This window comes from Lycium barbarum, chromosome 2, assembly GCF_019175385.1.
Source record: "Lycium barbarum isolate Lr01 chromosome 2, ASM1917538v2, whole genome shotgun sequence".
In the NCBI taxonomy this organism is placed as follows: domain Eukaryota; kingdom Viridiplantae; phylum Streptophyta; class Magnoliopsida; order Solanales; family Solanaceae; genus Lycium; species Lycium barbarum.
In genome coordinates this window covers 13,234,502-13,306,590 of record NC_083338.1, presented here as the reverse complement: position 1 = coordinate 13,306,590, position 72,089 = coordinate 13,234,502, and the positions used below count along the sequence as shown (strand labels likewise).

The 72,089-nt window shown below is 38.3% G+C and overlaps 4 protein-coding genes across 4 annotated transcripts; all 4 read right to left on the bottom strand.

The window, feature by feature from the left end:
- Positions 1-26,897: 26,897 nt before the first annotated feature.
- On the bottom strand, positions 26,898-27,332 carry LOC132628365 (agamous-like MADS-box protein AGL80). The gene has a single exon (XM_060344149.1). The coding sequence runs from the start codon at positions 27,330-27,332 to the stop codon at positions 26,898-26,900; it is 435 nt and encodes a 144-aa protein (XP_060200132.1).
- Positions 27,333-30,269: 2,937 nt separating this feature from the next.
- On the bottom strand, positions 30,270-30,866 carry LOC132628364 (MADS-box transcription factor PHERES 2-like). The gene has a single exon (XM_060344148.1). The coding sequence runs from the start codon at positions 30,864-30,866 to the stop codon at positions 30,270-30,272; it is 597 nt and encodes a 198-aa protein (XP_060200131.1).
- A 17,480-nt stretch (positions 30,867-48,346) lies between these two features.
- Positions 48,347-48,838, bottom strand: LOC132628363 (MADS-box transcription factor PHERES 2-like). The gene has a single exon (XM_060344147.1). It carries the CDS (start codon positions 48,836-48,838, stop codon positions 48,347-48,349), a length of 492 nt encoding a protein of 163 aa, XP_060200130.1.
- A 7,420-nt stretch (positions 48,839-56,258) lies between these two features.
- On the bottom strand, positions 56,259-56,750 carry LOC132628361 (agamous-like MADS-box protein AGL80). Its single transcript, XM_060344146.1, has one exon. It carries the CDS (start codon positions 56,748-56,750, stop codon positions 56,259-56,261), a length of 492 nt encoding a protein of 163 aa, XP_060200129.1.
- Between the last annotated feature and the right edge of the window lie 15,339 nt (positions 56,751-72,089).

Sequence of the window (72,089 nt, the reverse complement as noted above, 5' to 3'; positions counted from 1 at the left end):
AACAGCCATGGCTGGCCGTGAGCAACAAACATGGCAATGTTCTTTCTCCCTTTTTTTTGTTTAAACTTTAACTTGTGAAATGAAATGAATTAGCCAAATTGTTCATCATGCCATCTATATATATGGTGTCCTTCCAATGGACACCTGCTACCCCCTATGACTCACCAATATTGGTTTTCTTGATTTATTATTATTATTATTATTTTTTAAAATTTTCGGGTGGGGCCCACAATGGCAATTAAATTAATTAATTTTTAATAAATAATTAATACTTGCTTAATAATCTAATTATAATTAATTAGTCCCTAATCCCCAATAATATTTCTACACTAAAATAAAATTTATAAACAATTTATGTTCTAATTAAAATTGAAAATTAAAAGTTCCTATTTCGCATCTGAAAATAATCCCGTCTTTAAATTGAGTCGATTTACTTGCGAATAATTCGACGTATAAAATTACGGGGTATAACATCCTTCCCCCCTTTAGAACATTCGTCCTCAAATGTTAAACTGGTCCTGAACTCCCAATACTTTCTCAAGTGTTCTCTTAGTTAATTATGCCCTTCACATACCTTTTCCATTGGTCGATTCGCTATAACGCATTCCAGGTCTCTACATAGTCATTCCTGTAATATTTCCTCCCTCTGTTGCTTCTCAAGGTAATTATTTTACGTTATTGTTTTTGTTCTCCTCTTTATTTCGCAGTTGGTTGCCAGTTGTATTTCAAGCTGTTCTGCTGAAGTGTTACTGTCTCCCTTATCTGCATACTGTTCAGTTGTACTGTCATCGATTGATTCGGACTTGTACTCATGGTGCACGTAGTCATAACTAGACTCTTTCTCTTTCTATACTTACTCCTTTAAGATGATGTATCATTCACATCACTTTACCTTCTTATCTTTAAACACGATCTTGTAACGCACAGACATCCTCTATCGATTCATTAGACTTTAATATCCCTGGAGTATTGCATGCCTCTGGTAACCTGTAGACCCTTCGCAGGTTCTATGAGTAAAACGAAATTTCCCAGAGGGTAACATTCTCGTACTCCAATATCCTTGCTTTACTCCGCTGTTACAGTCCCTATTCTGAAATTCTCAGCATCACGTGTCACTTTCTGACTTTCTTTTAAAGGTCTCTAACTATCACTTGCCTTTACTTCTTGATCTCGATCGTTAGGGTTGGCTATCAAATAGCGCTAGGGTCCCCTCATATTATAACTTTACTGTCATCTAGTAACCAGTAACCCACTTGTTCTGATTGTCTCGGTTAATTTATTTCGTTATTTCCTTTACCCTAACTGGCAATACTTTAGGCATATTATCTCGTGTCGTTTCTCTATTTTTTGACTCAAACTCCTCGATTGCCCCTTTACTCAAATTTGCTCTTAGTTCTCCTATCACGCATCCTATTGCAATCTTTACACGAGTATGTGTAGGTGCTCAAATCAGCCCGGAAAAATACCTTAGCGTCGCCACGCTAGTCTTTATGAAAATTCTATATTCTTCTCTTATCCCTTCCAATTGATGTCAAGGCTCAACTATGACTTTTGCCCTCAGTACTAATTTCATCTTTGTAGTTTTGCTTCAAACCATCTTACACCTTTCTTTGATGCACCCAAAATATTGCAACCGCATTGTTGTTACTGAATTCTTACTCATCTTATCAAGTACTCACTTGGTCTCATCCTTAGCATACAATTATTCGTAGGTTGCATAACTATTCTTGTACAATTTGTACAAAGTGCACCCAATCTTAGTCATAGTCTTTCCTTCTCCTAGTTTATTCTGCTCTACATATCTTATTGTACTAAAACTCACTTGCTGTCTATTTTGTCATACTCCTTTCCCTTCCTTTACTTACCATTAAATTTTCTCATATTCTACTATAGGAAATTACCTATCCTCTCTCCTTTGCTACTTGTATGTCACAATATCATTAGCCAATGGCTCCGTTGCCAACATCTTAACCTCTAATCCAGTATAGCCTTGCTATCATTTATAATATCCTTTAAGTTACTCGCTACCATTCTCTTGTCACATTCTCCCTTTTTATAAGCATATACTTTCTAATGTCATATCATCCAAGGTCCTTACAGATAATTCTCAACAGCGTCTCAAATACCGTTTTGACTACTATTCGTTTATCGTTGGCTTTCAGATGTTACCAACTTGTTTCAGGATGAGATCTCACTTGAAGTTTGAGTATCCATATTGGATATGCTATAGTGTCAATTGTTCCCATTTGTACTGACACCCCCGCTTCCCCCCTTTGGGGTTGTACTCATACGATATCCGTGTCTTTTCTTTATCATTTATAACTTTGATTCCCCACGTACCAAACCCTAACACAATCACGAAGCGATGATAACTCTCGATATATAGTACAAAATCTTATCTGATGGTTGGTACTCGAGTATTATAATTAATGTAGCAATTTATCCAAAGCCACATTCCATTTATTCCGATCAGTAATTAGCTAGTCGTTTCAAATTCTCAATTAGGTAGTACTTATATTCTGATGATAAGTGTCCCAAGCTTTCCTATAACACTATCTTTATCCCAACGGATATCATCTGTTTCTTCTAATAAGTTCACAATACATCAGTTGTTTCGCAAATCCGCATTATTATTATTATTGTTTTTTTAAATTTTCGGGTGGGGCCCACAATGGCAATTAAATTAATTAATTTTTAATAAATCATTAATCCTTGCTTAATAATCTAATTATAATTAATTAGTCCCTAATCCCCAATAATATTTCTACACTAAAATAAAATATATAAACAATTTATGTTCTAATTAAAATTGAAAATTAAAAGTTCCTATTTCGCATCCGAAAATAATCCCGTCTTTAAATTGAGTCGATTTGCTTGCGAATAATTCGACGTATAAAATTATGGGGTATACATCCTTCCCCCCTTTAGAACATTCGTCCTCGAATGTTAAACTGGTCCTGAACTCCCAATACCTTCTCAATTGTTCTCTTAGTTAATTATGCCCTTCACATACCTTTTCCATTGGTCGATTCGCTATAACGCATTCCAGGTCTCTACATAGTCATTCCTGTAATATTTCCTCCCTCTGTTGCTTCTCAAGGTAATTATTTTACGTTATTGTTTTTGTTCTCCTCTTTATTTCGCAGTTGGTTGCCAGTTGTATTTCAAGCTGTTCTGCTGAAGTGTTACTGTCTCCCTTATCTGCATACTGTTCAGTTGTACTGTCATCGATTGATTCGGACTTGTACTCATGGTGCACGTAGTCATAACTCGACTCTTTCTCTTTCTATACTTACTCCTTTAAGATGATGTATCATTCACATCACTTTACCTTCTTATCTTTAAACACGATCTTGTTTTAACACCTCGTACCTTGGCGTTAGGATATGTCGTAAATTTTGTACATGGTTAAGGTCATTCATGAGGTTATAGAGGGTTTATAACGGTATTATTATAAGACCCAGTATGTTTGACAACCTTGATACCGTTAGATGTTATTTTGGTATGGCATATATATTTTCTTTTAAGTAAAACCTTTTAGTAAATATTTGACCACTATGATTTCGGGTAGTTACTATTATTACTACCTCCGAATATGTTTTAAATTATACACATTATATGAGGAAGATGATAAATGGGATTTCCTTTATTATAAAAGTAGAAATGATTTTCTCATGAGAAAAGAAAGTACTTTTTCCCATTTTGAGAATTTATAGAACAAAATTTGTACACTTGAGATCAGATTGGAGAATTAAAATGTGATGAAATATTTTTTTTTTGGATATAATGTTAGTATATGTGTAAATTTTTATGAGGTATTTTTGAACTATTAGTATTTTAAATTGTGAATTTATTTTGTTACAATGTAGAATAATTATCAATTAATAGATAAATTATATACATATATTATATGAGTAAGTGGGTAGGTGGAATTATATGCGTGCATGTAAGTGTAGGTGGCAGAGTTAGTAGTGAGTATTAAAGGGGGTTGGCCAAAAGGATGCCATGTGTAAAGGAAAAAGGACTTCCATTTATCTCTTTTCACTTTACTGAGAGGATTCATCTTTCAAGCAAATATAGACAATATTTATTTCATAGTAGCATTAAAACGTGAGCTACATTTTCTTGGCAGTAGCACAACACAATCACGTCAATAGTGGGAGCTGATTTCTCACTTTGATTCACCAATCTACTTAGCAACGTTTTCCCCCACAAATACCTTGATAATTTGTGTCTTCTTCAACAAAAAGAAAAATAGATGCCACATAGGAGGGCACGTGTAAACAGCAAGGGCAGCACCTAAATACCCATTTGATGACTAAGTGGATCCATTATTTCATTCAAAAAATTGGAATTTGAGAGAGAAGCAATTTATTTCCCAAAGTGAGCTAGAGAGAAGGACTCTCGGCCATGGTTGCTCTTAGTTGAGCTCAAGATTTTGATAACAGATAAAATGGTTTCTAAGGTGCTACATACATTCAATGGGGGTGGCAACATGAATTTAATTCTTGGAGCAACAAGAATACTTGCAATCTTAATCTACAAAATGCAACAACGTTAGGTGTTCTCAATTTGCTAAGGTAAGATTCAATCCTTTCTACACACTTTGGAGAATGTTTAGACTTGTATAATTGATAGATGTATGTTGAATATGAAGTGTTATATATGTTGATGTTGGAGTTCAAGTTGGACCGTGTAGTAGGGTTGTGTTGAGTAAGGATGGTGAATTGATTTTAAGTTGCATTGTGGTTGTTACTATCATGGATTATATAGTAAAAGAATGAAAGAATTGGATAGTTAAGGTTAAAGTTGTGTTGTTATGAACATGTTGTTATCCTTGTCAAATTGGAAGGATTGAAGATATGACTATGTCCATATGTTATTGTTGGTATTTCTGTGTTAACAGGAGGATAATTGAAAAATCGGGTTAGGCGAATATATAGGAGAAATGCTGCCCGATTTTCATTAAGAATTTAACTAATAGAAAACCCTAAACGAGGAATATAAGTTAAAAGAATAAGTTCTATAAGCGATGGCCTACGGATTTATAAACTAGAAAATATAGTTACTAACGATAACATTACTCTTATATTAAATAAGCTAAAAGAGCGACGAGGCGAACGAATTTACGAATAGTCGCTAACAGGTATGTAAAGTTAACCCTTCTTTCTTTTTGGCATGATCTTTATGAAACGAACAGACGATGTGTTTATGGTTCCAAGGAAATTCCTATTCTTAGAGCCACTAGGATGGCTAATGTTATTGATTCCCAGAACTTACTTTATTATGTTTTGATATGTACATATGGTTCCAGAGTTCTATTTTGATATAATTCACAGTGACATTCGAAAAGTATTTGCTATGACTATTGTCTTGATTTGCAATTGATGGTTCGTTTTGATTATTCCGGTGAGTCTCAGATATGATTTAAATTGCATATAATTGCTCACTACTCTGCTCGTGCGTGCCTCAATATGTCTTTCACTGAGTCCCGGGCCAGGACACGTTTTCGTGCACAGTTTCACTGCATTGTTCACCGAGTCCCTCACTAGAGGGCTGGGACACGTTATATATATATATATATATATATATATATATATATATATATATATATATATATGATGTGATGATATGATGGTGTGATGATGTGATTATGGCGCCAAGGATGGTATGTGGCGAACTTATTCACCGAGTCCCTCACTAGAGGGCCGGGACACGTTATATATATGATATATGATATTGATATGCATGATTTTCATTTCATAAGGCAAGTGTATTGATGTTTAAAAAGTCATACTTGTTTATGGTAATCTCTATTTCAGTTACGATCCTTTGTACTGTATTTCATGCTTTATATACTCAGTACATATTCCGTACTGACCCCCTTTCCTCGGGGGGCTGCGTTTCATGCCCGCAGGTACAGATAGTCGGTTTGGTGACCCTTCAGCATAGGACTTCCACTCAGCTGTCTTGGAGAGCTCCGTTGTTCCGGAGTCTAGACTTTTAATACAGATCTCATGATATATATATATATATATATATATATATATATATATATATATATATATATATATATATATATATATATGTATGTATATGTTTATCCAGGGGTACGGCGGGGCCCTGTCCCGTCATATGTTACTGTTGATACTCTTAGAGGTCTGTAGACATATGTGTGGGTTGTGTATAAGCTCTGTTCAGCTGTGTCTATACGTTGTGCTATGTATATGTTCGTCTGTAATGGTAGCCTTGTCGGCTAACATATGATATGATATTGATGTGTAGTGGCAGCCTTGTCGGCTTGCGTATCGTTTTATTATTTGATCAGTTGTGACTCCTCAGAAGACAGTTTATCTCTGAATATACATATATGACGACGTTATGAACCGTTGGAGTTCTTTTGCAAGTTTCCATATTATTCATAGATTCAGTTTAATTATATGTAGCAGGTTCGTATACGGGTGTCCAGTTCGGGCACTAGTCATGGCCCACGGGGTTGGGTCGTGACACTTGTAACGCATAGACATCCTCTATCGATTCATTAGACTTTAATATCCCTGGAGTATTGCATGCCTCTGGTAACCGGTAGACCATTCGCAGGTTCTACGAGTAAAACGAAATTTCCCAGAGGGTAACATTCTCGTACTCCAATATCCTTGCTTTACTCCGCTGTTAAAGTCCGTATTCTGGAATTCTCAGCATCATGTGTCACTTTCTGACTTTCTTTTAAAGGTCTCTAACTATCACTTGCCTTTACTTCTTGATCTACATCGTTAGGGTTGGCTATCAAATAGCGCTAGGGTCCCCTCATATTATAAATTTACTGTCATCTAGTAACCAGTAACCCGCTTGTTCTGATTGTCTCGGTTAATTTATTTCGTAATTTCCTTTAACCTAACTGGCAATACTTTAGGCATATTATCTCGTGTCGTTTCTTTATTTTTTGACTCAAACTCTTCGATTGCCCCTTTACTCAAATTTGCTCTTAGTTCTCCTATCACGCATCCTATTGCAATCTTTACACGAGTATGTGTAGGTGCTCAAATCAGCCCGGAAAAATACCTTAGCGTCGCCACGCTAGTCTTTATGAAAATCCTATATTCTTCTCTTATCCCTTCCAATTGATGTCAAGGCTCAACTATGGCTTTTGCCCTCAGTACTAATTTCATCTCTGTAGTTTTGCTTCAAACCATCTTACACCTTTCTTTGATGCACCCAAAATATTGCAACCGCATTGTTGTTACTGAATTCTTACTCTTCTTATCAAGTACTCACTTGGTCTCATCCTTAGCATACAATTATTCGTAGGTTGCATAACTATTCTTGTACAATTTTTACAAAGTGCACCCAATCTTAGTCATAGTCTTTCCTTCTCCTGGTTTATTCTGCTCTACATATCTTATTGTACTAAAACTCACTTGCTGTCTATTTTGTCATACTCCTTTCCCTTCCTTAAATTACCATTAAATTTTCTCATATTGTACTATAGGAAATTCCCTATCCTCTCTCCTTTGATAGTTGTATGTCACAATATCATTAGCCAATGGCTCCGTTGCCAACATCTTAACCTCTAATCCAGTATAGCCTTGCTATCATTTATAATATCCTTTAAGTTACTCGCTACCATTTCTTGTCACATTCTCCCTTTTTATAAGCATATACTTTCTAATGTCATATCATCCAAGGTCCTTACAAATAATTCTCAGCAGCGTCTCAAATACCGTTTTGACTACTATTCGTTTATCACTGGCTTTCAGATGTTACCAACTTGTTTCAGGATGGGATCTCACTTGAAGTTTGAGTATCCATATTGGATATACTATAGTGTCAATTGTTCCCATTTGTACTGACACCCCCGCTTCCCCCCTTTGGGGTTGTACTCATACGATATCCATGTCTTTTCTTTATCATTTATAACTTTGATTCCCCACGTACGAAACCCTAACACAATCACGAAGCGAAGAGAACTCTCGATATATAGTACAAAATCTTATCTGATGGTTGGTACTCGAGTATTATAATTAATGTAGCAATTTATCCAAAGCCACATTCCATTTATTCCGATCAGTAATTAGCTAGTCGTTTCAAATCCTCAATTAGGTAGTACTTATATTCTGATGATAAGTGTCCCAAGCTTTCCTATAACACTATCTTTATTCCAACGGATATCATCTGTTTCTTCTAATAAGTTCACAATACATCAGTTGTTTCACAAATGCAATGCAATGTTGTGTACACATGTACTCCGCACGAAAGTATCGACGTCTCGGTAGAATAACCCAAGGGGGACCCACGGTGTCCATGTACCTCATGGCTCTGGCACAAACCTCCGCAACCGCTACCACGCAATCCACAATTCCGGGACAACCATCGAATATTGGACTCTCACATTACTCTCATATAAACTGAGCCCTGCTAATCACAGTGTTTCCTCAAGTATCATCAATATATCAACAGTATATCATGAAGGATGAGAATGCGTGCAATATATGAGTTAACATCAATAATCAGATCAATATCACAAGTACCAAGCATGGGTACGCCAATTATATCATGAAAGACTACATATGTCATATAGAATACTATCATCGTATAAAACATCAAAAAGTAAGGTACCACAATATCATGAACAAGATATATCAATAATCTCTAATATCTACAATTACCACGCGGCATCAAGACAATAACAATAGAGAAATCAAGTCATAACACAACGGGGTGGCTAGCCCCAAACACACAACATGGCCCAACCTAAGACAATATACAACCAAACTTCTTATCCGAAAGTTTATATGCTTTTTCTCCGACAATATTATCTAAATATATGCTTCGCTAAATGAAGTCTCACCAAGAGTAATTAATAACCTACCTGGATGGCCGAATAACAATAACACCAACAATCACTCCATAGCCTTTCCTTTCCGCTGAGCCTCAAGATCAAGAAATTCTAGGCATATTCGAAATATAGATTAGAAATCATGAAAATTGATACCTATATTGCTATCATTCAAATTAGGTGAAAAACCAACCCTAGAATTTAGGGAAACAGGGCTCACAAGGTCAAAATCGAAAATTCGAGGGTAAAATATCCAATTAAACACTAGGTGATCAAAACCCATCAACTAATTGCTAAATTAACTCAAGGATTCATGTAATTTCGAAATCCAAGCAAAATCCCCAACTTTGGGTATAAACTCTAACTCTTAAATTCAAGAATTCAACACTAATAATGGAAGGTATATGATTAACAACCTTAGATACATCATAATCTAGCATAAACTCAACCAACAATTCTTGATTTAGAAGCCTAGATAAAATATCCATTAAACCCACTTTAATCTTCCATTACTAATGCACTAATAAGGAAAAAAGGGATTTTAAGATGATTAGGGATTATGAAATAGCAAGGGGATTAGAAGGACTTAGTACCAAGAATCTTCTCCAAGAATCCTCTAGAATTGTTCCCAAGAGTTTAATTTTCGGAATGGTAATAAATGAGGGACTTAAGGCATTTAACACTTGATTTAATGAACTAACTGCCCGTCACGCACCTCCGCGACAATATTACCGTTCCAGCGGTGCCGCCCCAGTGATCATGCCCAATTGGCACAGACCGCTTCAGCGGCAGGGTGACCGCTATAGTGGTAACGCTGCCTCTATGCTTGTGCCACTAAAGCGGGCACTAGACACTAGAAAACTATTTCGCATTTCACAAATCAACGTGAATTTCTGACTAACACCTGAGGCCATCTGCTCACAAACCAAATTCACAGACACACATAAAAACACGCTACGAAAGCACTCGTGGCCTTGAAATTCCCAATGGAGGTCTCGTTGGCCGAGTCAACCCCCGATACCTCAATTCTAATTTCCCAAGCCAAGTCTGTAAATGCATCTGAGTGCATTGGGAACCGAATCAGATATACACACAAGTTCTAAAAGACCATCCGAAATTCTCGAAATCGACGGATTTTCGAAAAAGGTCTGTTTACCCAAAAGTCAACTTTGAGTCAACTCTTTTTCACTTTAAGCCCAAAGTTCACAAAAGTAGCCCGAATCAAATCTAGACACCTCGGGAAGCATGTCAATGATCCCTTCGTGTCAAAAGTGAGCTAACCAAGCTCGGAAAGGGGCGAAAGTGCCAGAAACACTGTAATGACCTTGTGGGTCGTTACATATAGTATCTAATCCCAAATGTGCCAAGTCTCAATATAATGAATCCGAATTCGTATATCATAAGTACATCATAAAAATATCACAATAGAAGCCATAGGACAATGCAATGTAATAATGTATGAAGTGTGAATACGATGCATATGCAACGTACACATATAATCCAATGATGGAACATCACATCTCGGCAGCACAACCCATGGAGGACTCGCGAAGCCCATGTACCCTCACAATTCAGGAAATAACCTCGACAATCACTATCAGCACTCATACCTCAATTCCGGAATAAATATCGGACATCAGTCCTCACGTCACTCTCATCCAAATAAAGCCCAGTTCATAACGGTGTTTCCTTGTATATCTTTAATGTATTAACAATATATCATGAAGGATGAGAATGCATGCAATGTATAAGTTCAATGTCGATAATCAAATCAATATCAAAAGTACCACACATGGACACACCAACAATATCAATAAAAAGCTACATAATAAGCCATAATAGAATCAGTATCTTCATCTCAAACGACAACAAGTAAGGTGCTATAATAACATAATCAAGATATATCAATAGTCACGAATATCTACTATCTACATGTGGCATTGAGCCAACAATAATAGAACATTGATAAGTCACAGTACAACGGGGTGGCTGACCCCCAAATCATGCAACAAGGACCAACCTAAGACAATATCCAACCCAACTTCATACCTGAAGGTTTACTTGCATTAACCGACAATATCGTCTAAATATATGCTTCGCTAAATGAAGTCTCACCATAAGGTAAACCGTAACGTACCTGGAAGGCCAAACGCAAGGTCTCCACAATCACACCTTACTCTTTCCGCTTTGAGCCTTGAGATAAAGAAAGTTTAAGCATATTTGAGTCAAGAAGAACATCGATCAAATCTTCTGTTCAAGACCCAAATCCCCAACCTATGGAAAGAGGTTTATGAACTAGAAGGGTAGCATTAGGAATCTAAAGGTCTCAACATGAAATTAAAGTTGTAGGTGATCAATTCCCATCAATATCAAGCTAGAATAACCAACAATTTACTGAAATTCGGATTCTAGACAAAACTCCTAAGTTTGGATATAAACCTTAACTACTAATCCCATCAATTAGCCACTAATTTGGAAGAGTCACACAATAATAGAGTCTAGTCATCAAATCCATGCTTAATAAATCTAACCCAATCAATAAATCAAAATTACTAGCCTAGAAAGAAGAACTCATAATAACTCTCTTTTAATCGTCAAGTTCTTAAAGAAACTAGCATATTTTTTAGATTCCCTATGATGATTTTGTCTTTTCAGCATTTTCGCTCATTTTAGAGCAGTGGTTAGCTCATTTTGATCCGAGGGGACCATTACCACGCTTCTTGAGGTGTCTAGATCGAATTTGGGGAACTGTTTTGTGAATTAAGGCTTAAAGTGAAAAATAGTTGACCCAAAGTTGACTTTTAGATAAACGAACCTTTTTCGGAAATCCGTTGACTCTTTGAAGTCTGGATGGTCATTTAGAACTTGTGTGTGTATTTGGTTCGATTCCCAGTGAACTCAGATGCATTTTTAGACTTGGGTTGGGAGATTGGAATTAAGGTATCGGGGGTTGACTTGGTCAACGAAACCTCTGTTGGGAATTTTGAGGCCACGAGTGCGTTCGTAGCATATTTTTATGTGTGTATGTGTGTGTGGTATGTGAGCAGATGGCCTCGGGAATTAGTCAGAAAATTGGGTTGAATTGTGAATTTGGGTGAGTTTTCTTGTGTCTAGTGCCCGATTTGGCGGCACCAGCACCGCTGGAGCGATATTCCTGCCGCTGGAGTGGTCCAACCATTTAAGGCTTGACCACTGAAGCGGCTCCGCTGGGGCGGTCCCAGTGTCACTAAAGCAGGTGACGGGCAATGTTTATAATTAATGAAGTGTTAAAAGCCTCTAGACCCTCATTTATTTCCATTTTGAAATTAGAGCTTTTGGGGACTGTTCTTGGAGATATTTTGGTAATTCTCTTGGAGGTAAATATTGCTATCCCTTTTCTATTTCATTAATCCTAATCATCATAGATTCCCCCTTTCCTTCAATAATCCCTTAGTAATGGAAGATGAAAGTGAGTTTTGATGAACTTTTTCTCTAGGCTTATTAATGATGAAATTGATGGGGTTTATGCAAGATTTTGATGAATCTAACCTTGTTAATCATATATCTTCCATTTCAAGTGTTGAATTTCAGAATCAAGAGTTAGGGTTTATACCCAAATTGGGGGTTTTTGTTTCAAATTTGGAATAAGGTAAATCTATGAGTTAATTTACCAATTAGTGGTTGGGTTATGATCACCTGGTGCTTAATTTTATATTTTGCTTTTGAATTTTCCTTTTTCCCTTGTGGGCCCTATTTTTCTAATTTATAGGGTTAAAATTGACCTAAATTGAATGGTAGCAATATTAGTATTATTCTTCATGATTTCTAATCTAGATTTCGAATATTCCTAGACTATTTTGATTCCGAGGCTCAGCGAAAAGGCAAGGCAAAGGAGTGAGTTGTTGGTGGTTGCGGTTCGGCCATCCAGGTAGGTTATGGTTTACCCTTTGTGAGTCTTCGTATAGCGAAGCATATATTTAGATTATATTGTCAGAGACAGCATGCGAACCTTTTGGTATGAAGTTGGGTTAGATATTGTCTTAAGTTGGACCTGTTGTGTGTTGGCGCTATCCACCCCGTTGTATTGTGATTTGATTGTTCTATTGTGTTGGCTTGATGCCATGAGTTGTTGATAGATATTGGGTTCTGTTTTATCAGCTTCATTACGATGTTGTCGGCGTACCCATTGTTGGTACTTGTGGTTCGGATATAATGTTGGCATACCCACTGTTGGTACTTGTGACTTGGATTTATTGTTGGCGTACCCATTGTTGGTACTTGTGGTATTGAGCATGATTATTGATGTTGATACATGCATCGCACACACTCTCATTTTTCATGTTACACTGTCGAGATACTGATGATATTTCATGAAACACTTTGATGAGCGGGGCTTAGTTTTACTTGTTAGTTCCAGAATCGTTGATTAAGTGAGTGCATAGACTCCGCGGACCCCTAGAGTGGTGCTGGTGACAACCCCTCGTGGGGAAAGATCCGAGGTCCCGTCTGTCTGTTGGGCAAAGATCCAGGACGGGTGACACTTAGACTTCGCGAGTCACACTGGGTTGTGCTACCGAGATGTCGATATTTTCATCTGGAGTACATGTGTACACAGTATTTGCATGGCATTGCATTGCATTCATACACTATTGCATTGCATTGCATTATGGCTTTATTTTGAGATGTTTTGGTGTTGTACTTGTGATGTTGGATTGAGACTCGATACATTCAGACTTGGCACATTTGGGATTAGATGCTTTACTTAGGTAATGACGCGTACTTGGATTCGATTGATTTGATTTATACTTGTTTATTGTCTTTCTATCTGATTTATTATCTTAATTGTGTTAGCTATGCTTAGTCGACCAATGATGCCTACCAGTACTGTTGTTTTGTATTGACCTGCACTTGCTGCATTCCTTTATGAATGCAGAGCAACAGGTTGGATTCACTTCCTTTACACGTGGCTCATAGTCGCTTCAGCATTATCTTCGAGTTTCTAGGGTGAGCATGGCCGTTCGCTGCCATTAAGACTTCTCTATCATTATGTCCTATTCTATTCAGAGACATGGACACTTTCTATATTATTATTCTAGACTGTATTATTTCCCTTTTAGATGCTCTTGTATTACTCAGACTAGACCCTGGGGGTATTATATATATATATATCATGAGACTTAGCCATTTATTCTATTCCGTTGCTTGATTTAATCATTTATGTCTTAATTATTGTTGGGTTAAGGGTTCACTTACCGAGGTGGGAGAGACAAATGCCCACACGTCTTAAGCTAAAATGGGTCGTGACAAGTTGGTATCAGAGCCCTAGGTTACCCGGTCTATAATATAAGAGCGTATATAGTAGAGTCTCGTGGATAGGTACGATGAGCTCCGTACTTATCTGCGAGGGGCTATAGGACATTTAGAAAATCTCACTTTCTTTCTTTCTTTCATGATACTTTGTTCTAATTTGTATCTGGAGGGATCAAATACATATCTGACTCTTATCTCTTCTCTCATAGATGGTGAGGACTCGAGCTACGATGGCTCGAGGACAGGTGCCAGAGCCTCCACCTACGACTAGCACCCGAGGGCAAGCTATAGCCAAGGGACGCGCTAAAGCGAGAGGCAGCGGGGCTGCCCCAGTGAGAGGCAGGGCTCCTGCGATAGGGTAGCGGCTAGAGAGCTCCTGAGAGTTCGTTCTCCAGATTAGTGGATAGGGTTGCTTTATCCGAGTCTTTAGCTTCTGTGTATCAGCATTCGTGTCCTATTACCTATTTTTCTTATTGTGAGGTTGGGCAAGTTTCTAGGAGATATCCCCGGCCCAGGCGGTATTATCAGCCGCCGAGGACTCCTATATCGTCTGGTGGTCGAGGTGGGGTTTCTTAGATGGGCGACGCTCAGTCAAGTCGCGAAGCTTCTCAAAGTTCTAGAGGTGGTTCTCAGAGTGCGATAGGGGGATCTTAGGGGGGGGGGGCATAGTGGAGCCCATTGTTACTTATTTCCTAGTAGGCCCGAGGCAGAGGCCTCAGATGCTGTGATTTCAGGTACCAATTCTGTCCGTCATAGAGCAGCATCTGTTTTATTTAATCTTGGATCCACCTATTCGTATATATATGCATTTCATGTCTTTGGTTGGGATTTGCCTTGTGATAGCATAGATATACCTGTTCATGTGTCTACTCCAGTCGGAGTTTCTATGATTGTTGATCAAGTCTACCGGTCTTGTTTAGTTACTTTTATGGGGCATGACACTTGGGTATATTTGATGATTCTCGATATGGTGGACTTTAATATTATATTGGGGATGTCATGTCTTTCTCCTTATCACGCGATCTTGGAATATCATGCCAAGTCAGTCAGTCACCTTAGCCATGCCGGACATTCCTAGCTTAAGTGGAGGGGTACTCCTTGTCCTTCTCCGAAGAAGATCATTTACTTTCTTCGGGCGAAGAAGTTAGTAAGTAACGGGTGTTTGGCTTATTTGGCTCATGTTCGTGATACGACGGTGGCATCTCCACCCCTTGAGTCTTTCCTTAGTGTGAGCGAGTTCGCGGAGGTATTCCCGTTGGATCTGCCGGGTATGCCACCCGATCACGACATTGATTTCTGTATTAACTTGGATCCGAGCACTCATCCTATTTCTATTCCGCTATATCAGATGGCACCTGCTAAGTTGAGAAAGCTTAAGGAGCAGTTACAGGATTTGTTGAGCAAGGGGTTCATTAGACCGAGCGTCTCCCCTTGGGGTGCTCCTGTGATATTTGTGAAAAAGAAAGATGGGACCATGAGGATGTGTATTGATTATCGCCGGCTTAGTAAGGACACTATTCGGAACAAGTGCCCTATGCCTCGTATTGATGATCCGTTTGACCAGCTTCAGGGTGCTTCAGTGTTTTCGAAGATTGATTTGCGTTCCGGCTATCACCAATTGAAGATCAGGGCAAAGGATATTTCGAAGACAGCATTTCAGATGAGATATGACCACTATGAGTTTCTAGTGATATCTTTTGGGCTTACCAATGCCTCGACTACATTTATGACTTTGATGAATGGCATCTTTAGGCCATTCCTTGATTCTTTCATGATTGTGTTTATTGATGACATCTTGGTGTATTCCAGGAGTAGGGAGGAGCATGAAATCCATCTTCGTTCTATTCTTGGGTTGTTGAAAAAACATAGCCTGTTTGCTAAGTTTTCTAAGTGTGAGTTCAGGTTGGATTCTGTAGCATTCTTGGGCCATGTTGTGTCTAAAAATGTGATTACGGTTGACCCACAGAAGATTGAGGCTGTGAGGGGTTAGGCGAGGCCCACTACTGTTACTGAGATTCATAGTTTTGTGGGTTTGGCTAGCTATTACCGTTACTTTGTGAAGGGTTTTGCTGCTATTACTTCATCTTTGACCAGATTGACTCAGAAGGATGTTCCCTTCCGGTGGACAGATGATTGTGAGGAAAGCTTTCAAAAGCTCAAGCTTCTTTTGACTAAAACTCCGATCTTAGCATTACCCGTGGAAAGTAAGGATTTTGCTGTCTATTGTGATGCCTCCCATATGGGCTTGGGTGCTGTGTTTATGCAGGAGGGTAGAGTGATAGCTTATGCTTCCCGTAAGTTGAAGGTTCATAAGAAGAATTACCCTACCTATGATTTGGAGTTGTTGGCCGTGGTCTTTGTTTTGAAGATTTGGAGGCATTATTTGTACGGTATTCATTATGAGGTTTTCACCGATCACCGTAGTCTTTAGCATGTGTTTACCCAGAGAGATCTTAATTCTAGGCAGCGTCAATGGATGGAGCTCCTGAAAGACTATGACATCTCTATTCTGTATTATCTTAGGAAAGCCAATGCGGTGGCTGATGCCTTAATTCATAAGGCAGTGAGTATGGGAAGATTAGCTCGATTGATTGTTTCCGAGCGCCTGTTGGCGATAGAGGTTCAGACTCTGGCCAACAGTTTCGTTCGCTTTGATATTTCAGCTTCGGGCAGGATTTTGGCTTGTATAAAAGTGAGGCCTCTTTATTGGATCGGATCAGGACTCATCAGTTTGAGGATGCTCAGTTGAGGAAGATTCGAGATAGAGTTTTGAGGGGTGAGGTCAAGGAGGCAGTGATTGATTCTGATGGCATTTTGAGGATCAGAGGGTGCGTGTGTGTTCCTCGTATTGGTGATTTAATTCAGTTGATCTTGTCTGAAGCTCATAGCTCTCGCTATTCCATTTATCCGGGGGCGACTAAGTTGTACTGTGACTTGAGACAACACTATTGGTGGTGTTAGATGAAGAGAGATATAGTTGATTTTGTGGCTAAGTGTGGAAATTATCAGCAGGAAAGTATGAACACCAGCGACCCGGTGGGGGTGCTTAAGAGGATTCCCATTCCCGAGTAGAAGTGGGAGAGGATTATCATGAATTTTGTCACGGGTCTTCCGAAGACCCTTAACAAGTTTGACTCTATTGGGGTGATAGTTGATCGGTTGACTAAGTCCGCTCGCTTTGTTCCAGTTCAGGTTTTCTATACCGTGGAGAAGTTAGCCAAGATGTACATTGGGGATATTTTTAGGTTGTATGGGGTTCCTATTTCTGTTGTATCTTATCGGGGTACTATTTTCACTTCCCATTTCTGGAGGGCGTTTCATGAGGAGTTTGTACCTGATTGGATCTTAGTACAACTTTTCATCCCCAGACCGATGGCTAGTCCGAGCGGACCATTCAGGTGCTCCAGAACATGTTGAGAGCGCGTGTTATTGATTTTGGTAGTCAATGGGATCAGCACTTACCATTGGTAGAATTTGTGTACAATAACAGTTATCATTCGAGTATTAGCATGGCGCCTTTTGAGGCTTTATATGGTAGGAAATGTAGAACTCCAATTGGTCGGTTTGATGGATTCGAGGCTCGGCCTTAGAGCATGTATCTGTTGAGAGATTCTCTTAATAGAGTGAGAGTTATTTAGGCCAAGCTTTTGGTAACTCAGAGTCGGCAGAAAATGTATACGGACCGGAAGGTCCGGGATTTAGAGTTTGGTATTGGTGACTAGGTTCTATTAAAGGTTTCACCCATGAAGGGTGCTATGAGGTTCGGTAAGAGGGGCAAGTTGATCCCCAAGTATATTTGTTCGTTTGAGATTGTTAACCGTATAGGTGATGTAGCTCATGGGTTGGCATTCCCGCCGGGCTTAGCGGGAGTTCATCCGATTTTTCATGTTTTGATGTAGAAGAAGTAGGTTCGAAAGTTGAGGTCGAAAGAGATTGTTTCTGTGAAGGTACAATAGAAGCACCGTCCTGTTAAAGAGGCTACTTGGGAGACCGACTCCGATATGCGTAGCCGATATCTTCAGTTGTTTACTAATTTAAGTATTCCCGCTTCTTTTCTCTTATTCGCTCGGACGATTCAATTGGTATATGATGTAACAACCTAATTGGTCATTATAGTCTTTTCAGCATTTTGGCCCTTTTCCGAGCATTCATTAGCTCAGTTTGACCATAGGGGACCATTAGCACGCTTTTCGAGGTGTTTAGATCGGATTCGGGCAACTGTTAGGTGAATTTGGGCTTAAAGTGAAAGATAGTTGACACAAAGTTGACTTTTCGGTAAATGGACCTTTTTTGAAAATTCGTTGATTTCGAGAGGTCCGGATGGTTGTTTAGAACTTCTGTGTGTATTTGGTTCGGTTCCCAATGCACTCGGATGCATTTTGGGACTTGGGTTGGAAAATTGAAATTAAGGTATCGGGGGATAACTCGATCAACGAGACCTCTATTGGGAATTCTGAGGCCACGAGCGCATTCACAGTGGGTTTTTATAAGTGTTTATGTGTATGGTATGTGAGCAGATGGCCTCGGGAATTAGTCAGAAAATCGGGTTAAATTGTGAACTTGGGTGAGTTTTCTCGTGTCTGGTGCCCGCTTTGGCGGCACCAGCACCGCAGCAGCGATACCACTGGAGAGGTAACCCTGCCGCTGGAGCGGTCCAAGCATTTTAGGCTTGACCGCTGAAGCGGCTCCACTAGGGCGGTCCCAGTGTCGCTAAAGCGAGTGACGGGCAGTGTGTATAATTAATGAAGTGTTAAAAGCCTCTAGACCCTCATTTATTTCCATTTTGAAATTAGAGCTTTTGGGGACTGTTCTTGGAGATATTTTGGGAATACTCTTGGAGGTAAATCTTGCTATCCCTCTTCCATTTCATTAATCCTAATCATCATAGATTTCCCCTTTCCTTTAATAATCCCTTAGTAATGGAAGATGAAAGTGGGTTTTGATGAACTTTTTCTCTGGGCTTATTAATGATGAAATTGATAGGGTTTATGCTAGATTTTGATGAATCTAACCTTGTTAATCATATATCTTCTATTTCTAGTGTTGAATTTCGGAATTAAGAGTTAGGGTTTATACCCAAATTGGGGAATTTTCTTCAAATTCAAAATTAGATAAATATATGAGTTAATTTTGCAATTAGTGGTTGGGTTATGATCACCTAGTGCTTAATTTGATATTTTGCTTCCGAATTTTCCGTTTTGCCCTTCTGAGCCCTGTTTTTACAATTTCTAGGGTTAAAATTGACCTAAATTAAGTGGTAGCAATATTAGTATGATTCTTCATGATTTCTAATCCAGATTTCGAATATGCCTAGACTATTTTGGTTCTGAGGCTCAGCGGAAAGGCAAGGCATAGAAGTGAGTTGCTGGTGGTTGCGGTTCGGCCATCCAGGTAGGTTATGGCTTACCCTTGTTGAGACTTCGTATAGCGAAACATATATTTAGATTATATTGTCGGAGATAGCATGTGAACCTTTGGGTATAAAGTTGGATTTGATATTTCCTTGGGTTGGGCCCTGTTGTGTTTTGGGGCTAGCCACCCCGTTGGGTTGTGATTTGATTGTTCTATTATATTGGATTGATGCCATGAGTTGTTAATAGATATTGGGTTCTGTTTTATCATCTTGATTATGATGTTGTTGGCGTACCCACTATTGGTATTTGTGGTTCGGATATATTGTTGGAATACCCATTGTTGGTACTTGTGACTCGGATTTCTTATTGGCGTACCCATAGTTGGTACTTGTGGTATTGAGCATGATTATTGATGATGATACATGCATTGCAGGCACTCTCATTTTTCATGTTACACTGTTGAGATACTGATGATATTTGATGAAACACTTTGATGAGCTAGGCTCGGTTTTACCGGAGTGACGTGAGAGGCCGATATTCGATGTTAGTTAGTGCATGCACTCCGATGGTCCCCCAGAGTGGTGCCGGTGAGAACCCCCGTGCGCAAAGATCTGGGGTCCCGTCTGTCTGTTAGGCAAAGATCCGGGACTGGTGGCACTTAGACTTCGCGATTCACGCTGGGTTGTGCTACCGAGATGTCGATATTTTCATTTGGAGTACATGTGTACACAACATTTGCATGGTATTGCATTGCATTCATACACTATTGCATTGCATTGCATTGCATTATGTCTTGATTTTGAGATGTTTTGGTGTTGTACTTGTGATGTTAGATTCAGACTCGGTACATTCAGACTTGGCACATTTGGGATTAGATGCTTTACTTAGGCAACGACGCGTACTTGGATTCGATTGATTTGATTTATACTTGTTGGTTTGTCTGCCTATCTGCTTTTTTATCTGAATTATGTTAGCTATGCTTAGTCGGCCTATGATGCCTACCAGTACTGTTGTTTTGTACTGACCTGCACTTGCTGCATTCCTTTATGAATGCAGAGGATAAGGTTGGATCCACTTCCGTTACACGTGGCTGATAGTTGCTTCCGCATTATCTTTGAGTTTTCAAGGTGAGCATGGCTGTTCGTTGCCTTGAAGACTTCCCAGTCATTATGTCCTATTCTATTCAGAGACATAGACACTTTCTGTATTATTATTCCAGACTTGTATTATTTCCCTTTTAAATACTCTTGTATTACTCAGACTAGACCCTGGGGGTGTTATTATTATTCCGCAGTATTCTACTATATATATATATATATATATCGTGGGACTTATGCATTTATTCTATTCCATTGCTTGATTTAATCATTTATGTCTTAATTATTGTTGGTTTAAGGGTTTGCTTACCGAGGTGGGAGAGGTAAGTGCCCTCACGGCTTATGCCAAAATGGGTTGTGACATATTAATGGAATATGAAATAGTAATGAAGATGGAAGAACTTATCAGAATGATTCTCCCCCAAAAAATGCCTTGAAATGCTCCCGAAAGCTCTATTTTTGGAGTGGGTAATGAATGAAAGACTGGGGGCCTTTAAATAAGAAATCTGGTCCATCAGCCGCTTCCGTGGACAGGCCAGCGCTTTCGCGCTACCCCTTCAGCGGTTCGGCCATCACTTTAGTAGCACGCGCTTTTACGCTACCGCTTCAGCCGTTCGGCCATCGCTTTCGCGTGAACTACCGCTTCGGCGCCAAAGCGGTCATCAAACACCCGAAAATTCTGTGTCTTCCCAAACTTGAAATCAACCCCTGGAACCATCCCGGAACCTCTCGGAGAAAAACAAAATATGCAGATATATATAAAATTGCCCTATGAACTCACTCGTGGCCTCAGAATTCCCATAGGAGGTCTCTTTGACCGAGTCAACCCCTGATACCTCAAAACTAACTTTCCGACCCAAGTTTTAAAATATACCCGAGTGCATTGGGAAATCGAATATACACACAAATTCTAAATGACCATCTGAACCTCTCGGAACCGACGGATTTCCGATAAAGGTCCGTTTACCCAAAAGTCAATTTTAAGTTAACCCTTTTTCGCTTTAAGCCCAAATTTTCCAAAAAGAAATCACCCAAATCATTTCCAAAAGCTAAACAAGTTTGGCAAAGGGTCAAAAGCATCAAAAAAGCAGTAACGACCAAACAGGTCATTACATTCTAATTAGAATTTCACACCATATTTTTGGAGTTGTAAAATCCTAGTGATTCGTAGGTGTTGTTGCATATATGAAATGTAACAAAGGTAATGCCTTGCCGGCTCACAAATTGTTTGTATTGCATTTTTTTTATAGAACTGAAAATATGAAAGATAAATCTATTACTTTTGATTCCTTATCAATAAGAAAATCATAAATACATTCGTAATAATGTGAAATTCTACATATGGCTATATATTAATACAAAATTTACTTATAAGCTCTGTAGGAGGAATAAGTAGTGTTTTTCAAAATTAGTATTATAGCTGTATTTTCTTCAAATTAAACATGCTGCGTCATTAATACTTTCTGAAAAACGCAAAATTTTGGCTAAGATGACCATTGTGGTGAACTAGGCAAAGTATGATAACTTGTAGTAGACAAAACAAACATAGATGACTTTAGTGGCAAATTACCACAATTTGAGGGGGACATTCAACCCACCTACATGAATTTTCACCATTTTTAGTTTCATAAAATATTTTCTTTAGGTTGCACCGCTGGAGCGGGTACCCGCTATAGCAAAGGGTGCACCCGCTATAGCAAAGAGTGCACCGCTGGAGTGAGTGCACTGGGCAATAGGTTCGTTTTAATGTCTTCTTTTCAAGTTTTTCCCATCCTAAACCCAAAAACACTTCCTTAGAATGTGAGAGGCTATTTTCCTAGGGCTAGGGTGAAGTTCCTCCTTTAAGGTAAGTGCAAACTCTTATGTGATTCATTATCATTCCTTCCTCAAATCCCATGACAAGCTTAAGCTCCACTAATAGTGGGTGAAAGATTAGTACCAAGAATTGATGAAACCTTCAATAGTTGGAGGGTTGGGAGATAACAATGTAAAAGCATTCATAAGCACTTTGGGGAAAGATTCTAACCTAGTATTCATTATTTATTTGTCGATTATCATCATCTCATAGTCGTCCTATACAGTAATTGTGAAGAACTAATGGTTAAAAACCCTTGGGCTAAAAATAGAAAAAGATGAATTTGGATATTTAATGATGAATAGAATTCCATGAAATTAAGATTGAAGGTTAACTAGATGATGGGTAACATAATTATGCACTAAATTTCCCGTTTTACCCTCATGAACCCAGATTCACATTGTAGGGGTATTTTGGACATCTTTCTAAAAGTATAGCAATATGGGTATCGTTGGACTCATTTAGACTCGTAGAGTACTATTTTCACTATATTGTATCTGAATTTTTAATAAAATTACAGTTTTTCCCTTGTGTCTTGGGTTTGGCTATTTTTGGTCCATTTTTGAGTTTTGGAACTATGGCAATATGGGTATCCTTAGATTCGTATTTTGACATAGAATTCATATTTGATAGACATTAATCGTTTTGACGTTCTCCAAAGAGGAAGGCAAGGCTAAGGTTTGGCAATTCGAGACTGTTGCTCGGCATCCCAGGTAGGTTACGACTTACTTTAGTTAGACTTTGATTAGCGAAACGTATGTATTGTGTAAATTGACAGGAGAAAGCATGATTAGGTCTTCGGACATGGTTTTTTGGTTGGATATTAGCTAGGTTGGTATGAGTTTTGATTTTGTGGGCTCGTCACCATTACGTTATGTACTAAAATATGAGGTGTAGTTGTATTTATATAGTGGTGATTCGGGATGGATTTCTATTAGATTGATTTTTGTTAATGGTGGCTTGTTGCCTTGTTATTGTGATTAGACTTATTGCCTAAATTGCCGTGTTGTACTCAGTTCTCTCTTATTGTGACATATATATCGGAGAAAGGAAGGATAATGTGTTTAGGCTTGAATTGTGATATAAACTTATGACAATACGTAGATGAAAACTTGATGTATGATTTACTGTTGATGATAATAGATAGAAAAGTGAAGGTCTTTGGTGATACAATGACTTTCAGATTCTGGGGATGTAATAGTTAGACTTTCGCACTTGTATTATTTATTAATTATGACTTGGTAGACTATATATTCATTCACATGTTCATTGATTGTTTTAGTATAAATGATTAAACAAGTTAAAATTGTCTAGTGATTAAAGGGTTAACGGGTAAGGGTTCGCCTACTAGTGATAATAAAGTAGGTGCCCGCACGATCGGTAATTAGGGTTGTTACACATTCAAATGATAACCAAACGGAATATGAAAGCATGGAGAGTTCTTTTATACAAGTCATATAGGAAGTAGATATTAGCTCATTCATTCTTGGACATGATCGACACAAGTTAACGGGATAACATTTTAAAAAAAGGCATTTGAATTCTAGTCATGCCAAGAAAAGAATAGAAAATCCCTACACACCTCGTCGATGGAGTTATATATGTTTCCCGAGTCCTTGAATGCCTTAAGAATGATTTCCTACATAATACGAACTATTTGAGATCAAAACCTAGCTCATAGCTTATAGGAATCTTCACTTAGACACTTAATCGAGCAACTCATAGGCGTGAATTCATAGACTCTTTCATAGCTTAATTCCCCGTAAAAACGATACCATATTCTACTTTTCTACTTATCCTCTTCAAAATTATCCCATCCATATCACCAGAACTCCAAAAAACACAAAAAAACCATATAAAACAGCCCAATAAATAAGCTAAGGTCATGAGAGTTTCATAAGAATATAGAAGAGCTTGTTCTATGGGATTTTCCACCAATTTCTATGATTAGTTACTTGTAGAAGTTCAAAGAAATTAAAAGGAGCTTAAAATATACCTTAGATCATAAAAATCACTTCAAACTCCAAGTTACTTCAAAGCAAGGTTTTCCTCTGAAAGGCGAAATGGTAAAGAAATCACAATTGTTGTTCTCCATGTTGAGGTTGTTTGATTTGCCCTTAGGTGTGTTTATGATTGATGGAAGATGGTTAGAGAGGTTTTCCTAGGGCTTCTCTAGTCTTTCAAGGTGAATAAATGGAGAAAAATTCTTCCAAGACATCTATATTTACTTGAGCACTATAAAGCCACCGACTTAGCAGAATGTTCCCGCGACAGTTTATGCCCTTGGAAGGAAATGTGAATATCTTTCTACTCTGATGTCTTATTGATGAACAGTAAAATGTGCTGGAAACTAGACTCGTAATCTTCTATTTGGTGGATGGATCACCCCGTAACTCTATGTAGATTGAGAGAAAACCTCCACGACATCTGACCCAAATTTCAGTGAAATTTACAAACTTAACTTGCGACACCCTTTGTTGACTTTCGTATTACAACTCATTTGACTACAAAACTTAACAAGAAACCATTATATGATTCAAATAATTCATATCATTACTTGCTTAGAATATGAAGCACTCCTAATCTCACCCAAAAGTACAAGTTATCATATTCCCAACTTGCAGACTTTTGACGAAATTCATCCTTTTTTGATTCATTCACCCTCCAAACCTTCCACCACTTACTACTCTTATTTATATACTAATATAACCATTTATATTAATAAGCTCAATCCCTTTTAACCTCAATATAATTTATTTTGAACTTGCGTTGAGTAACTCATGATGTGACTTTAACGTGCGAAAATTCGAGGTGTAACATACCCATTGCGAGTTATTGGATCCATTCATGGCATGGTCATATCTCGTACCTTGGAAAGTTATGAGATGACTTAGCTGATCGAGCAAAGATCATACGCCACGTGATCACAAGGTGGTTACATGTCGGTTATACTAAGGCTCTCCCACTTAAAACGTTTTACTCATGTTATATATATTTTCATGTCAGATGATGCTCATGTTGATGTTCAGCTCACAGTCTCAGTTTTAGCTTTAGTTCTTATTATTTCAGGTGCTATGCTTGTTTATTCAGTTGCTTTACATACCAGTTCAATTCTAATGTACTAACTTCCCCATTGCCCGGGGCTTGAATTTCACGATGCAAGTATTGACTTACAAGATGACGGATCTGCTCATTAGGATATTGCTCCTATCAGCTTTTGGTGAGCCCTATCTCATTTGGGGTGTTATTTATTTATGTTCATGTCATGTGAGCTATTAGAGTTATGCCGGGGGCCTTTTCCCGGTTAACATATTTAGTATTCAGACTCATATTTTAGATGTTTCATAGATTAGTCTAGCTTGTCATGTCAGATGTTCAAAGTCGTATAGCCAGTGTTGGCTCAGTACTTATTATGTTTTCAGACTATTATTGCATTCATGATTAAACATTATTTTCCGACCTATGATTACTTAAATCCCATGCTTTATTCAGGTTGTTCATGATTTAAGCTATATTCTGCATTAGTACATGCCCCATGTTTATTCAGCAAGCTATGTGGTTCACTCGATCTCATGGAGTTAGGCACCAAGTGTCGTGTTATGCCCAGTCAATGGTTTTGGGCGTGACATTTGACCTACATCATTCTCTGTCATTGACTCGAATTTAGAGAGAAGTGATGGATCCTTTGAAACTCACTTATATGGTTTTTAGTGATTGTACTTTTTGTCCTTGAGCTACAAATCAATTCTCATATGCATCCTTTGAAACTCACTTATTTTTTATAACATATAAGTTGCTATTATACAAGGATGAAAATTATCGTGATAAAAAAAAAAAGCAAAAAATAGCGCACCTACAAATAGAAGATGAAGAAGAAAAAGAGGTATATGTTATATTGATGAATGTTGACATGATATGAAATTAAAAAAAAAATCATGGTTATTCATTTCAAACACAAAAATTCATAGATATTGAATTTTGATTTTAAAATCCTTAAGTGTAACTAGCAATTGTACCTTTTTCTTTGTACTAGTCTTCGATATTAATTAAATAACAAAAAGCTTAATATTAATTAAATAAATTTCAATTGCTCAGATTTAAGCTTAAAATAAAGTACTCATTGAATACAAGTAGACAATGATTGAAATGTAACAGATCCCAAAACATTAAACATATATCTAGGATGGTCGAATAACGCTAGTACATTTCTTCCTAGTATAACATAATATAACTTTGACATACCACAAGAACAACATGAGCTAAAAAATGATGTGCTACAAAATAAATACTAGTGTGCTCAGTAATCATGATCTACTATTGGTCAAAGCCCCGCTTCCACCCATGACAAAACTTTTTGATGTGCCCCTAACATGGATACCACTAATTTGACCTACATCATTCATCGTTATCGACTCAAAATTAGAGAGAAGTGATGGAGGTTGAGAAGTGTGAGATTGTTGCTCCAGTCACTTTTTTCTGTCTTCAAGTTTATCTTGTATAAGAGAAGATAACTTTAACAATTCGTTAATTTCTGTAGCATCAAGGTCAAATATATTAACCTTTCCCTCGTATAATCGATTGAACGTGATTTCTATTTTCTTCGCCTTGTTTCTTTTCTCGGTTTTTCTAATGTTATTTTCTTTCTCCTCCAATTTAGAAGAAAGGTAGGTTTCAAGTTTAACTGAATTTTTAAACTTTTCATTCTCCGTGTGACTCAAATACCTGGTTACTATAACCTTAGTCTCATCATCATTTGGCCAAATAGTAGGGCTGGTTTCTCCAGGACTAAAAATTATTAGACCAATAGGTATGGCACATAAAGTAGACAAGTCATTTGCTTGTTTGGACAAACTAGTTATTCTTCTTGCTTTTCTTTGGCTTTCATTTGAATTCCTAGTCATGTCTGGCAACACAGAAAAAACGAAAAAGAAAAAGAGAGAGCATTTTCTTTGGGAGCAAAATATATGAATGAATACCTAATTGTGAAGATAGAAGAGGAGTACAATATATATATATACCATATGGTAATGATTTTTAGAAAATCTAGATAATTTAGTTCGAATTTGGTTATAAATTTACTGGGTCAATTTGAATTTGAAAGAATTAAATATTTTCTTAAAGTGCTTGAATATTCAGGATTCGAATTAGAATTTTAGACAATATTTTCGGAGTTGTAAAATCCTAGTGATTCGTAGGTGTTGTTGCATATATGAAATGTATAAAAAGTGATTCAGCTCACAAATTGTTCGTATTGCAAAAATATTTTATAGAACTGAGAACATGAAAAAATAAATCTATTGCTTTTGATTTCCTTAACAATAAGAAAATCATAAATACCTTCATAATAACGTGAAATTCTGCATATGGCTATATATTAATACAAAATGTACTTATAAGCTCTGTAGGAGGAATAAGCAGTATTTTTTTTCTAAATTAGTATTATAACTGTATTTTGTTTAAATTAAACATGTTGCGTCATTAATTCTTGAAGAAAAACACAAAATTTCAGCTAAGATGACAATTAAGGTGAACTAGGTAAAGTATGATAACTTGCAGTAGACAAAACAAACATAGATGACTACAGTGGTCAATTACCACAATTTGAGGGGGCCATTCAGCCCACCTACATGAATTTTCACCATTTATATTGTCATAAAATATTTTCTTTAGGTTTCATCTTAACTTTGTTTAAATTTAAGTAGGTTTTATTTGAGAAAATTCATCGCTAATTTATTTTCTTAGTCACCGGAGGAGAACCATGATATTTTAAGTTTAAATCCTGGATAAATTTACAAGGACAATTTGAATTTGAAAGAATTAAATATTTTCTTAAAGTGCTTGAATATTCAGGATTCTAAGTAGAATTTTAGACAATATTTTCGGAGTTGTAAAATCCTAGGGATTCGTAGGTGTTGTTGCATATGTGAAATGCATAAAAAGTGATGTCTTGTCAGCTCACAAATTGTTCGTATTGCAAAAATATTTTATAGAACTGAGAACATAAAAAAATAAATCTATTGCTTTTGATTTCCTTAACAATAGGAAAATCATAAATACATTCATCATAACGTGAAATTCTGCATATGGCTATATATTAATACAAAATGTACTTATAAGCTCTGTAGGAGGAATAAGCAGTATTTTTCTAAATTAGTATTATAACTGTATTTTGTTTAAATTAAACATGTTGCGTCTTTAATACTTAAAGAAAAACACAAAATTTTGGCTAAGATGACAATTGAGGTGAACTAGGTAAAGTATGATAACTTGCAGTAGACAAAACAAACATAGATGACTTCAGTGGCTAATTACCACAATTTGAGGGGGCCATTCAGCCCACCTACATGAATTTTCACCATTTTTATTGTTATAAAATATTTTATTTAGGTTTCATCTTAACTTTGTTTAATTTTAAGTAGGTTTTATTTGATAAAATTCATCGCTAATTTATTGTCTTAGTCACCGGAGGAGAACCATGATATTTTAAGTTTAAATCCAGGAGATGCAAAAAACCAATAGATGATTTCTTGCTATCTGCCTATAATTTTGGTGGTTAGAGTTACTGAATACCTATGATGATGTATCGCAGCGGTTACCTGGTGAATGAATCGAGGTGCACGTAAATTGTCCTGACACAATAGTCATATGAAAAAATATTGAACTGTTATCTTCACGTAGAATTTGGAATAAGTACATATGCATATCGAAAAACTTTTGTACCGTATAATCAAATGATGTAACGTAGATTTTGATAACGTGTTCCAATTTTGGTTAAAAATTGATTAGCACATTTTGGTACAAGAAGAATTAAGTATTTTCTTAAAATACTTGAAAACTCGAAATTCAAATAAGAATTTCTGAAACATTATTCCAATATCCAATGTATATTTTGGGATTTTGAAAATCTAAATGATCAACTTGTGACTTTGTATATTTGAAGTATTCAGGGTGAATTCTAATGATATTTCCTTTCTATACTTTAAGTAATTACATAGGTCAATATTAGGATATTATTTCAATATGTTACCATTAAAAATAAAAAAAAATATGATTTTTTAATATTGTTAATTCTATGATTCACTGTGAACTTGGGTAAATAAACCTTGAATACCAATCATTTCTATTGTGAATATTTGAAATTGATATTATTGCACTATCTATAAAATTCATTGTCCTTTAGAATATGCACTCACATCATTTTTTTAAAAATTATTCCTAATATGTAGCGCCCGAATATGGTTTTTAATAATTGTACTTTTTGTCCTTGAGCTACAAATCAATTCTCATATGCATCCTTTGAAACTCACTTATTTTTTTAACATATAAGTTGCTATTATACAAGGATGAAAATTATCGTGATAAAAAAAAACAACAAAAAATAGCGCACCTACAAATAGAAGATGAAGAAGAAAAAGAGGTATATGTTATATTGATGAATGTTGACATGATATGAAATTAAAACAAAAATCGTGGTTATTCATTTTAGACACAAAAATTCATAGATATTGAATTTTGATTTTAAAATCCGCAAGTGTAGCTAGCAATTGTACCTTTTTCTTTGTACAATTCTTCGATATTAATTAAATAACAAAAAGCTTAGTATTAATTAAATAAATTTCGTTGACTCAGATTTAAACTTAAAATAAGGTACTCATCGAATACAAGTAGACAATGATTGAAATGTAACAGATCCCAAAACATTAAACATATATCTAGGATGGTCAAATAACACTAGTACATTTCTTCCTACTATAACATGATATAACTTTGACATACCACAAAAACAACATGAGCTAAAATATGATGTGCTACAAAATAAATACTAGTATGCTCAGTAATCATGATCTGCTATTGGTCCAAGCCCCGCTTCCACCCATGACAAAACTTTTTGATGCGCCCCCAACATAGAGACCGCTACTTTGACTTACATCATTCTTGGTTATCGACTCAAAATTAGAGAGAAGTGATGGAAGTTGAGAAGTGTGAGATTGTTGCTCGAGTCGCTTTTTTCTGTGTTCAAGTTTATCCTGTGTAAGAGCAGATAACTTTAACAATTCGTTAATTTCTGTAGCATCAAGGTCAAATATATTAACCTTTCCCTCGTATAATCGATTGAACATGATTTCTATTTTCTTCTCCTTGTTTCTTTTCTCGGTTTTTCTAATATTATTTTCTTTCTCCTCCAATTTAGAAGAAAGGTACGTTTCAAGTTTAACTGACTTTTTAAAAATTTCATTCTCCGTGTGACTCAAATACCTGGTTACTATAACCTTAGCCTCATCATCATTTGGCCAAATAGTAGGGCTGGTTTCTCCAGGACTAAAAATTATTAGAGCAATAGGTATGTCACATAAGGTATACAAGTCATTTGCTTGTTTGGACAAACTAGTTATTCTTCTTGCTTTTCTTTGGCTTTCATTTGGATTCCTAGTCATGTCTGGCAACATAGAAAAAACGAAAAAGAAAAAGAGAGAGCACTTTCTTTGGGAGCAAAATACATGAATGAACACTTAATTGTGAAGATAGAATAGGAGTTCTAAAATGTATATATAAATGCATAATGGGACTTGTTTATACCCAATGGTAATGATTTTGAGTAAATCAAAATAATTTGGTCCGAATTTGGTTATAAATTTATTAGGACAACTTGAATTTGAAAAAATTAATTATTTTCTTAAAGTGCTTGAATATTCAGGATTCTATGCCACGATCCGATTTTACTAAGTCGCGCGGGTACCTACCTTTCCCACTTCGGTAAGTGAACCCTTATCCCAATAATTTTAAAAGAATGAATAATTATGTAAATGAGCGGAAGAGCCAAAAATATGTAAGTCTGACATAATAATAGATAAATAATGCAGAGATACATCAAAACCACCCCAGTATCTGGTTTGGTCATACTAGAGCATCTAACTAGAATCTACAAATCTAGAAGTTATAATAATACATCAGTAGTCTCAAAATATCAAGTCAGACATAAATAAAATAAGAATCTTCAAGGCGACGAACGTCCTCGTGCTCACCATGTAAGACTCTAAACAGCAATCCTCGAACTACTATTAGTCACGAGGAGTAGAGGTCGAACCCACCTGGAAATCTGCATTCATAAAAGAATGCAGTAAATGTAGATGAGTACAAAAAACAAGTACTAGTAGGTATCATAGGCCGACTAAGATTAACTAACATATATCAAGGAAATAAAGTAAGATAAACAGGTAAATCAACAAGTTATAAGTCAATCACGAGCCAGTAGCCAAGTACATGTCATCACCTATCTTATAGTGTCAAAACCTAATCTAGCTAAGTCGTGCAGGGACTTATCTTTCTCACCTCGATAAGCGAACCCTAACACCAACAATAGTTTAAAAAAATGTAAATAAACAACTAAATATGAAGAGAATAAATTACATAAGTCTGACGATAATAATATAGAACAAGTGCGGAAATAAGAAAATACACCCCAGAGTCTGGTCTAATCCATACAAGAGCATCTAGCTTAAGTATGGAAATATAATAATACATCAAGTTTGAATATATCTCAGAATGGAAAGTAAGACAAAGATAAGAGGAGTGTTCAAGACAGCGAACGTCTCGTGCTTACCCTGTAAACTCTAAGCTGTACTGATAGCGACTGTCAGCCACGGGAGACGGAAGTAGATCCAACCTGGAACTCTGCATTCATAAAAGAATGCAGCAAGTGCAGGTCAGTACAAAACCACAATACTGGAAGGTATCATTGGCCGACTAAGTATAGCTAATATAACTCAAACAATAAAGCAAGGTAAGCAGATAAATCAACAAGTATAAGTCAAACACCAGCCAAAACTAAGTACACGTCATCACCTAGGTTGAAGCATTTAAACCCAAGTGTCCCGAGTCTCAATATATCCAATCCGAAACTAAACAACACAAGTAAATCACCAGATCATTATACAAACTGAACCCAGCTCATCACAATGTTTCCTCAAGTATCATCAATGTATCAACAGTACATCATGAAGGATGAGAATGCGTGCAATGTATGAGTTATCATCAATAATCAGATCAATATCACAAGGACCGAGCATGGGTACACCAACCATATCATGAAAGACTACATATGTCATATAGAATACCATTCTCGTATAAAATATCAACAAGTGAGGAACCACAATATCATGAACAAGATATATCAATAGTCTCCAATATCTACTATTACCACACGACATCAAGTCAATAACAATAGAGCAATCAAGTCATAACACAATGGGGTGGGTAGCCCCAAACACACAACAGCGCCCAACTTAAGACAATATCCAACCCAACTTCATACTCGAAGGTTTACATGCTTTTCTGACAATATCATCTAAATATATGCTTCGCTAAATGAAGTCTCAACAACGGTAAGCCATAACCTACCTGGATGACCGAACAACTATAACCACAACAATCACTCCTTAGCCTTTCCTTTCCGTTGAGCCTCAAGATCAAGAAAGTTTAGGCATATTTGAAATCTAGATTAGAAATCATGAAGACCGATACCTGTATTTCTATCATTCAAATTAGGTAAAAAACCAACCCTAGAATTTGGGTAAATGGGGCCCACAAGGCCAAAACGGGAAATTCAGGGGTAAAATATCCAATTAAACACTAGGTGATCAAAACCCATCAATTAATTGCTAAATTAACTCAAGGATTCATCCAATTTTGAAATCCAAGCAAAAAGCTTCAATTTTGGATATAAACCCTAACTCTTAAATTCAAGAATTCAACACTAATAATGGGAGGTATATAATTAACAACCTTAGATACATCATGATCTAGCATAAACTCAACCAACAAATCTTGATTTAGAAGCCTAGATAAAATATCCATTAAACCCACTTTAATCTTCCACTACTAATGAACTAATAAGGAAAAATGGATTCTAAGATGATTAGGGATTATGAAATAGCAAGGGGATTAGAATCTTCTCCAAGAATCCTCTAGAATTGTTAGCAAGAGCTCAATTTTCGGAATGGTAATAAATGAGAGACTTAAGGCATTTAACACTTGATTTTCGGAATGGTAATAAATACCAATTAGGCATGACCGCTGTAGCGATCATGGGACCGCTAATTGGTATAGACCGCTTCAGCGGCAGGGTGACCGCTACAGCGATACCGCTACCGCGATGCTGGTGCGGCTAAAGTGGGCACCAGACACCAGAAAACTATTCCCAATTTCACAAATCAACCCAATTTTCCGACTTACTCCCGAGGTAATATACTCATAAACCATATTGATATACACACATTAAAGCACGCTACAAACTCACTGGTGGCCTCAAAATTCCTAATAGAGGTCTCGTTGACCAAGTCAACCCCCGATACCTCAATTCTAATTTCCCAACCCAAGTCCCAAAATGCATCTGAGTGCATTGGTAACTGAACTAGATTTACACACAAGTTCTAAAAGACCATCCGAACCTCTCGGAATTGATGGATTTCTGAAAAAGGTCTGTTTATCCAAAAGTGAACTTTGAGTCAACTCTCTTTTGCTTTAAGCCCAAAATTCACAAAACGTGTCAACGGTCCCTTCAGGTAAAAAATGAGCTAACCAAGCTCAGAAAGGAAAAAAAGTGCCAGAAAGACTATAATGACCAAGCAGGTCGTTACCTCAGATACCAATTAAACCATCGCTCGTCCTCGAGTGAAGAAAAGAAAAAGAGCAGGGAAGTACCTGAATCATTGAACAACTAGGGATATCGGCTACGCACGTCGAACTCTGTCTCCCAAGTTGCCTCCTCAATAGGATGGTGCTTCCATTGAACTTTCTCAGAAGCAATCTCATTTGACCTCAACTTTCGAACTTGCCTATTCAAGATCGCAATAGGCTCCTCCTCATAGGTCAAATTCTCATCAAGTAATATCGAATCCCAATGAACAAAGAAGTGTCGTCAGATGAACTCCCGCCAAGCCTGGCGGCTTGGCCATCTCATAAGCTACATCGCCCACATGGTCTACAATCTCAAATGGGCCAATATACCTGGGGCTTAACTTGCCCCTCTTCCCAAAACTCATAACACCCTTCATGGGTGAAATATTTAATTGTACCTGGTCACCAATATCGAACTCTAGATCTCGAACCTTCCTATCCACATACATCTTTTGCCAACTCTGAGTTGCCAAAAGCTTAGCCTGAATAACTCTCACTCTATCAAGGAACTCTCTCAACAGATCCGTACCCCAAGGTTGAACCTTTAGCCCATCAAACCAGCCAACCGGAGATCTACATCTCCTACCATATAAAGCCTCAAAAGGCGCCATGCCAATACTCAAATAGTAACTGTTATTGTACGCAAACTCTGCCAATGGTAAGTGCTGATCCCAATGATCGCCAAAATCAATAACACAAGATCTCAACATGTCCTCGAGCACCTAAATGGTCCGCTCGGACTCGTAATCGATCTGGGGATGAAAGGCTGTACTGAGATCCAATCGGGTACCTAACTCATCATGAAAATCTCTCAAAAATTGGGAAGTGAAGATAGTACCCCGATCAGATACGATAAAAATGGGAACCCCATGCAACCTCATAATATCCCGAATGTATAACTTGGCTAACTTCTCTACGGTATAAGAAATCTTAATCGGAACAAAATGAGTGACTTTGTCAACCGATCAACTACCACCCCAATAGAATCAAACTTGCCGAAGGTCTTCGGAAGACCCACAACAAAATCCATGGCAATCGTCTCCCACTTCCGCTTGGGAATGGGCATCCTCTGAAGTACACCTCCGAGTCGCTGGTGCTCATATTTAACTTGCTGACAATTCCCACACTTAGCCACCAAATCCACTATATTTCTCTTCATTCGATGCCACCAATAGTGCTGCCTCAAATCACGATACATCATAGTCGCCCCTGGATGAATGGAATATCGAGAGCTATGAGCCTCAGATAAGATCAACTGAATTAAATCACCAACGCGAGGAACATACATGCTCTATCCATCAATGCTGCCTCGAATTAAGATCTCTTTGGGTAAACACATGCTGAAGGCTATGAAGATCGGTGCAAACCTTATAATGATGGGTAGGGTAATTTTTCTCATGAATCTTAAACAGACGGGAAGCATAAGCTATCACTATACCTTGCTGCATCAACACAACACCCAAACTCATACGAGATGCATCACAATAGATCACGAAATCTTTACCCTCTACGGGTAATGCTAAGATCGGGGCTGAAGTCAAAAGAAGCTTGAGATTTTGAAAGTTATCCTCACAATCATCACCACTGGAAAGGAACATCTTTCTGAGTCAATCTGGTCAAAGACGATGCAATAACAGCAAAACCCTTCACAAAACGGTGGTAGTAGCTAACCAAACCCACAAAACTACGAACCTCGATAACAGTAGTACACCTCGCCCAACCCCTCACAGCCTCAATCTTCTGTGGGTTAACCATAATCTCATCCTTAGACACAACATGGCCTTAGAATGCCACAGAAGCCAACCAAAACTCACACTTTGAAAACTTAGGAAACAAGCTATGCTTCTTTAACAGCCCAAGAACAGTATGAAGATGGCTCTCATGCTCCTCTCTACTCTTAGAATATACCATGATATCATCAATAAACACAATCACGAATGAGTCTAGGAATGGCCTAAAGGTGCCAGTCATCAAAGTCATAAATGCAGTCGGGGCATTGGTAAGCCCAAATGACATCACCAGAAACTCATAGTTTCCATATCTCGCCCGAAAGACTGTCTTCGGAATATGCTCACCCCTGATCCTCAACTGGTGGTAGCCTGAACGCAAGTCAATCTTCGAAGACACTGAGGCATCCTAAAGCTAGTCAAATAAGTCATTAATAAGAGGAATGGGAAACTTGCTCCGAATAGTAATCTTGTTCAGCTAGCGATAGTCAATGCACATCCTCATGGTTTCATCTTTCTTCTTCACAAATAACACAGGAGCACCCCAAGGGGAGACACTCCGTCTAATAAATCCCTTGATCAATAAATCCTGTAACTTCTCCTTAAGCTCTCTCAACCCGACATGTGTCATCCGATATGGCGAAATAGAAATAGGGCGAGTGCCCGGATTTAAATCAATACAGAAGTCAATGTCGCGATCGGGTAGCATACCCGACAAATCAGATGGGAATACCTCCGCGAACTTTCTGACAATAGGAATGGACTCAAAGGTTGAAATGCAACCGTCGTGTCACGCACATGAGCCAGATAAGCTAAACATCCCTTGTTTACTAACTTCTTCGCCTAAAGGAAGGAAATGATCTTCTTCGGATCGGGCCTAGGAGTACCCTTCCACTCAAGTCTAGGGATGCCCGACATGACTAAAGTGACTGTCTTGGCATGACTGTCCAAGATCACATGATAAGGAGAAATCCAGGTCATACCCAAGATAATATCAAAGTCCACCATATCAAGGATCATTAAATCTACCCAAGTATCATACCCCAATAATAGTAGCCAAACATGACAAATAAACTTGATCCACGACAACAGAATCTCCAACCGGAGTAGACATATGAATATGTTTATCTATGCTATCACAAGGCAAATCCCAATTAAAGGCATGATATGCAGACACATACGAATAAGTGGATCTAGGATCAAATGACATAGATGCCGCTCTATGATAGACAGAAATGGTACCTGAAATAACAGCAACTGAGGCCTCTACCTCGGGCCTGCTCTGAAATGAGTAACAATGGCCCCCACCACATCCAGTCTGAGATCCCCTCTCGCACTCTGGGGCCCATCTTTAACTGCCTGGTATCCAGCTCTAGAACTCTAAAAACCATCGCCGCCTGACTGAGCACTGCCCCTCTGAGAAGCACCACCTCGACCACCAGATGATGTTGGAGTCCTCGATGGCTGATAATTCCGCTTGGGTTGGGAACATCTCATGGGAATTATGCATTTATTCTATTCTGTTGCTTGATTTAATCATTTATGTCTTAATTATTATTGGGTTAAGGGTTCGCTTACCGAGGTTGGAGAGGTAAGTTCCCGCATGGCTTATGCCAAAATGGATCGTGATAAGTTGGTATCAGAGTTTTAGGTTACCCAGTCTATAATACAAGTGCGTGTCTAGTAGAGTGTCGTGGATCAGTACGATGAGCTCTGTACTTATCTGCGAGAGGCTATAGGACATTTAGGAAATCCCACTTTCTTTCTTTCTTTCTTTCTTTCGTTCTTTCTTTCTTTCTTTCTTTCTTTCATGCTACTTTGTTCTTATTGGTATCTGGAGGGATCAAATACGTATTTGACTCTTATCTCTTCTCTCACAGATGGTGAGGACTCGAGCTATGATGGCCCGAAGTCAGGTGCTAAAGCTCGCACCTACGGCTGGCACCCGAGGGCAAGCCACAGCCAGGGGACGCGGCAAAGTGAGAGGCAGCAGGGCTACCCCAGTGAGGGACAGGGCTCCTGCGATAGGGCAGCGGCGAGAGAGGTCTCCATCTCTTGAGCCCGAGTATCAGTCAGATCGAGGCCAGGCCGCAAAGAAGGGTGTGGCCCCAGCACAGACACGGCATGAGGTTATTCCTGATCAGGCCATTCATGACACTATGGCTAGAGTCTTACTTCATCCCGATGCCCAACAGGCGGCAATTGGTGTTACTACTCTCGACGGGGGTTCATAATCCAGAGTTGGGGCGCAGACCCCTGAGTAGGGACCTACGCGGATAGCACACCCCGCCGTAGCTATGGATCCTCGTATTGATGCGATACCCGATCTTGGTGATGATATTAGGCCCATGGAGGGTGCTGTTATGACCGCGCTGGATCAGGACCTTACTGGGAGAATCAAGAAGTTATAGCCGCCGAGGTTTTCTGGTACTTCGTCTAAGGATGAACATGAGTTTATTCTATATATGCATGAGTTACTGCACCAGATGGGGATCCTAGAGACCTACAGGGCTAATTATGTGTCCTACCAATTTTGTGGCAACACGAAGATGTGGTTGAGGTATTTCGTGGCTTGCAGACCTGACGCTTCCCCTCCGTTGACTTGGACTCAGTTTTACCGAGCCTTCTTTGAGAAGTATGTGCCCCAATCTTTGTGAGAGGCGCGTAGGGAATATTTTTTGCATCTTGAGCAAAGGGGCATGTCTTTGGAGTCTTATGTGACCCGTTTTCTATATCTGGCCCGCTATTCTACTCGTTTGATCCCTACTGAGGCCGATAGGATCAGGCATTTCATTGGGGGACTAGTGGGCTATCTACGGATTCCATGTCTTCAGATAGAGTCTATGGGGACATCCTTCCAATCCATTATTGAGCATACTTCTATAGTTGAGGGCACTAAGGCCCGTGCTTTTGGTGATGGTGACAAGAGACAGCGTCAGCCTAGAATTTTTGGGGTTCTGTTTCCAGACTAGCCATACTCCGGTCGTCCTATACATTCAGTGTTACAGGTTTCCCCCCAGTAAGCCACCTAGGCAGAGAGCTCCTGAGAGTTCGTTCTCCAGACTAGTGGATAAGGTTGCTTCATCCGGGTCTTCAGCTTCTGTGTATCAGCATTCATGTCCTATTACCTATATTTTCTTGTTGTGAGGTTGGGCATGTTGCTAGGAGATGTCCCCGGCCCAGGCGGGATTATCAGCCATCGAGGACTCCTATATCATCTGGTGGTTGAGGTGGGGTTTTTTAGATGGGCGGTGCACAGTCAGGCCGCGGAGCTTCTCATAGTTCTAGAGGTGCTTCCTATCCAGGTAAAGGTGGTTCTCGGAGTGAGAGAGGGGATCTCAGGGCGGGCATAGTGAAGCCCATTTTTACTTATTTCCTGGTAGGCCCGAGGCCGAGGCCTCAGATACTGTGATTTCAGGTACCATTTCTGTCCGTCATAGAGCAGCATCTGTGTTATTTGATCCTGGATCCACCTATTCGTATGTATATGCATTTCATGTCATTGGTTGATATTTGCCTTGTGATAGCATAGATATACCTATTCATGTGTCTACTCCGATCGGAGTTTCTATGATTGTTGATCAAGTCTACCGGTCTTGTTTGGTTACTTTTGTGGGGCATGACACTTAGGTATATTTGATGATTCTCGATATGGTAGACTTTGATATTATATTGGGGATGTCCTGTATTTCTCCTTATCATGCGATCTTAGACTGTCATGCCAAAACAGTCACTCACCTTAGTCATGCCGGGCATTCCTAACTTAAGTGGAGGGGTACTCCCCGTCCTTCTCCAAAGATGATCATTTCCTTCCTTCGGGCGAAGAAGTTAGTAAGTAAGAGGTGTTTGGATTATTGTCCTCATGTTTGTGATACGACGGTTCTCCACCCCTTGAGTCTATCCCTATTGTGATCGAGTTCGCGGAGGTATTCCCGTCGGATCTGCCAGGTATGCCACCCAATCGCGACATTGATTTCAGTATTGACTTGGATCCGAGCACTCGTCCTATTTATATTCCGCCATATCAGATGGCACCTGCTAAGTTGAGAGAGCTTAAGGAGCAGTTACAGGATTTTTTGAGCAAAGGGTTCATTAGACCGAGCGTCTCCCCTTAAGATGCTCCTATGATATTCGTGAAGAAGAAAGATGGGACCATGAGGATGTGTATTGATTATCACCCGCTGAACAAGGTCACTATTCCAAACAAGTGCCCTATGCCTCGTATTGATGATCTGTTTGACCAGCTTCAGGGTGGTTTGGTGTTTTTGAAGATTGATTTGCGTTCCGGCTATCACCAATTGAGATTAGGGCGGAGGATATTCCGAAGACAGCATTTCGGACGAGATATGGCCACAATAAGTTTCTAATGATGTCTTTTGGGCTTACCAATGACCCAGCTGCATTATGACTTTGATGAATAACATCTTTAGGCCATTCCTTGATTCCTTTGTGATTGTGTTTATTGATGACATCTTGGTGTATTCCAAGAGTAGGGAGCAGCATGAAAGCCATCTTCGTTCTATTCTTGGGTTGGTGAAAAATTATAGCCTGTTTGCTAAGTTTTCTAAGTGTGAGTTCGGGTTGGAGTCTGTAGAATTATTGGGCCATTTTGTGTCTAAGAATGTGATTATGATTGAGCCACAGAAGATTGAGGCTGTGAGGAGTTAGGCCAGGCCCACTACCGTTACTGAGATTTATAGTTTTGTGGGTTTGGCTAGCTATTACCGTCATTTTGTGAAGGGTTTTGCTGCTATTGCTTCATCTTTGATCATATTGACTCAAAAGGATGTTCCTTTCCAGTGTACAGATGATTGTGAGGAAAGCTTTCAAAAGCTCAAGCTTCTTTTGATTACAACCCCGATCTTAGCATTACCTGTGGAGGATAAGGGTTTTGCTGTCTATTGTGATGCCTCCCGTATGGGCTTGGGTGCTGTGTTGATGCCGAAGGGTAGAGTGATAGCTTATGCTTCTCGTCAGTTGAAGGTTCATAAGAAGAATTACCCTATGCATAATTTGGAGTTGTTGGCCGTGGTCTTTGCTTTGAATATTTGGAAGCATTATTTGTACAGTGTTCATTATGAGGTTTTCACCGATCACCGTAGTCTTTAGCATGTGTTTACCCAGAGAGATCTTAATTCCAGGCAGCGCTGATGGATAGAGCTCCTGCAGGACTATGGCATCTCTATTCTGTATTATCCCGGGAAAGCCAATGCGGTGGATAATGCCTTAATTCACAAGGCAGTGAGTATGGGGAGTTTAGCTCGATTGATTGTTTCCGAGCCCCCGTTGGCCATAGAGGTTCAGACTCTGGCCAACAGTTTCATTCGCCTTGATATTTCAGCTCCGGGCAAGATTTTGGCTTCTATAGAGGCGAGGTCGTATTTATTGGATCAGATTAGGACTCATCAGTTTGAGGTGCTCAGTTGAGCAAGATTCGAGATAGAGTTTTGAGGGGTGGGGCTAAGGAGGCCGTGATTGATTCTAAAGGCATTTTGAGGATCAGAGGACGCGTGTGCGTTCCTCGTGTTGGTGATTTAATTCAGTTGATCTTGTTTAAAGCTCATACCTCTCGCTATTCCATTCATCTAGGGGCGACTAAGATGTACTGTGACTTGAGACAACACTATTGGTGGCGTCGGATGAAGAGAGATATAGTTGATTTTGTGGCTAAGTGTGGAAATTGTCAGCAGGTAAAGTATGAACATCAGCGACCCGGTGGGGGTGCTTCATAGGATTCTGATTCCTGAGTGGAAGTGGGAGAGGACTACAATGAATTTTTTCACGGGTCTTCCGAAGACCCTTGACAGGTTTGACTCTATTTGTGTGATAGTTGATTGGTTGACTAAGTCCGCTCACTTTGTTCAAGTTCAGGTTTCCTATACCGCGAAGAGGTTAGCCAAGATGTACATTCGGGATATTTTAAGGTTGCATAGGGTTCCTATTTTTGTTGTATCTGATCGGGGTACTAATTTCACTTCCCGTTTCTGGAGGGCGTTTCATGAGGAGTTGGGTACCCGACTAGATCTTACTACAACTTTTCATTCCCAGACCAATGGCCAGTCCGAGTGGACCATTCAGTGCTCGAGAACATGTTGAGAGCGCGTGTTATTTATTTTGGTGGTCATTGGGATCAACACTTATCATTGGTAGAGTTTGCGTACAATAACAGTTATTATTTGAGTATTCACATGGCGCTTTTTGAGGCTTTATATGGTAGGAGATGTAGATCTCCGATTGGTTGGTTTGATGGATTCAAGGCTCGACCTTGGAGCACGGATCAATTAAGAGAGTCCCTTGATAGAGTGAGAGTTTTCAGGCCAAGCTTTTGGCAACTCAGAGTCGGCAGAAAATGTATGCGGACCGAAAGGTCCGGGATTTAGAGTTTGCTATTGGTGACCAGGCTCTATTGAAGTTTTCACCCATGAAGGGTGTTATGAGGTTCGGTAAGAAGGGAAAGTTGAGCCTCAAGTATATTGGTCTGTTTGAGATTATTGACCGTATGGGTGATGTAGCTTATGAGTTGGTATTGCCGCCAGGATTGGCAAGAGTTCATCCAATTTTTCATGTTTCGATGCAGATGAAGTACCATGCCGACGGTACCTACATTGTTCATTGGGATTCTATATTTCTTTATGAGAATTTGACCTATGAGGAGGAGCCTATTGCGATCTTGGATAGGCAGATTCGAACGTTAAGGTCGAAAGAGATTGAGTATGTGAAGGTGCAATAGAAGCAACGTCCTGTTGAAGAGGCTACTTGTCAGACCGAGTCCGACATGCGTAGCCGATATTTTCAGTTGTTTACTAATCCAAGTATTCCCGCGTCTTTTCTCTTATTCGCTCGAGGACGAGCGACGATTCAATTGGTATCTGATGTAACGACCCGTTTGGTCGTTACATTCTTTTCGGCATTTTTGCCCTTTCTCAAGCATTGGTTAGCTCATTTGACTCGAAGGTACCATTGGCACGCTTTACGAGCTATCTAGATCGAATTTGGGAAACTGTTTGGTGAATTTGGGCTTAAAGTGAAAAATAGTTAACCTAAAATTGACTTTTGGGTAAACGAACCTTTTTCGAAAATTCGTCGATTTCGAGAGGTCCGGATGGTGGTTTAGAACTTCTGTGTGTATTTGGTTAGGTTCCTAATACACTCAGATTCATTTTGAGACTTGGGTTGGGAAATTGAAATTAAGGTATCGGGGGTTAACTCGGTCAACGAGACTTCCGTTGGGAATTCTGAGGCCACGAGTGCATTCACAGCGTGTTTTTATGAGTGTGTCTATGTGTATGGTATGCGAGCAGATGGCATCGGGAATTAGTCGAAAAATCGGGTTGAATTGTGAACTTGGGTGAGTTTTCTCGTGTCTGGTGCCCGCTTTGGCGGCACCAACACCTCGGCAGCGGTACCGCTGGAGAGGTAACCCTGCCGCTGGAGCTATCCAAGCATTTTAGGCTTGACCGCTGAAGCGGTCGAGGGACCGATGAAGGGGCTCCACTAGGGCGGTCCTAGTGTCGCTAAAGCGGGTAACGGGTAGTGTGTATAATTAATGAAGTGTTAAAAGCCTCTAGACCCTCATTTATTTCCATTTTGAAATTAGAGCTTTTGGGGACTGTTCTTGGAGATATTTTGGGAATACTCTTGGAGGTAAATCTTGTTGTTCCTCTTTTATTTCATTAATCCTAATCATCATAGATTCCTCCTTTCCTTTAATAATCCCTTGGTAATGGAAGATGAAAGTGAGTTTTGATGAACTTTTTCTCTAGGCTTATTAATGATGAAATGTTTAGTTTTTTATGAATCTAAGCTTGTTAATCATATATCTTCCATTTCTAATATTGAATTTCAGAATTAAGAGTTAGGGTTTATACCCAAATTGGGGTTTTGCTTCAAATTCAAAATTTGATAAATATATGAGTTAATTTAGCAATTAGTGGTTGGGTTATGATCACCTAGTGCTTAATTTGATATTTTGCTTTCGAATTTCACGTTTTGCCCTTGTGGGCCCCGTTTTTTCAATTTCTAGGGTTAAAATTGACGTAAATTAAATGGTAGCTATTAGTATCATTCTTCATGATTTCTAATCTAGATTTCGAGTATGCCTAGACTATTTTTGTTCTGAGGCTCAGTGGAAAGGCAAGGCAAAAAAGTGAGTTGATGGTGGTTACGGTTCGGCCATCCAGGTAGGTTATAGCTTACCCTTGGTGAGTCTTCGTATAGCGAAGCATATATTTAGATTATATTGTCGGAGACATCATGTGAACCTTCAAGTATAAAGTTTGGTTGGATATTTCCTTGGGTTGGGCCCTGTTGTGTTTTGGGGCTAGCCACGCTGTTGGGTTGTGATTTGATTGTTCTATTGTGTTGGCTTGATGCCATGAGTTGTTAATAGATATTGGGTTCTGTTTTATCATCCTGATTATGATGTTGTTGGCGTACCCACTGTTGGTATTTGTGGGTCGGATATATTGTTGGAATACCCACTGTTGGTACTCGTGACTCGGATTTATTGTTGGTGTACCCATTGTTGGTACTTGTGGTATTGAGCATGATTGTTGATGATGATACATGAATCGCACGCACTCTCATTTTTAATGTTACACGGTTGAGATACTGATGATATTTGATGAAACACTTTGATGAGCTAGGCTTGGTTTTACTTGAGTGACGTAAGAGGCCGATATCCGATGTTAGTGAGTGCATGGACTCCGCAGGTCCTCCAGAGTGGTGCCGATGAGAACCCCCCGTGCGCAAATATCTGGGGTCCCGTCTGTCTATTATGCAAAGATCCGGGATGGGTGGCACTTGGACTTCGCGATTCACACTGGGTTGTGCTACCGAGATGTCGATATTTTCGTCCGGAGTACATGTGTACACAACATTTGCATGATATTGCATTGCATTCATACGCTATTGCATTGCATTGGATTATGGCTTGATTTTGAGATGTTTTGGTGTTGTACTTGTGATGTTGGATTCGGACTCGATGCATTTAGACTTGGCACATTTGGGATTAGATGCTTTACTTTAGCGACGACACGTACTTGGATTCAATTGATTTGATTTATACTTGTTGGTTTGTCTGCCTATCTGCGTTATTATCTGAATTATGTTAGCTCTGCTTAGTCGGCCGATTATGCCTACCAGTACTGTTGTTTTGTACTGACCTGCATTTGCTGCATTCCTTTATGTATGTAGAGGATCAGGTTGGATCCACTTCCGTTACACGTGGCTGATAGTTGCTTCAGCATTATCTTTGATTTTTCAGGGTGAGCATGGTCGTTCGCTGCCTTGAAGATTTCTCTGTAATTATGTCCTATTCTATTCAGAGACATAGACACTTTTTGTATTATTATTCCAGACTTGTATTATTTCCCTTTTAGATGCTCTTGTATTACTCAGACTAGACCCTGGGGGTGTTATTATTATGCCGCACTATTCTATGATATACATATATATATGGCGAGACTTACGCATTTATTCTATTCCGTTGCTTGATTTAATCATTTATGTCTTAATTATTGTTGGGTTAATGGTTCGCTTACCGAGGTGGCAGAGGTAAGTGCCCGCACAGCTTATGCCAAAATGGGTCGTGACAGATTAATGGAATATGGATTGGTAATGAAGATGGAAGAACTTATCACAATGATTCTCCCTCAAGAAATGCCTTGAAATTCTCCCAAAAGCTCTATATTTGAAGTGGGTAATGAATGAAAGACTTAGGGCCTTTAAATAAGAAATCTGGTCCGTCAGTAGCTTCCGCGGACAGGCCAGTGCTTTCGCCCTACCGCTTCAGCAGTTCGGCCATCGCTTTAGTAGCACGCGCTTTCGCGCTAACGCTTTGGCAGTTCGGCCACCGCATTCGCGTGCACTACCGCTTCGGCGCCAAAGCGGTCATCAAACACCCGAAAATTCTGTGCCTTCCCAAACTTGAAATCAACCCCCGGAACCATCCTGAAGAAAAAACAAAATATGCAGATATATATAAAAATGCCCTACGAACTCACCCATGGCCTCAGAATTCCCATAGAAGGTCTCGTTGACCGAGTCAACCCCCGATACTTCAAAACTAACTTTCCGACCCAAGTTCTAAAATGCACCCGAGTGCATTGGAAACCGAATATACACACAAGTTCTAAATGACCATCCGAACCTCTCAGAACCGATGGATTTCTGATAAAGGTCCGTTTACCCAAAAGTCAACTTTAAGTCAACCGTTTTTCGCTTTAAGCTCAAATTTTACAAAAAAAAAATCACCCAAATCATATCCAAAAGCTAAACAGGTTCGGCAAAGGGTCAAAAGCATCGAAAAAGCAATAACAACCAAACAGGTCATTACATTCTAATTAGAATTTCAGACCATATTTTTGTAGTTGTAAAATCCTAGTGATTCATAGGTGTTGTTGCATATATGAAAAGTTTCAAAGATAATACCTTGCCGGCTCACAAATTATTTGTATTGCAAAAATATTTTATAGAACTGAGAACATGAAAAAATAAATCTATTACTTTTGATTTCCTTAATAATAAGAAAATCATAAATACATTCGTAATAATGTGAAATTCTACATATGACTATTTATTAATACAAATGTACTTATAAGCTCTGTAGGAGGAATAAGCAGTGTTTTTCTAAATTAGTATTATAGCTGTGTTTTCTTTAAATTAAACATGCTGCATCATTAATACTTTCCGGAAAACGCAAAATTTTGGCTAAGATGACCATTATGGTGAACTAGGTAAAGTATGATAACTAGTAGTAGACAAAACAAACATAGTTCACTTTAGTGGCCAATTACCACAATTTGAGGGGCCATTCAACCCAACTACATGAATTTTCACTATTTTTATTTTCATAAAATATTTTTCTTTAGGTTTCATCTTAACTTTTAACTTTGTTTAATTTTAAGTAGGTTTTGTTTGAGAAAATTCATTGCTAATTTATTTTCTTAGTCACCGGAGGAGAACTATGATATTTTAAGTTTAAATCCATGAGACGCAAAAAAAAAAAAAAAAAAAACAATAGATGATTTCTTACTATCTGCTTAAACTTTAGTGGTCAAAGTTACTGAATACCTATGATGATGTATGGCAGCGGTTACCTGGTGAACTAATTGAGGTGCACGTAAATTGGCCTGACACAACAGTCATATAAAAAAATATTTAACGGTTATCTTCACGTAGAACACGGAGTAAGTACATATGCATATCGAGAATATTTTGTATCATATAATCAAATGATATAAAGTAGATTTCGATAACTTGTTCAAAATTTGGTAATAAATTGATTAGACCATTTTGGTACAAGAAGAATTAAGTATTTTCTCAAAATACTTGAAAATTCAAAATTTGAATAAGAATTTCCGAAACATTATTCCAATATCCAATGTATATTTTGGGATTTTGAAAAATCAAATGATCAACTTGTGACTTTGTATATTTGAAGTATTCAGGGTGAAATCTAATGATATTTCCTTTCTATACTTTAAGTAATTACATAGGCCAATATTAGGATATGATTTCAATATGCTACCATTAAAAATAAAATAATTACAATTTTCTAATATAGTTAATTCTATAATTCACCTTGAACTTGGGTAAATAAACCTTGAATACCAATCATTTATATTGTGAATACTTCAAATTGATATTATTGCACTATCTATAGAATTCATTGTCCTTTAGAATATGCACTCACACGATTTTTTAAAATCTTATTCGCAATATGTAGCATCCGAATATGGTTTTTACTGATTGTACTTTTTGTCCTTGAGCTACAAATCAATTATCATATGCAACCTTTGAACATATAAGTTGCTATTATACAAGGATGAAAATTATTGTGATAAAAAAAAAAAAGAGCACAAAGTAACGCACCTACAAATAGAAGATGAAGAAGAAAAAGAGTTATATGTTATATTGATGAATGCTGACGTGATATGAAATTAAAACAAAAATCATGGTTATTCATTTTAGACACAAAAATTCATAGATATTGAATTTTGATTTTAAAATCCGCAAGTGTAGCTAGCAATTGTTTTTGTTTTCCATCGAATCCTTGAAAGTGGTCTATTATAATACCTTTTTTTTTAAAGCAAAGCCACCAGAAAGCTAGCAATTTACCTTTTTCTTTGTATAATTCTTCGATATTAATTAAATAACAAAAAGCTTAGTATTAATTAAATAAATTTCGTTGACTCAGATTTAAACTTAAAATAAAGTACTCAATGACTACAAGTATACAATGATTAAAATGTAACAGATCCCAAAACATTAAACATATATCTAGGATGGTCGAATAAGGCTCGTACATTTCTTCCTACTATAATATAATATAACTTTAACATATCACTAAAACAACATGACCAAAAAAATAATGTGCAACAAAATAAATATTAGTATGCTCAATAATCATGATCTTCTATTGGTCGAAGCCCCGCTTCAACCCATGACAAAACTTTTTAATGCGCCCCAACATGGAGACCGCTACTTTGACCTACATCATTCTCCGTTATCTACTCAAAATGAGAGAGAAGTGATGGAGGTTGAGAAGTGTGAGATTGTTGCTTGAGTTGTTTTTTTCTCTCTTCAAGTTTATCTTGTGCAAGAGCAGATAACTTTAACAATTCGTTAATTTTTGTAGCATCAAGGTCAAATATATTAACCTTTCCCTCGTATAATCGATTGCACGCGATTTCTATTTTCTTCTCTTTGTTTCTTTTCTCGGGTTTTCTAATATTATTTTCTTTCTCCTCCAATTTAGAAGAAAGGTAGGTTTCAAGTTTAACAGACTTTTTAAACTTTTCAGTCTTTGTGTGACTCAAATACCTGGTTACTATAACCTTAGCCGCATCCTCATTTGGCCAAATGGTAGGGCTAATTTCTCCAGGACTAAAAATTATTAGAGCAATAGGTATGTCACATAAGGTACACAAGTCATTTGCTTGTTTGGACAAACTAGTTATTCTACTTGTTTTTCTTTGTCTTTCATCTGAATTGCTAGTCATGTCTGGTAACACAGAAAAAATGAAAAAAAAAAAAAAGAAGAGAGAGCACTTTCTTTGGGAGCAAAATATATAAATGAATACCTAATCGTGAAGATTGAATAGGAGTACTAAAATGTATATATAGATGCATAATTAGACTTGTTTATACCATATGGTAATGATTTTGACTAAATCTAGATAATTTGGTTCGAATTTGGTTATCAATTTGTTAGGACAATTTGAATTTGTTAAATTAAGTATTTTCCTAAAGTGCTAGAAAATTCAGGAGTCTAATTAGAATTTGAGACCATATTTTTGAAAATGTAAAATCCTAGTGATCTTTGGGTGTTATTGCATATATGAAATTCATCAAGGGTGATGTCTTGCCTGCTCACAAATTGTTCATCTTGCAAAAATATTTTATAGAAGTGTAACGACTCATTTCGTTGTTACTGTGACTTCTGAAAAATTCACAGCCTTAACCCCCTTAAAACCCTTTTAGTTCGTTGATCTCTTAAAATTCGCTAACTCTATCGGACAAGTCGTGCGAATGGTGTGAAAAATATCGGATTGAGCCACTGGGCCTGTAATGAGCCGTTTTGTTGTTATTGTATTTCTGACCCTTTTGATCCTTTTTCGAGCTTTATTACCTCATATTTGACCCGCGGGGATCGTTCGTATGCTTCTCGAGGTCGTCGAAGTTGACCTGGGTAAGTTTTGGGGAAATTTGGCTTAAAAGTGAAAAATGGTTGACTCAAAGTTAACTTTTGGGTAAACGAAATTTTTTCGGGAATCCATCAATTTCGAGAGGTCTGCATGGTCTGTTAGAACTCGTGTGCATAGTTGATTCGGTTTCAAATGCACTCGGGTGCACTTTTGGACTTGGTTTAGAAGGTTAGTTTTGAGGTATTAGGGGTTGACTCGGTCAACGATACCCTCGATGGGAATTCCGAGACCGCGAGTGCATTCATAGCGCATTTTTATGTATAGTTGCATATTTTATTTGTGAGTAGACGGTATTGAGTGTTAGTCGGGACTTGGGGTGAAGTTCATAAAACTTGGGCTGTTTCTGGTTTAATGGTGTCCGCTTCCGCGACACCAGTACGCCCAAAGCGGTGCTACGAAAGTGGTAGACCGACCTCTGAAGCGGTCTAGACCATTTGCAAAGGACCGCCGAAGCAGACCCTGAGCGCTGAAGCACAACCATTGGAGCGGTCAAGCTAAGCGCCGAAGCGCCTGTCGGGCAGTAACTGAATGGTTTAAGTGGTAAAAACCCCTAAGTCTCTAAACATTTTCCCATTTTGTCTAAAGGCTATTGGAGAGGGTTTTGGAGTTCTTGAAGAGGCTAAGCTTTGTGGTGAGTTTCCCCAAACCTTATACTTCATTCCTTGATCATAAATCACTATAGAAATTCATGGTTCATGCTTAGTTCATCAATAAGTTGGGTATTAATAGTGGGTTTTAATGAGTTTCTTCCCAAATGATTTTGTGGCTATAAATCTGAAATTAGTGGTTTGGTTAGCTTTATTTAGCATGGATTTGATGAATATAAGTTATAGTAACATGTTTACTTCTTAATTAAGGTCTAATTGTTGAATTGGAGTTAGGGTTTATACCTAAATTTGGGGGTTTTGCCTAGAATTCGAATTCCAATAAATTGTTGGTTCTGCTAGCTTGATATTGATGGGGATTGATCACCTAGAGCATTAATTTCATGTTGAGATCTTTATATTCCTAATTTCACCTTTCTAGTTCATAAATCATATTCCATAGGTTGGGAATTTGGATCTTGAATAGAAGTAGGGTTTGAATGATGTTCTTCTTGATTCTAATTCCATGATTCGAATTTGTTTAGACATTCATTATCTCGAGGCTCAAAGGAAAAGGAAGACTAAGGTTTGATTACTGGAGACTTTACTGTTCAGCCTTCCAAGTAGGTTACGGTTTATCCTATGGTGAGACTTCATTTAGTGAAGCATATCTTTAGACAATATTGTCGGAGAAAGTATGTAATTCTTCGAGTATGAAGTTGGGTTTGATATTGTCTTAAGTTGGGCCCTGTTGTGTGAATGGGGTTAGCCACCCCGTTGTGTTATGACTTATCTTGTTCTATTGTTGTTGGCTTGATACCACGTGACGACAGTAGATATTGCAGATTATTGATATATCTTGACAATGATATTGTAGTATCTTACTTGTAGACATTTGATACGAGGATAGTGTTCTGTTATGGCTTATTGTGCAGCCTTTTCATGATATTGTTGGTATGCCCATGCGTGGTACCTATGATATTAATTTGATTATTGACATTGAACTCATACATTGCACGCATTCTCATCCTTCATGATATACTGTTGATACATTGATTATACTTGAGGAAATACTGTTACGAGCTGGGCTCAATTGGATGAGAGTGACGTGAGGACCGACGTCTGATATTTATCCCGGAATTGAGGTATGAGTGTGGCAATTGCTGAGGTTGTTGCCGAAACCGTGAGGTACATGGACTTCGCAGGTCCCCCATGGGTTGTGCTGCCGAGATGTGATGTTTCATCATCGGAGTACATATGTACGATGCATATGCATTGCATTGTACTATGGCTTTTATTGTGATGTACTTGTGATATACGGATTTTGATTGATATATTGAGACTTGAAACATTTGGGTTTAGATGCTATAACATAGGTGATGACATGTACTTGGTGACTGGCTTGTGTTTGACTTATATCCTATTGATTTACCTGTTTATCTTACTTTATTGCCTTGATATATGCTAGCGAATCTTAGTCGGCCTACAATACATACCAGTACTTGTTGTTTTGTACTGACCTGCACTTTCCGCATTCCTTTATGAATGTATAGTACCAGGTGAGATCGACTTCTACTCCTCGTGACTGATATTTGAGGATGGTTGATTCGAGTCCTTCAGAGTGAGCATGAGGACGTTCGCTGCCCGATGACTCTTTCTATCATTATGTCTTTATTTCTATTTCTGAGACATGAACTTTGAGATTGCTTATGTATTATTATGATTCAGACTTGAAGTATTTAGTTAGGTGCTCTTGTATGACCAGATCAGATACGGGGGCGGATTTCATTTACTTTCGCACTTTCTTATTTATATTATAAAAGAGTGAGACCTTCGCTATTTTACTCTTCCGCTATTTTTTTTCTCATTATTGTGAATGTCGAGTTAAGGGTTCGCCTACCGAGGTGGGAAAGGTAGGTGCCCACATGACTTAGTGAAATTGGGTCATGACAGGGCCCACTCATACCGTCGTGGCAATAGTCCTACCGCCCCAGTGCTGGCGCAACAGTGGCAGGAAGCTCCGCTGAAGCAGAGGTGTAGAATCATTAAAGGACCACCCCAGCAGTGCGGCTACCGTTGAAGCGGTGCCGCTGAATAATAGACCGCCACAGCAGTTGACAGGCAGTTGTATCCCTATTTAAAGCTCATTTATTGACTTGACCTAATATTCATTTCCCCAAATCTGCAGCCGCCACTAAGAGAAAATTCCAGCCCTAGAGACTTAAATGTTGGGAAGGTAAACTTTTAAAATCCCTCATTTCATCTTCCTTCAATTCCCTCTTTCTTCTTGCACAATTTATGATTATAGTAGAGCATTAAAAGAGGGTTCCTTCTCTTAGCTTATGAGACAGGGGTAGATGTGGTAATGGCTAACCTAGAACAATTAGTAACTTCAAGATAGCTCTTTTATTGCAAACCTAGACTAAATAGAAAGTTCTAAGCCTAAACCATTCTATTTCCTAAATGGTTTAATTTGTTAGACGCTAATAATGTCTTACGTGAATTAGTGAGGTAAGTTTGACTTAGGTAAACCTTGTTTTTCATAAAAGAGGTGAAATAGCTATAATCAAGAAACTAGAAAAATTATTTTAGAAATGACGATTCTACCCCTATAACCCCAAATTCCTCAATTGTTACATACTGGAATGCATCCATCATTCTTAGACCTTCCGGACTTACAAGTTCGCTACGAAGATGGAAGATCGAATCCAAGTGGATGTTCGCACACTTGTTCGGCCCTGAGGTAGGTTACGGCTTCCATCTCTTGCTAGACTCTGGTTAGACTTTCATACATGAGTATTAGATGAAACGGAGAATGCATGTATAAGATCTCAGAGATTGGGCTGGATACTTAGATTAATAATGTATAAGAGGTGGCGGTTATTATGTAACACTAGTATAGTTGTGGATTATGATTACCCTATTGTGAGAGTTCAATTAGCGAAGCATATATTTAGACGGTATGGTCGGAGAATGCATGTAAACCTTCGGGTATGAAGTTGGGTTAGATATTATCTTAGGATAGGCCTTGTTGTGTGATTTAGGGTTAGCCACCCTGTTGTGTTATGAGTTACCCAACTCTATTTGTTGTTGACTCGATGCCACGTGGAAATTATTAGATATTGGTGACTAGTGATTTAACTTGATGATGATATTGTAGCACCATACTCGTGCTGCTTTGAGGCGAGGATTGTGATTCTATTATGGCTTATTGTGTAGCCTTTTTATTGATATTGTTGGTGTGCACATGTGTGGTACTATTGATATTGATTTGATTATTGACATCGAACTCATACATTGCACGCATTCTCATCCTTCATGGTATACTGTTGATACATTGATGATATAGAAGGAAACACTGTTATGAGCTGGGCTCAGTTGGATAATAGTGACGTGAGGATCCATGTATGATGTTTATCCTAGGATCGAGGTATAAGAGCTGATAGTGATTGCTGAGGTATTTGCCATAATCGTGAGGGTACATGGACTTCGCGGGTCCCCTATGTGCTACCGAGATGTGATGTTCCATTATCGGAGTACATGTGTACGGTCCATATACATTGCATTCACACTTCATACATTACTGAATTGCATTGTATCAATTGGCCTCCTGTGATATTCCTGTGATTTATTGTGATGCCTTTTTATATACGGATTCTAGTTGGATATACTAAGACTTGACAAAGTTGTGTTTAGATGCTATAACATAAGTAATGACTTGTGGTGATATAATTATAATGTACTGAATCAGATTAAACACTAGTTGGGATTAGTTGCTATAATAATAGGTTGTGATATTGGATTGGGGAAGCGTGGTGTTAGGTGACCTTAATATAAAGGTGTAAGATATTTCTAGGTTGGGTGAGTAATGAACACTAGAATACGAGAGAAATTTCCTTCAAACAGGAGCGATTATGTGACGACAGTTGACAAGTGATTCGTGAGCATTGACTATTGTTGTTATAGTAGCTATAAAGTGAGTGTTAATGTAATGTGTAAATGAATCCCTAATAATGAGTTAATGAAATAAGAACCTTCTATTTGTTGAAGCGAGTGGTAGGTGATGTGCGCTGTTGACTTAGTCTTGCCTACTATGCTTATTTGTAGATTCTATTACCGTTATGCATTTCAAACCATTGTCGGCCTATGATGCTTACCAGTGCTATTGTTGTACTAATACTACTCTTGCTACACCCCTTTTTAGGCGTAGAATTTTTCAGGATATTGATTAGTTGGAGTTTTTCGAAAGATGCACGGTGCCTATCTTGAAGGCCTCCATCATTCTCATTCCGAGATGGAGACTGAGTCTTAGATTTATTGTTGTATCCAATATTCAAATCTTAGTCGCTCTTATACTAGTCTAGACCAGGTCATGGGAAATAGAGTTAGTGTATTGATTAATTGTTGTAAACATTTCCACTATTTTGTTTATATATATTGGTTTGACTTTCATTTCTTATTATAATATATCTTGAAGGATAATGAATCTCGTTCTTTACTTGTTTATGAATTGTTTGCGGTTAACGGTTAGCCTACTGAGGTGAAAATGGTGGGTGCCCGCGCGGTCCTAAAATGGATCGTGACAAGAAGTCATAACATGAAAAAATAATTCTATTTCTTTTGATTTCCTTGTCGATAATAAAATCATAAATACATTCATAATAATGTGAAATTTTGCATATGGCTACATATTAATACAAAATGTACTTATAAACTATATAGGAGGAATAAGCAGTGTTTTTCTAAATTAGTATCATAACTGTGTTTTCTTTAAATTAAACATGATGTGTCACTAATCGAGGTGCATGTAAATTGGTCTGACACAACAGTCATTTTCACGTAAAAGAGGTGAGTTTGGAGTAAGTACATATGCATAATGCGAATTTTTGTACCGTATGATCAAATGATTTAACATAGATTTTGATAACCTATTCCAAATTTGGTAATAAATTGATTAGCACATTTTGGTGCAAGAATAATTACATATTTTCTAAAAATGTTTCAAAATTCGAAATTCAAATAAGAATTTTTGAAACATTATTCCAATATCCAATGTATAGTCTGGGATTTTGAAAATCCAAATGATCAACTTGTAACTTTGTATATTTGAAGTTTTCTAGGTGAAGTCTAATGATATTACCTTCTTATACTTTAAGTAATTAAATAGGTCAGTATTAGGATATGATTTCAATATGTTACCGTTAAAAATAAAAAAACAATTATGATTTTCTAATATAGTTAATTCTATGACTCACTGTGAACTTGAGTAAATAAACCTTGAATACCAATCATTTCTATTCTGAATATTTGAAATTGATATTATTGCACTATCTATAGAATTCATTGTCCTTTAAAATATGCACTGGCGTCATTTTTTTTAAAATTATTCGCAATATGTAGCGCCCAAATATGATTTTTAATGATTGTACTTTTTGCCCTTGAGCTACAAATCAATTCTCATATGCATCCTTTGAAACTCACTTATTTGTTTTTAACATATAAGTTGCTATTATACAAGGATGAAAGTTATCGTGATTAAAAAAAAAAGGCGAAAAGTTGCTCACCTACAAATAGAAGATGAAGAAGAAAAAGAGGTATATGTTATATTGATGAATGTTGACATGATATGAAATGAAAACAGTAATCATGGTTATTCATTTTAGACACAAAAAATTCATAGATATTGAATTTTGATTTTAAAATACGCAAGTGTAACAAGCAATTTTACCCTTTTCTTTGTACTATTCTTCGATATTAATTAAATAAGAAAAAGCTTAATATTAACTCAATAAATCTTGTTGACTCAGATTGAAACAGAAAATAAAATACTCATTGAATAGAAGTAGACAATGATTGAAATATAACAGATCCCAAAATATTGCACATATATCTAGGATGGTCGAATAACACTAGTACATTTCTTCCTACTATAACATAATATAACTTTAACCTACCACGAAAACAACATGAGCTAAAAAATGATGTGCTAAAAAATAAATACTAGTATGCTCAGTAATCATCATATTCTATTGGTCCAAGCCCCGCTTCCACCATGACCAAACTTTTTGATCCCCCCCCCCCCCCCCCCCCAACATGGAAACCGCTACTTTGACCTACATCATCTCCGTTATCTACTCAATATTAGAGAGAAGTGATGGAGATTGAGAAGTGTGAGATTGTTGTTCGAGTCGCTTTTTCCTATCGTCAAGTTTATCCTGTGTAAGAGCAGATAACTTTAACAATTCGTTAATTTCTGTAGCATCAAGGTCAAATATATTAACCTTTCCCTCGTATAATCGATTGAACGTGATTTCTATTTTCTTCTCCTTGTTTCTTTGCTCAGTTTTTCTAATATTATTTTCTTTCTCCTCCAATTTAGAAGAAAAGTAGGTTTCAAGTTTAACTAAATTTTTAAACTTTTCATTCTCTGTGTGACTCAAATACCTGGTTACTATAACCTTAGCCTCATCCTCATTGGGCCAAATTGTAGGGTTGGTTTCTCCAGGACTAAAAATTATTAGAGCAATAGGTATGTCACATAAGGTAGACAAGTCATTTGCTTGTTTGGACAAACTAGTTATTCTTCTTGCTTTTCTTTGGCTTTCATCTGAATTGTTAATCATGTCTGGTAACACAGAAAAAACGAAAATGAAAAAAGAGAGAGCACTTTCTTTGGGAGCAAAATATATGAATGAATACCTAATTGTGAAGATGGAATAGGAGTACTGAAATGTATATATAGATGCATAATTAGACTTGTTTATACCATATGGTTATGATTTTGAGTAAATCTAGAAAATTTGGTCCGAATTTAGTTACAAATTTATTAGGACAATTTGAATTTGATGAATTAAATATTTTATTAAAGTGCTTGAAAGTTCAGGATTCTTATTAGAATTTCAGACCATATTTTCGAACATATAAGATCCTAGTAATCCGTGGGTGTTATTGCACATATGAAATTTATCAAGGGTGATGTCTTGTCGGCTCAGAGATTGTTCGTATTGCAAAAATATTTTATAGAAGTCATAACATGAAAAAATAAATCTATTTCTTTTGATTTTCTTGTCGATAATAAAATCATAAATACATTCGTAATAATGTGAAATCTTGCATAGGGCCATATATTAATACAAAATGTACTTATAATCTATATAGGAGGAATAAGCGGTGTTTTTGTAATTTAGTGTTATAACTGTGTTGTCTTTAAATTAAACATGATGTGTCATTAATCGAGGTGCATGTAAATTGACCTGACACAACAGTGATATAAAAAAATATTTTAACGATTTTCTTCACGTAAAAGAGGTGAGTTTGGAGTAAGTAAATATGCATAATGGGAATTTGTTGTACCGTATGATCAAATGATTTAATGTAGATTTTGATAACTTGTTCCAAATTTGGTAATAAATTGATTAGCACATTTTGGTACAAGAAGAATTACGTATTTTCTTAAAATACTTGAAAACTCGAAATTCAAATAAGAATTTCCGGAACATTATTCCAATATCCAATGTATATTTTGGGATTTTGAAAATCCAAATGATCAACTTGTTACTTTGTATATTTGAAGAATTTTGGGCGAAGTCTAATGATATTACCTTTTTATACTTTAAGTAATTACATAGGTGAATATTAGGATATGATTATAATATGTTACCATTAAAAATAAAAAAATTATGAATTTCTAATATAGTTAATTCTATGATTCACTGTGAACTTGTGTAAATAAACCTTGAATACCAATCATTTCTATTCTGAATATTCGAAATTGATATTATTGCACTATCTATAGAATTCATTGTCCTTTAGAATATGTACTCACATCATTTCTTTAAAAAATTATTCACAATATGTAGTGCCCGAATATGGTTTTTAATGATTGTACTTTGTGTCCTTGAGCTAGAAATCAATTCTCATATGCATCCTTTGAAACTCACTTATTTTTTTTTAACATATAAGTTGCTATTATACAAGGATGAAAGTTATCGTGATTAAAAAAAAAAGGCGAAAAGTTGCTCACCTACAAATAGAAGATGAAGAAGAAAAAGAGGTATATGTTATATTGATGAATGTTGACATGATATGAAATGAAAACAGTAATCATGGTTATTCATTTTAGACACAAAAAATTCATAGATATTGAATTTTGATTTTAAAATACGCAAGTGTAACAAGCAATTTTACCTTTTTCTTTGTACTATTCTTCGATATTAATTAAATAAGAAAAAGATTAATATTAATTCAATAAATTTCGTTGACTCAGATTGAAATTGAAAATAAAATAATCATTGAATAGAAGTAGACAATGATTGAAATGTAACAGATCCCAAAACATTGCATATATATCTAAAATGGTTGAATAACGCTATAACATTTCTTCCTAGTCACGACCCAAATTACGGATCGCGTTAGCACCTACCTATTCCCGCCTGGTAGGCGAACCCGTGCATTACTCAACTTCCAAAAACAACATAAGGAAGTAAATAAGAAGAAAAAGCAGTCTCAAATAATAAATAGATAATCTTGTGGAATCCTACAACATAAAACCCCCGTATCTAGTTTGAATAGTACAAGAGCAACTAATTGCATATGTCTAGAAAATACAAGTCTGAAAATAAACATATGTCTCAGAATGGGAAAATAAAGACATAGGGATAGAGGAGTCTCCGGGCAACGGATCCATCAGATGCTCACCCTGGGCACTCGAAAGCCTAGCCTCGGGATCACTCTCGAGGGTTAGAAGTTGAGCTTGCTCCGAACTCTGCACTAGAAAAAGAGTACAGGAAGGTAGTATCAGTACATACGCCACGTACCAGTAGGTATCATATGCCGACAACAGTTAGATAATATACATAAAAGAAAGAAACTGAAGGATAGGCATCAAGTATAATCACAACACAGTCCATGAAATATAACAGACATGATAGGAATACCAAGGCAAAATCAATGTAATATATGAATGAAGTAATGAGTACATATGAAATGCAATGATATGCACTGGCCAACAGTCTGTCTCTGTAAACACATGCTACAGACAGATAACCTCCACGTATCGATAGTCATGACTCATGAGGTACCCGCGAATTCCATGTACTAGTCACTCCGCACACAGCCCAGAGATGACTTTCACAACACTAGCGACTCTACATACAACCCAAAGGTGGCTTCCATATCACAGGCCATTCAGCGCACAACCCAGAGATGGTTACTATATCAAATCTATCCATAATCTCGGATGTTCCTTTCTCACTTATCATCATCAATACCAATCACAGTTCAAATCAATATATCATGAAAAATGAGTACGAATGCAATGCGAGTGAGTTCGTAGCGTATTTTTATGTATATATGTATGTTTGTTTAGCATCTGTGAAGCCTCGGGTGATTATCGTATTTTGGGGTTGAAATTGCAAAAAGCCAGGATTTTCTGGTGTCCGGTGTCCGGGTTCACAGTGACGGTTTCGCTATGGCTGAAGACCAGCCCCCACAGCAGCTGATTGGGTATTGGGGTTAGCCGCCACAACAGATTTGAAACCGTTGTGGCGAAGGCGCGGTAGCGGTTAAGGAATCGTTGCAGCGAGCCCGTCGTGGCGGACACGTAGCCGCTACAGCGGGTGACGTGGTAGATTCCTCTGTTTATTTCTAAGTTAAAACCCTTTCCATTCAACCACTTCAATTATTCATTCTGAGCAACTTTTGATGCAATTTTACGTGACTTTTGGTTAAATTCTTCTTGTCGGTTATCTTTCATAAGCTTTAATACATGTTAGAAATCATTAGAAGCTAAGAAACAAAGTGAGTCTTGATGGTTTCTTCACTAATTGTGTTTTAGCGTACTAAATTGTGATTTGTTGGTGGGTTTAGTTTCTCTACGTATGGAATTGATGGAATAGTAATCAATAAGCTTGAATCCTCCATTAAAATTGAGAAATTGGAATTTGGAAAATGGGTTTTCATGATAAATTCTCGAAATGGGTTCTATTCTTTCTAAATAGAAATTGATGATGACATTGACTTGAATAAACATAGAAGTGATGAATTCATTGTTGTTAAGCCTAGTTCTTCCATTATTAGTGATTAATTTGAGGATTAAAGAATTAGGGTTTATACCCAAATTTGGGGGTTTAACTTTAAATTCGAACTAGGCCCAATTATGAGTTGATTTAATAATTGATTAGTGGGTTTGATCACCTAGAGCTTGAATTGGAAATTCCATCCTTCGATTTCCCGTTTTACCCTTGTGGGCCTATTTCCCCAATTCCTTGGGTTAGAATTTGACCTAATTAGAAGTTTAGCAATATGGGTGTTGTTCTCCATTATTTCTAATATAGAATTCGAATATGAATAGACTTTGAGTATTTTGAGGCACAAAGAAAGGGCAAGGCTAAGGTTTGACGGTTCGTGGCTCTTGAGTTTTTATTCTTGGATTACGTAGTGTGTATACCTGATTGTGAGCATGTTTATTCTTAGTCTCTTTCTTTATATATGTTAACTAACTGTTGTTGGCCTATGATGCCTACTCAGTACATGTCGTGTGTACTGATGCTACCTTGGTACACTCTTTAGGGTGTAGAGTTTGAGATAGGTTCCAAATAAACTTCCCGAGACTGATTTCCGAGGTAGACTTGCGAGTATTTTAGGGTGAGAATTTGATGGCTGCTACCCGGAGACTCTTTTATTTTACTATCTTTATTTCATATTCAGAGGCAGGTTTGTTGTTTTGAGACTTGTATATTCGAGACATATCATTTAGTGCTCTTGTATTATTCAAACCAATCTCTCTCTCTCTCTCTCTCTCTCTCTCTCTCTCTCTCTCTCTCTCTCTCTCTCTCTCTCTCTCTCTTCCATCTCTCAACGGTAACAACACCCCACCCCACCCCACCCCCTCCTTCCTGGCAGCGAACCACCGCCGGCGGGTATACATTTCTGGCGTGAACAGTACCTTCTCTTTTTTCCCTCTCTCCTTCTCTCTTCTCTTCTCTTTTCCTTTATTTTCTATGTTTTTTTTTTTGCCTCTTGTCTTCTCGTTTTGCACTTGGAAACCTCCGCCAGTGGGTTTCCGGCGGTGAACATTGCTCCGGCGTGAACAGTACGCCGGCGTGGAACAGGTTTTTTTGTTTTTTGTTTTGAAATTGTTTTCACCTGGAGTTGGTACCTCTGGTGGCTCATATTAATTCATGTGTCTTTTAACCTTGTTAAATCTTGCCTGCTACACATTCTTGACTCTTGACTTTATTCCTTTAGCTTATAGTGCTATCTTTCTTGTCATAGTAACCTGACTTGCATATAGTCTCTTGATAACTGTGCTTTAGTATTGATTCTTGTTTATTTTAGATAGATCTTTGATTTGCTTTTATTCCCCTTAGTGGCTATAGTGAGTGATGGTAGACTAGGCTCATGTTCTCGGTCGGGGACGGGGGCTAGGGTTAGAGGGGGTAAGTGGGGTCAGGGAGCGCTTAGGTTGAGAGTAGGGTCCTGGAACATTAGGACTTTGACGGGGAAGTCTATAGAGCTAGTTAAGATTCTTAAGGAGAGGAAGATTAATATAGCTTGCCTCCAGGAGACCAAATGGGTAGGATCTAAAGCTATGGATGTGGACGGGTATAAGTTATGGTTCTCGGGTAAGTCAATGTATAGGAATGGGGTAGGTATTTTAGTAGATAGTGAGCTAAGGGACCAGGCCGTAGAGGTTAGGAGGGTAAATGATCGGATGATAGCGGTTAAGTTAGTTGTGGAAGGGTTTACCTTGAACATTCTTAGTGCTTACGCGCCACAAGCGGGCTTGGACGAGGAGGAGAAGAGGCGCTTCTGGGAGGATTTGGATGAAGTGGTGGGAGGTATACCGCCCACCGAGAAGTTATTCATAGAGGGAGATTTCAATGGACACATCGGCTCAACCTCGGGGGGTTATGATGATGAGCATGGAGGTTTCGACCTCGAAGTCAGGAATGGAGGAGGAGTCTCACTTCTGGATTTCGTTAAAGCCTTTGGATTGGTAGTAGCCAACTCGCGTTTCCCGAAGAGGGAGCAGCACTTGGTAACCTTTCGTAGTTCGACGGCTGCGACGCAGATAGACTTTTTGATCCTTAGAAAAGAGGATAATGGTCTTTGTAAAGACTGTAAGGCCATTCCGGGTGAGAACCTTACGACCCAACATAAGCTTTTGGTGATGGATTTGGGGATTACGAGGAAGAAGAGGAAGAGGGTCGCGGATGACCTGCCAAGGATCAGATGGGGAGTCTGACTTTGTCGAGTGCCCAGGAGATGGGGGAGAAGTTGATGGCTATGGGGGCTTGGGAGAATAGGGGGGACGCGAGCAGTATGTGGGATAGGACGGCGAGCTGCATTAGGGAAACAACTAGAGATGTCCTGGGAGTCTCGAGAGGTCACCGTGGTAGGCGACATGGGGACTGGTGGTGGAATGAAGAAGTCCAGGGAAAGGTGGAAGCAAAGAGAGTGGCGTACGCGAGGTTGGTAGACAGCAAAGATGAGAAGGAGAAGCGGACGAATAGGGAAACGTATAAGATTGCGAGAAAGGAAGCAAAGTTGGCAGTTTCGGTGGCAAAAACGGCAGCTTTCGAACATCTATATGGAGAACTAGAGGACAAATGCGGGGATAAGAAGTTGTTCAGGCTAGCCAAGGTAAGGGAGAGAAAGGCACGGGACTTGGATCGAGTAAAGTGCGTCAAGGACGAGGATGGAAAAGTATTAGTAGAGGAAGCTCTCATTAGACGGAGATGGCAGTCATACTTCCATAAACTCTTGAACGAGGAAGGTGAGAGAGACATTGTGTTGGGAGATTTGGAGTACTCTGAGAGGCGCCGCGATTTTGGGTATTGTAGGAGTATAAAGGTGAAGGAGGTTAAGGGTGTTGTTCGTAGGATGCGTAGGGGAAGAGCTACTGGTCCTGACGAGATCCCTGGAGAGTTTTGGAAGAGTGCGGGAAGGGCAGGTTTGGAGTGGTTGACTAGATTGTTTAATGTTATTTTTAAGACGGCGAAGATGCCTGAGGAATGGAGGTGGAGTATGATGGTCCCTTTGTATAAGAACAAAGGTGATATTCAAAGTTGCAACAACTATAGAGGGATCAAGCTGATAAGCCACACTATGAAGGTGTGGGGAAGGGTGGTAGAGATGAGGGTGAGAAGAGGCGTGCCCATTTCAGAGAACCAGTTCGGATTCATGCCGGGGCGCTCGACTACAGAATCCATCCATCTTGTGAGGAGACTGGTGGAGCAGTATAGGGAGAGGAAGAAGGACCTGCACATGGTTTTCATCGACCTAGAAATGGCTTACGACAAAGTGCCAAGAGAGGTTTTATGGAGATGCTTGGAGGCCAAAGGTGTACCTGTAGCGTACACTAGGGCGATCAAGGACATGTATGAGGTAGCCAAGACCAGGGTAAGGACCGTGGGAGGAGACTCGGAGTACTTCCCAGTGGAGATGGGGTTGCACCAAGGATCAGCTCTTAGCCCATTTTTATTTGCTCTAGTGATGGATTGTCTGACGCAGCGAATTCAAGGTGCGGTGCCTTGGTGTATGTTATTTGTGGATGACATAGTCTTGATCGACGAGACACGCAGCCGAGTGAACGCTAAGCTGGAGGTCTGGAGAAAAACTCTGGAGTCTAAAGGGTTCAAGTTGAGTAGGACCAAGACAGAGTACATGGAATGCAAGTTTAGTGACGTGACGCATGAGTCTGGCGTGGAAGTGAGGCTTGGTACCCAGGTCATCCCAAAGAAAAGAAGTTTCAAATATCTCGGGTCTGTTATACAAGAAAATGGGGATATTGATGATGATGTCTCACATCATATTAGTGCAGGGTGGATGAAATGGAGGCTTGCTTCAGGAGTGCTGTGTGATAAGAAGGTGCCACTAAAACTTAAAGGCAGGTTCTACAAAGTGGTTGTGAGACCAACCTTGTTGTGCGGGGTAGAGTGTTGGGCAGTCAAGAGCTCTCATGTCCAAAAGATAAAAGTTGCGGAAATGAGAATGCTGCGATGGATGTGTGGGCACACCAGGCGAGATAGGATTATGAATGAAGATATCCGGGATAAGGTTGGAGTAGCATCAGTGGAGGACAAGAACAGGGAAGCGAGGCTGAGATGGTTTGGGCATGTGAGGAGGAGAGGCAGAGACGCTCCAGCTTAACGAGGACATGACCCTAGATAGGAGGTTTTTGAGGACTCAGATTAGGGTAGAAGGCTAGTAGGTAGTCGTTGTTTTGATCTATAGTCTATTGCGCTTTGTTTCTTGCTACTATATGTGGTTTCTTGTACTTCGATTATCTTATTTATCTGTGGTAACTACTGTTCCCTTTTTTCAGACTGCTTTATTTTGACTTATTCGCTTTCTTTAGTTTCATTTGCATCCTGCTTTGAACTGCTTGTGCTTATCTAACCTTTCTCGTTGTCATTTCTCTTGAGCCGAGGGTCTTTCGGAAACAGCCTCCCTGTCTTCCGAGATAGGGGTATGGTCTGCGTACACTTTACCCTCCCCAGACCTCACATTGTGGGATTTCACTGGGTATGTTGTTGTTGTTGTTGTATTATTCAGACCAGATCTGGGGGTCGTATTTATGGTTTCTTCACTTTACTTATATTAGTATGATTAAGACTTATGATTCCGCTTTTTCTTTATTCCTTATACTGTGGAATAACAATTGTATAAGGGTTCACCTACTGAGGTAGGGAATGGTAGGTTCCCGCTCGACTTAGTAAATTGGGTCATGAAAGGTGTGATGAGATTTGGCAAAAAAGGGAAAATTAGTCCTAGATATATCGGGCCATATAGAAGAATCCTGCAAAGGATTGGACAAGTGGCATACGAGTTACAGTTTCCATAAGAATTGGCTGTTGTGTACCTATTTCATGTATCCATGTTGAGGAAGTGTGTGGGAGACCCATCGGTGGTTGTTCCTGCTGACACTATAACAGTTAAGGATGGCCTAACCTTCAAAGAAATCCCTGTGGCTATTCTTGACCGTCACGTTTGCAAGTTGAGGAGTAAGGAAGTAGTCTCAGTAAAGGTGTTATGGAGGAGTCCGAAAGTCGAAGAGGCTACGTGGGAAGCGAAGAGGACTTGAAATTCTAGATATCCACATTTCCTTGAGGAGCAAGCAGAGAGCATTCAAGGTAAATGCCTTCCATATCCCTATCATGTCCCTTACATATTCATGCCTCACATTTCAAGTTCACGTTCATGCATCCATTACTCATGTCCCACCGTTCATGTTTCCATGAAACCGTGTCATTTTTCCTCATGTTTATGTACCCAAGCCATGTCCAGCACATTTTTAACCCTGGCCCATCATTCGAGGACGAATGATCCCAATGGAGAGATAATGTAACACTCTGTAAATTTGGATTAGGTGTGGATGTGTTACATAAGTATTAATGTGAAATTTTTTATATGTGAAGTACTATCGCGATGATTATGGGTGGAAAAAATTGTTTAGAAATCAAGACGAATAGTGAGGTGCTTAAGATTTGATAGAATAGGCTAAGTTTACAGAAAGTCTGCATACCATCAAGATTTTGGGAAAATCCGTTGGGAATTTCAGAAAACTCAAAACGTAAAAGTTGTAACCCTTTGAAATACCTTTCCAAAGATATAAGGTGGAGCTCAAACGAACTTATGAGTAAAACTTTATGACTGTTATACTAACCTGCATTTTGCAAGATCAGGATGTGGTTCAACCTGCGTTTCACAGGTTAAACACCAAAAAATATGTCTCTCGGTTACATTGTGTGTTAGGGCTGCATTTTGCAGTTCAATTCTGTGATTCGCAGGATGTGTTACGCACCTTCCTCGGCTATAAAATTCTCAGAACGTGAAATTTTCTTAAATCTTCATTCTACTTTATTTTTGGTTGACTTTTTGAGGAGAAAATGCCCTAGAACTTCCCCAAACCTCCTAAGGTCAGTTTTTCCTCCTACCCCAAGTATTATTCCATTATATTAGCAAGTATTAACACACATACATGGATTATTAACAAGATTCTACTCTACAATAATAGGGTTTTTCCAGAAAAACCTTCTCAAGGAATGAAATTCTGATTTTTGGGATTCTTCTTCAAAGTTTGGATTCTTCGTTGGGTGCTGAGGAGCGATTAAGATATGTAGGGTTTCTATCCATGTGTGTAAACATCATTGTTCTTCCCTACGCCACATTCATCTGTGAAAATACAAAGTTTCACAAACCTAGGGTTTCTATTCTAATTCATGATGACCCTAAGTTAGACATATCATGCTATACCCTGTTTGTACTAATAATTCGTTATTGTATTCTTGATATTCCATTTTTGCTATTGGGAATCCGTCCATATTCCATGAATACTCATGTCTTGAATTACATGGGTTCTTGAATGCACGTTATGACTTATTATGCTTAATTCCATGAAATCCTACATGCTTCCATGTTTTCATAAAAGATATGATACTATGTATCTACATTCATGTTATATTACACTCACGAATCATTTTTACCATCATGTTTATGTAATTCATAAGACTATAAGCCAACTATATCCATGTTCATATTTTGGGAATTGCACAGATTACTGAGAAGGTTTAATACCTGAAACTATGTATGCCAATGTAGGATAAGGGTCGCTCGGACCAGTTAGGACGATTCCTTCATGTTGCCCTGTAAGTCTCTAAGAGCACTAATATGCATCAACTGGTCGGATAGGGCCCCAATGTACCCATAGCCATACTCATAATATATATACATGCAGGCATTCCTATTCAAGAATTTGATCAAAAACTCCAGATAAATGGAGTGCAACAACCAACCGCTGAACATTTGTTACCCTACCGGGGAGGCACACCAATCTATCTATCTATGCCTGTGGGCATGATCACTGTGCACCAAAAGAGGCATAAGTATGAAAAATGTACCAAGTATATAAAAGGAGGTAAGCATAAACACAACATAAGCATAAGAGATACATATAACATGGGAAGAGATGTAGAGACAACCTGAAACTTTGAACGAGGCCATTGAGGGCGACCATAACCATCACATAAATGTACAACTGATCAGTGACAATGCACAGCTACGTGCCTACCTGGGCACCTACAACATGGCTCGATAAGAAAGAAATACATCTAGGTGCATAGCTACGTGCCTACCTGGCCACCTACAGCATAGCTCGGTAAAGAAAAATCTCTGTCTATATATATGCAATGCAAGATTGACCTCAGAGGAGACATCATAGAAAGTGTTGGAGTGACCTATCATTGTTATCCCCTGACTATTGTTATTATTACTACGTTCTTTATATTTTCAATTCAAGAAACAACACATGTGGAGAATAGGAGATATACTTCAATAAGGATTATACAATTGATAAATATCGACTCAACTGAATAAAATACCATTAGATGAACTTCAACATGAAGAACAACATAGTGAGTGATAAGAGGTGAGGGAAAGTACTACAACACAAGCCATATATAAATCAAGGAAACAACCTTCACCATTATGGAGTGAAATCAACTCAACTTCAATGGGGAAAGTACCACGATGAACATTATATTTATCTCAGTAAACAAGAAGGATAAGGAATGTGAGAAAGTATTTCAATGTGAACTATTCATGAGAAGAAGTAATGTTGATCATTTTGGAATACCCTCGATACATGTTTAATGAAAGACCTTTTTGTAACGACTCGTTTGTTCGTTATAGTGTTTTGACCCATTTAACCTTGTTGACCCTTTCCCCGAGTCCCGTTAGTACGACCTATGACTTGGTAAAGCCATTGGTTTGGGTCCCAAGGCGTTCGGGGATGTTTTAAGTCTCGGGTGAAGGCTTAATTTCATAGTGTTGGGTTTGACTTCATCAACGCTGTGTTAAAATGATCTCTTTTGGGAATTTTGAGGTCACGATTGCGTCTGTAGCCTGGTTTACAATCAAAATGCATACATGGTTTGTGTTCGGGAGGTTACGGATGTGTTTCGGGGGCTAAAACGAAGTTTTGAAAAAATCAGAAAATTGGGTACCCGCTATAGCGATGCGGGCACCCGCTATAGCGAAGGGTGCACCGCTGGAGCGGGTGCACTAGGCAGTAGGTTTGTTTTTAATGTCTTCTTTTCATTTTTTTCCCATCCTAAAACTAAAAACACTTCCTTAGAATTTGAGAGGCTATTTTCCTAGGGCTAGGGTGAAGTTCCCACTTTAAGGTAAGTGCAAACCCTTATGTGATTCATTATCATTCCTTTCTCAAATCCCATGACAAGCTTAAGCTCTATTAATGGTGGGTGAAAGATTAGTACCCAAGAATTGATGAAGCATTCAATAGTTGGAGGGTTGGGAGATAACAATGGAAAAGCATTCACAAGCACTTTGGGGTAAGATTCTAACCTAGTATTCATTAATTATTTGTCGATTATCGTCATCTCATAGTCATCCTATACACTAATTGTGAAGAACTAATCGATTAAGAACCCTTGGGCTAAAAAAAGAAAAGATGAATTTGGATATCTTGTGATGAATGAAATTCCATGAAATTAAGATTGAAGGTTAACTAGATGATGGGTAACATAATTATGCACTAAATTTCCCGTTTTACCCTAATGAACCCGGATTCACATTGTAGGGGTATTTTGGATATTTTTCTAAAATGATAGCAATATGGGTATCGTTGGACTCATTTAGACTCGTAGAATGCTCTTTTGACTATATTGTATCTGAAATTTTCATAAAATTAAAGTTTTACCCTTCTGGCTCGGGTTTGGCTATTTTAGGTCCATTTTTGGGGTTTGGGTAAAACTATGGCAATATGGGTATCCTTAGATTCGTATTCTGACATAGAATTCATATTTTATAGACGTTAATCATTCGAGGTTCTCCAAAGAGGAAGGAAAGGCTAAGGTTTGGCGATTCGAGATTGTTGCTCGGCATTCTAGGTGGTTACAACTTATTTTAGTTAGACTTTAATTAGCAAAATGTATGTATTGTGTAGAATTGACGGGAGAAAGCATGATTAGGTCTTCGGATATGATGTTTTTGTTGGATATTAGCTAGGTTGTTATGGCTTGTGATTTTGTGGGCTCGTCGCCATTACGTTATGTACTGAAATATGAGGTGTAGTTATATTCATACTATGGTGATTCGGGATGGATTTCTATTAGATTGATTTTTGTTGACTGTGGCTTGTTTCCTTGTTATTGTGATTAGACTTATTGTCTAAAGTATCGTGTTGTACTCAGTTCTCTCTTATTGCGACACATATTATCAGAGAAAGGAATGATAATGAGTTTAGGCTTGAATTGTGATATAAACTTATGACAATACGTAGATGAAAACTTGATGTATGATTTACTGTTTATGATAATATATAGAAAAGTGGGGCTCTTTGGTGATACAATGACTTTCAGATTCTGGGGATGTAATAGTTAGACTTCCGTACTTGTATCATTTATTAATTATGACTTGGTAGACAATATATTCATTCACATGTTCATTGATTGTTTTAGTATAAATGATTAAAGAAGTTAAAATTGGCTAGTGATTAAAGGGTTAACGGGTAAGGGTTAGCCTACTAGTGATAATAAAGTAGGTGCCCGCACAATCGGTAATTAGGGTCGTGACAGTTGGTATCAGAGCCTAGCTTCGTGAATCTCATCATACAAGGACGTGTCTAGTAGAGTCTTGCAGATCAATAGGAAGAGCTCCGTACCTATCTGCGAGAGGCTATGGGACATTTAGGAAACTTCCACTTCTTTCATTCTCTCGTGCTACTTCATTCAAATTGGTATCTAGACAATTCCAATTGGTATCTGCACTTGCTTGTCTTATTCTTCCACGAATGGTGGAAACCCTCCCAAAAACTCTTATGCAAGCGGTTTGTGTTATGGCATGGCCTAGTATGGTACTAAATGCGTCTTCCTGATTCGGACGCATGATCCAAGTTCAATTTTCAGTTGTGACTTGATGTTTGGTTGTATTGAGTTCATTTTGGGGGGTGACGTAGGAAATTAGACCTCTGTTGGGGATTTTGAGGTCACGGGCCAGTTCGTATAGTGTTTTTACATTAATATACATGTTTTGTTTTTGTGTGTGAGGCCTCGGCTGAAATGTTGGGTGATAGAGTGGAAAACTGGGCAAAATTCGAGCTTACTGCCCAAAAGGGACCGCTGCGGCAAGGCTTGTACCGCTACGGCGGCACCGCTATAGCGGTGAGTCCCTCGCCACCAGTAGTCAGTCATTGTTCATATATCCGCCGTGGCATGCCATGTCCCGCTATGGCGATGCCGCTATAGCGGAACACGGGCTGCCATAGCGGTGGCCAGTTTTCTTTTGGTCCGCTATAGCGAGACTGCTGCAGCGGTAGTTTGACTGTCGCAGCGGTCGAGGGGAAACAGTAGTCGTATTTTAAAACACTTAGTTCAAATTATTTATTCTCTTAAATTCAACACAGTTCCCAGGAAACACTTAGGGTAACTTGAAGAGTTCTTCAAATTGTTTCTTTTGGGGGTGAGTTCCCTTGCCTTATCTTATGAATTATCTATCATCTTAGGATTGAATTAATGGTGCAAATATATGGGGACTAGTTGGAGAAGATGAGTTTCTACCTTAGCATTTAGGATTGAATAATAGGCTTTAAATATTAGTTTAATTAGGGAGTCTTGCCAAAAGTGAGATGGGATTTCCTGAAGTAGTAAACCATAAGCTTGAATCTCTAATCTAGACTAAGATTGATTAAGGATAAAAAAAAAAGGGGTTCGTTCGAAACAAGAGCTAATAATTTGAGAGTTATGTTGAGGCTGTACAATGTGAAGTTGATTCGAGGGTTATGTATGAATTGGTAAGTTCTAGTATGTTATAGGATATCGTTCAGTTGTTTTGGTTTAACCATGTTGGCTACTGTCAGATATGTTTAGATTGTCTAAGTATTTCCGCATTATGACATTTCAGTCAGGCGTTTAGTTAATCAACATGTGCTAGTTTTATTTTATAAATTAGATATGTTTTGGTATCACATATTGATTCAGCCAGTTAGTTGGTTTGCTCGGTCACATGCAGTCAGGCACCAGGTGCCGTGTTACGTCCAGGCCCAGGTTCGGGGCGTGATAAGGCTTGGTATCAGAGCCCTAGGTTCAAGTATCTTAGGGAGTCTATGAAATCGTGTCCAGTGGGGTCTCTTTATATGTGTGAGGGCCCCACACATATAAACGATTGACCACCAAGACATTCAGGATTTGTCTCATTTCTTTCTACTCTAGGTCGTGCCATGAAGCTTAGAGCAATAAGTAACTTCTCTTCTTATCGAATTACGTACGTTTCAAATGTGCAGGCGACGAACAGGTAATTCAAGGCCCAATTGAGGTTGATTATCCACAGGGGTACAATTGTGAAGTACTTGCTGGTAACAAATGAGACTTGAGGTGTTATTGAAAGGTGAATAAAGTTTAAGTTGCCCGAGAAAGGGTGTTATATATTGAATGGGAAGTTGAATAATAATGATGTTCTTGAGAAAGGAGAATGGGATACAGCAGGGAGAGGATATCAGAGAAATTAGAGAGCTAAGTCTGCAGGAAACGTAAATCATGGAGGATCTCAAGGAGGTGGGGGCAGACAGTTTTCTACCGGAAGCCATCAGGACCCACTCCATCTGCAGCTAGTACATTAGTCTCGAGGTCTAGATATGATAAAAAAGGTCAGTTCAGCTAGAAACAGTGATTAAGAGCACCAGCCTCTCAGTGACATACCAATGTGAGCCATAGAAGTTTTCAGAATCTTATGTGCAACAAGTGTTATAGGAGACACCAAGGGGTGTATCGTTTGGGGCCTTGATATGTGTTTCGGCGGCTCCTCTTAATTCTCAAGCCCAGTTAGGTTGTAATATAGCTAAGTCTGGTATTTCAGTTCTCAGTGAAGACTACTTGGAAGCTTCAGCAGGTCGTCAGGATAAAGAGGCATCTCCAGTTATCGCCACAGATGAAATTTTCGTA

What these genes read in the sequence shown, in the direction of transcription:
- LOC132628361 (XM_060344146.1), bottom strand. Translation starts at nt 56,750, where the DNA reads ATGATTAACAATTCAGATGAAAGCCAAAGAAAAGCAAGAAGAATAACT.
- LOC132628363 (XM_060344147.1), bottom strand. Translation starts at nt 48,838, where the DNA reads ATGACTAGCAATTCAGATGAAAGACAAAGAAAAACAAGTAGAATAACT.
- LOC132628364 (XM_060344148.1), bottom strand. Translation starts at nt 30,866, where the DNA reads ATGACTAGGAATCCAAATGAAAGCCAAAGAAAAGCAAGAAGAATAACT.
- LOC132628365 (XM_060344149.1), bottom strand. Translation starts at nt 27,332, where the DNA reads ATGACTAGGAATTCAAATGAAAGCCAAAGAAAAGCAAGAAGAATAACT.